The sequence below is a fragment of the Sphaeramia orbicularis genome, chromosome 6 (assembly GCF_902148855.1).
Source record: "Sphaeramia orbicularis chromosome 6, fSphaOr1.1, whole genome shotgun sequence".
Taxonomy (NCBI): Eukaryota; Metazoa; Chordata; class Actinopteri; order Kurtiformes; family Apogonidae; genus Sphaeramia; species Sphaeramia orbicularis.
The window spans coordinates 47,159,446-47,231,534 of NC_043962.1; the positions used below are offsets into that span (position 1 = coordinate 47,159,446).

Genomic DNA, 72,089 nt, shown 5'->3' on the forward strand with positions numbered 1-72,089 from the left:
GTTTGAAATGCTGTGGTTTAGTAATGATGGGGGTAATTTCTGCACATGGCCCACCTACCATATGCCCATTTAAACTATCCCAGTTATCAGAATAATCCTGGCCGGCACAAGTTTATGTTTCACGTTGATAAAACGTTCATTAAATCCCTCTAAACTTAAACTAACCAAAGTTTAAGTGTGGCTTTGGGGTGAAAACAATATATAAAGAATAAAAACAGAGTCATTGCCAACCAAGGCAGCTGGGATTGGTATTGATCAGCAAAACTTGCTAACCCCTGCTGATATATTTGCTGTTACACTCTGCAAACACAGCAGTAAAATATTTCTAATTGCAACTTCTAAACTAGCTCCAGTTAGAGAGCTGCTAGTTTAAAGTTTCCTAGAAAGGTCAGCCTGTGTATCACTGTCCTCAAGAAAAGGTGAATAAAAAAAAAAAAAAAAAAACCCTACTTGCCTCATCTATCTTTAATCCAGTGAGTGATCACAGCTGCAATCCTGTAAACACACGTTCATAAACATGTAAACACTACAGGCTACAAACATTCACAAGGTCAGTTTCACCCACATAATCACTACTAAAGCATCCAAACAAAGCAGGCTTACTGCAGAAAGGGGACACTCTTACGTAAGTTAAATTAAACCAGAGAAGATGATGATGCCAAAGCACAAGAATGGGCTAATTGCTGATTTGTTGTACAAGTTGAAACTGCTGTGCACCTGACTCACGTCTTTGATGTTAATGAAATACTGCTGGCCAACTGCGTACTTTACCCAGTGCAAGGGCACAGCAGCCCTATTTATGAAATGGAAACAGTCATTTTTAAGGATGAAAGTGAGCACGAGGACAAACGAACCACTCACTTTCACCCTTGTTCTTTCTAATTTTTATCTACAGTGTCTCTGTTGAAACACTAACCCAACTCTGTAAGCTTAGTCCTGTAACCCGCTCTGAAGCAAAAATTATATTGTCTTTTTTAAGGAAGCTGTAATTTGATGAATATGCAACAGTTAAAGACATCTTGTACTTAAGAACAGCTAAAAATACCATGCATCACATATAGTTCCAAAGCTCCAGTACGTCAAAAAGTAATGAAGGTAATTTTTAAAATTGTTTACTAGGACTAATAATGCTATTTTCTGACAGCATGGAACAAATATTAAATGGTCAGTCAGGCACATTTTATGAAATCCAGTGATCTGAAATGGAATTAACCTAATGCATACTTTAGCCTCTTAATCTAACAGTGAGCCTATTTACATTCACACCAATACTCCGATCATTATCCGTTTTCTTTAGTTGTCAGATTGTTTAAGTGACCATGTAAACAGGATAATCTAATATGCTTTATCAGATAACAGCAGTAATCTGATTATGAGAAATCAGATTAACTCACCTGGATTTCTCCCCTATACTCTGATACAGATTAATCTGATGTATTTCATTCTTTTATGTGTAAGCACAATTGAAATCGTAGAGAATGGAAGTTACATAGGCAAACATGAGCAGAAGACAACATGAAGTTTAAGTTTACCTTCACTACGTACATACATTCTCCTGATGTATGATCCCATAATGTGCTGGAGCATCTAAACCACGGTTTTTCTGTTATTTCTTAAAGGTGGGGTCTGAGATGTTTTCCTGAAGCATTTTTTACTATATTGCTTAAAATCCCCTTCACACCCCGATTACAACTAATTAATTAAATGCTCTAACACAAAAATTAAAAAATTTAGTTATCTGTGGAACATACAGGACTGAAAAAACACCATCCAATCATTTAAGCGCCCACTCGAAATGATTGAATGGTGATATGTCTAGCAAACTCCCCCCCTCCCCCCTCTGTGCATACCCCTCTTTGACCAGGAATTGTGCATTCTCAGAGGCTTGAAGGGCTTGTACAGGAAGCGAAGCCAGAGCCAGAGCTTGGCTATATTAGTTATATTAGGATGGAAAGTTCACCATTAAACTGTTTAGTCACTAACATAAATCAGTAGTAAATGTAATGTTAGTCACATAGGTATGAACCAGGGCTGTTCTGGAAGAGGTGGGGGGGTTGGAGGAGACTGAATGAGGTATGCATGGATCCGCAAGCCGGAGCCTCAGCCGGGGTCGGAGCTGGGGCTGAGGCTGTAGCTGGTGTCAGAGCCCAAGTTGGGGACAGAGCCTCAGCTGGGGTCAGGGTCGTAGCCGGCGTCGGAGCCCGAGTTGGGGCCGTACGGGGACGGAGCCGGGGATGAAGCCGGAGCCTCAGCTGGTGAATTGTTGCTGTGCAGCGCTCGTGAACCGTCGGGAACAAGCATTGCACATGCCAGTACTCTGGAGGCGTGGCTTCGGGGGAGTGTCTGAAGAAAGGGGTTTGGACTTGTGAATTGAGTATTTTCAAAATGAAGCTTGCTCAAACCATTTTTCTAAGATCTCGGACCTCACCTTTAAGTGCATGTAAATGTGATAGATCTGATTGTTACAATTATCCGACTACTCCCAGTTATCTGACTTTTATGGTCATGTAAACAGGCTCATTGACAATCCTAACCTCAGTTCTATCTCTAACCCTAACACCACTCTTCAGTACTCAGCACTCTATGGACTCCAGCAGTTTAGAGGGTCAAAGACATACAGGGGTTGGACAAAATAATGGAAACACCTTCACCTCAAGATGATAATGCCGCAATCCATACAGCTAGAATTGTTAAAGAATGGCATGAGGAACATTCTAATGAAGTTGAGCATCTCGTATGGCCGGCACAGTCCCCAGACCTCAACATCATTGAGCATTTATGGTCAGTTTTAGAGATTCAAGTAAGACGTCGATTTCCACCGCCATCGTCTCTAAAAGAGTTGGAGGGTATTCTAACTGAAGAATGGCTTAAAATTCCTTTGGAAACAATTCACAAGTTGTATGAATCAATACCACGGAGAATTGAGGCTGTAATTGCCGCAAAAGGCGGACCTACACCATATTAAATTATATTTTGTTGATTTTTTAAGGTGTTTCCATTATTTTGTCCAACCCCTGTAGTTGGCAGGATCCAGCTATGTGACTAAACACGAGAAAACATGCCCTCTTCACTATCACACAAACAATGCATTTTCATAGTTTCGTGTTGTTTAGGGAAAGTGGTAATGAACCGCGGTTAATGCCACAGATTGTCATACCACAGATTTCTCCAGCTCCTCCCTTCACAGGTGTGTTCATCTCTTACATTCATCTTGTCTGTCAGCAAGCTGATGAATCACTGATTGGAGAATGAGTTTCCACTGGACTTGAACAGGATGTTTGGGAATGCTGAAAGGCCTTGTTTTCATCCTAGTTCAATCAAAGTATCTTGGCTTTGCGTGCGTTTCGGTGATGGATATGCCTACAACGGATGCCAACAGCAGCTGAAGCGGGAACAATGCGAAGGAGCTGGAAGAGGCGGATACACAGACTGGAAAAACACCACAGAAGTCAGTGGTGTTATGGATCTGTGGGGATACTGGATATTTGGAGACAGGCTTGGAAAAGTCGTGGATGATGGCTCATTTGAGGACCTCAAACACCTGCACGCTTCAGAGCTCATTACATGTGAGCATAACTTTAAAAGTAAAGGAAGGTTAGCTCACACTCGTGATTCACAGCTCAGTTGCCTCAACGGTCTTCAAGGACTCAGAAACAGAAACATCACACATACTCCCTCACATGTTTGCTGCACTGATAAATACATTTTAAGACCAGGAAGAACGCAATATTGAACACTGAAAAAAAGAAACACACCTTGGCTGGACCCCGTCAACACCACCCTGCTGACACATACATTCATCTGCAAAGTCAGACAGTGTGAAAGATATGATCTACCTCCAAGTGATGATGAATAGAGCGCAAACTACTCTGAACTTTATAATTACAATGATCACACACTGCTGTAATTCTTACTTGACACACTTAACACTTCAGCTCGGTCTTGCTCGGCTGGCATAGACATGCCACACCAATAAATATGCATTCCTGCTCTCCTCTCTGCAAAGATTAAAGGGCTTTTTTAACGTGTTCATTACTCTGAAGCTGTTGTATGCTTGTTCAGTGGGATCTGTATTCATGTAGTCATACCTAAAGTTGGCTCAGAACATCCACTCACGTTATAGAACACTTGTTTTTATGCCCCCAAAACCCAATCCTACATTGTGTTCTTATCATAGACATCCCAGAAGCTTCTCGAAAACAAGCCAACATGCCAGCATGCTTCTCTCTCTCCATTACCCACAATGCTTATCTCCAAAGTAAATAAGGGCTCCCATCCTGTCTGGAGGGGTTCTGTCTCTTTACGCAACTATCAGTGGTTGGGATCACACAAGTCATTTATAAAAATGTTACACATGTTTACCAAATGTTTTCCAAAACTTTTTGGAACTCTTTTGACAAAATGTCCTATAGCACAAACATAAAACATTAGAGTAAGAGGTTGGACTTTTTTCAAATATATAATATAATCTTGGTTTAAATTTGGCCTCAGTTTCACTAACAGTAATTGAACATACTATCAAACTGACTCAAATACCTTCATTCAGACTCACTTTCCCAGGACTTTATGTCAGTGGGAAATGGTTGTAAATTTTCACACATTTTTCCACAGACACATTAATATAATAATTGCAACAGCCAACAGTATAAATGTCTGAGAGAAGTGAAACACCTGCCATTACAGACTTTAATTAGTTAACCATTTTTATAATGTCCTTATAATAAACCGTTCCATTTCTGTTCTTCTTGGAGATCCAAGTGTAAACCCCTCTCAAATTGTGCCAAATTATTGTAGTAGCTGTTATTCCCTGTTGTTAATTATTTTTTGAAAATTTTGTCTGTCTCTGTCAAAGCCCAAATGATGCTACTAATATCAATAAAAATGAAATGCTGCTTATTGAAGTGCATATTGTTATTTTCTTTTGTTGCAAATTCCTGTAACTTTATCTGAACTTCTGAAAATCATAAATATGTGCAATAAGTATAGATATGCACTGCAGTCAAGCTCTCATTCACAGCAGTACAGGGTGGGGAAGCAAAATTTACAATGAACATTTAGTTGTTTTTTCTCAGCAGGCACTACGTCAATTGTTTTGAAACCAAACATATATTGATGTCATAATCATACCTAACACTATTATCCATACCTTTTCAGAAACTTTTGCCCATATGAGTAATCAGGAAAGCAAACGTCAAAGAGTGTGTGATTTGCTGAATGCACTCGTCACACCAAAGGAGATTTCAAAAATAGTTGGAGTGTCCATAAAGACTGTTTATAATGGAAAGAAGAGAATGACTATGAGCAAAACTATTACGACAAAGTCTGGAAGATACTATTAAAGAAGAATGGGAGAAGATGTCACCCGAATATTTGAGGAACACTTGCGCAAGTTTCAGGAAGTGTGTGAAGGCAGTTATTGAGAAAGAAGGACACATAGAATAAAAACATTTTCTATTATGTAAATTTTCTTGTGGCAAATAAATTCTCATGACTTTCACTAAACTAATTGGTCATACACTGTCTTTGAATCCCTGCCTCAAAATATTGTAAATTTTGCTTCCCCACCCTGTACACATATTCTGACTTGACTGGCAACATCTTCCTTCCATATGGGAGAGTGTACGTAAGCATGCAGTAAACTCATCGTCCACTTTACTGTTTTGCACCTGGCTATCAAGGTTGTACAAAATTCAGAACTGAACTGCGAATGACCCCTAAAGTCCAATTCAATTCTTGAATTGAATTTGAATTGAGATTGCAAGCAGTACACAGAATTGCAATTCAAATTCAAATTGCAGGGAGCAGAATTGGAATTTAATCAAAGAATTCATGATACATAATTAGGGTGTATTTAACAATGAAACTTTACAGTATATATTACATATGATAACAACATGAATTTCATACAGATATTATTGTATGGACTTTATGTACACAATACTTTATTATAGTAAACAGACCTTTTTTCCTTTTTTTCCCCCACAAATTAACATTAAAAACATACTTTGTAAATATCTGGCCATACCTGCTTCCTCTGCACATGTTGAGAAGATATTTAGTGTTGTAGGCAAGATATTCAAACCAGAATACTGCCGTCTCAATGACAAAACATTTGAGGAACTATTGACCATTAGATGCAACAAAGTTAACCTGTAAAGTACTTTAATAAATGATAATTGCATTTACCAAAACATTATTTCATTTGATCACTTTGAAATGAAGATATTGCTAATTATTCAACATTAAGAAAATGTATGCTTAATGTTAGTGTCTGTGTTTCCATTTGGCAGAAAAATGTATGTTAAAAGTATCACATTCTCACTGATATGTGATAAGAATGAATTTCTCTGAATTGCAATGAATTCAATTCCATTTCCTGTCATTCAAATTCAATTCAACATCATGTAGGATGTAGTCAATTAAATTCAAATTCATTCATTGAAGTGAATTGAATTCTGAAATTCTGAATTTTGTACAACCCTGCTGGCTATTACATATTGTACCTAATAAAGTGGCCAGAGAGTGTGTATGCGGCTTCTGTATACCATGTGATTCACCCTATTGTGTATTCAGAGATTCTCATCTGTATACCACAGTTGCAACCAGTGATAATTTTAGTTACTGTTGCCTTTCTGTCAGCTTGAACCTGTCCGGCCATTCTCATCTGACCTCTGGCATAAATCAGATATTTTCTTTTAGAGAACTGCCATCTTTTTCAGACCATTTTGTGTGAACCCTTCAGAAAATTCCAGGCGATCAGCTCTTTCTGAAATACTCAAACCAGTCCTTTTGGCAGCAACAACCATAGCAACCGTAGCAGGTTCAAAGTAACTTAAATCACATTTTTTCCCCCCACTTCTAATGCTCAGTTTGTTTTGAGGAGGTCATCTTAACTATGTCTACATGTCTGAACGTGTTGAGTTGCTGTCATGTGATTAGTAAATTAGATGTTTGCGTTAACATGCAGTCGAACAGATGTACCTAAGAAAGTGGCCAGTGACACAGTATTCTCTGACAATGTAGATTCTCTCATATTTCTAATCTTCAGCTTATTATGAAGGATCCAGACGTGTCAGACTATGTGGGATAGACCTGCTTCTATTTGGAAAGTCAACAAGATTTGATTCAGTTATTAATTATTAATTAAAAATATGATCCTGTGCTGGAGTTCTACAATATCAAAGATGTTGTTGTTAATGTTAATGTGTGAGGGGGACATGGTGGTGCAGTGGTTAGCACTCGTGCCGCTCAGCACAAGTGCTTAAGTGCTTTTGGGACCTTTCTGTGTGGAGTTTGCATGTTCTCCCTGTGTCTGCATGGATTCACTCCAGGTACTCCGGCTTCCTCCCACCTTCCAAAGACATGCACTAATAGGTTAATTGGTAAATCTAAATTGCCCATAGGTGTGAATGTGAGAGTGATTGTTTGTCTCTGTATGTCAGCCCTGCGATGAACTGGGAACATGTCCAGGGTGTACCCCGCCTTTGCCCTTAAGTAGCTGGGATAGGCTCCAAGCAACCCTCGTGACCCTAGTGAGGTTAAAGCGGGTTCAGATAATGAATGAATGAATGTTGTTAATGTACTGATTACATAAATGCTTGTAAATCTAAAAGGATGATGATGATGATGATGACGATAACGATGATGAAACTTTATTGATCCCACAATGGAGAAATTCACTGGTCAAGGCAGCAACAGAATAAAGTGCAAGAAAAGAATGTACATGAATAAACATTATGCAAATGACGAACAATATAAAAATAGTAACTACAGTAGTAAGTATTAAAATACTACAGACTATATGCATATTGACAAAAGAGTGGAATTGCTAAATGTCAGACAGTACAGATGAGACATAAATAATAGTTGAAGCGTTTCCTTCTATAGGCCTGGGGGTATTTGGAAATTTTGTTTTGGAAGTCGACAGGAAACAAATAGCCATTACGACTAGGATAAGGGCTAGGGAATGTTGTGATCACCATATTCATCACCCTAAATTCAGCTTTCAAGAAATGCTTGTTTAGGCTAGTCTAACCAAATTTAGTTCTCATGGTTGGGAGCTCGTTCCATTGCTTGCAATTAAAAGGTCTAGGTGGCATGAAACAAGTCATTGTGAGCGAATAACAAAGCGTCACTGTCAAATATTTGAGATTTCCTAGTCGGAGACATTACCTAGTGACTGGTAGTCGTACGTCAGTGGTTTACTGTGACACTGGTGACACTGGTTCATGGTTAAATGTGTACAATGTAGTCATTGTATGTTGGTAATGTACTTGGCTCTGACTCATTGTGGCTCATGGCTATATTCTTTCTAGGGATTGCAGAAGTGAAGCAAAACACAAACTGGAGAAACTGGAGAAATGAACTTTAAAAGCTTGCATGCCTTTCATTTATTCATATCAGCAGCGGAGATGCCAGAAAACAATTCAATTAATCTTTGGCAGAGTGCTGGAAGATTGTGTAGAAGACAGGATAAACACACACACACAAAGCACGGGAGTGAGAGAGAGAGAGAGAGAGAGAAGCAGGAAGGGAGAGAGAGCATAGATTAAGAGATGTAAACACTGATCATGAAGGAAAACGTGCCATGAAAGCCAGTCTACCACAGTCGAGGACCACATAAACAGACCAGCTTCTAAAATGTTGGCAGAGAAGGCATCAATGATCAACTGTGGGAATCCAGTTGTAAACACTGTCTATCAGTGTAAGGAGAGGACGGCTCGGGCACTGGTGCCAGACTGTGTGCATACGTATATAAAAGTGTGGCTACCTGCTTGTGTGTGTTGCATATGTGAGTCTTCATGTACATGCATCAATTTGACTGTATATACTGTATGGGTGTGGAGGGTTGGACCTATTTCAGATTAGAGCACTAAATGTTTATTTCTACTCCTTTAAAAGTCGGTGAGTATAATTGGTTGCAGTGCAGAAGCTTGTTTTACACAACCCCAAAACCCACAGCCATAAAGTTGTGTGCACTTTTTTTTAAACAAAGATAGGTTGTTATCATTATTTAACACAGACAGACGCCTGTATTAACTGCTTAAGATGTTTTTTCTTACTTGGTGGTGTATAATATCTCATGTACTCTGTTTACATCATGACTTTATATAATGACACCACATCTTAGTAAGTTAGAACCATAAACCAAATGAGCACCAATACTCATAATTCATTGAATAGCCAACATCTATATAGGTCTATAACTTGCAACTTGTAACTTGCAAGCAAAATGAAATAACAAAGAAAAAAACAACTCTAAGGACTTTTTCTAGTTGCACTTTTATGTGCCCAAACAAAATTTTATTACTTGACGTCAAGGAAGTAAGAGGAGGTAAAAATAGTCACGGTAAAAATAACACATTCCTACCAAGTGACAGATCAACATTTGCCCATTTAGTGCAAATTCTGCTTCACTCCTGCGGCTGCAAAGAGAAATATTGGTGGGAGGCACGTTCCCAGAAAAAGCTTTTTTTTTTTTTTTTTTTTTTGTCTGTGTTGAAAAGGATAATTGCTCATCTGAGCTCACACAAGATGCCTCTCTCCCTTTCCAAAGGCAACATAAACTTCTTGTGCATTCTTGTGAGAAGAGTTATGTCGACCCCTCTCTCTCCTGGAGTGTTTGTGTGTGAATGAAACGGCTTTGTGTGTGAGGGAATGACTGTGTTTTTGCTCACTTTGTGTTATGATTCTGTGTGTACACAGAATGCAGTGTACAGATGCTGTATTTCAAACTGTGGGGAGGTGACTACAGTGAGCTTTTCTGAAGTGGGTGAATTGTGTGGGAGAAGGGAAGAAGTTTGGTGGTGGCGGAGTTGGAGGGAGGGTTGGGGTTGTATTTGAACATTTGAGTCAGACTTTAGCAATGAGGGAGTAGAGGAGGCTATGAATGAGAGTGCTTGTTTATGTGGGTCACTGGGATCCATTTTAACCCCTTCAGACTCTCTTTTCAGGCTTTGCAAAGGAAGTAGATGCTCCACACATGGTCATGCCTGGATGAAAGACAAATCATGTGTTCAGGACAGGAAGTCAAACACACCGCCGCACAGCAAGACAAAACCCTTTGTAGTCTGTCAATGCATAAGGCTCTGTTCACAAAAAGCCCTCCAATAATTGCAGTGTTTACACAAGGGATATGGGGCTTGCTTTTCGTCACACGTGCTGCACAAAGTCTATCTCCATCCACAGAAGGCGGAGGTTAATTGGAGTGAGATCCTCTTTCTATAGTAAGCCTTATAATGAAAGTCATCTCTCTGCAGGGGCAAAACTGGATCAGGAATGTAACTGTAAACTGTCGCTGACATTTCAGTGAGAGCCAAATGTGTCGAAGGAAGTCTTGGCGTTTAGCATTGCATGCACACAAATTGCTTTTCCTGTTTATGCAGCTGCTTTATTCAGTGAAAACTCTTGATAAAACAGCCATTTCAGGATGTGAATTAGATGAAGGAAAATACCATGTCTAAATACTGTATGTGCACCTGGTGACACTCAATCAGAGGCTTGTGAGTGCTGACCCTCTAGTACACAGGTGTCAAACATGTGGCCCAGGGGCCAAATCTGGCCCGCCAAAGCGTCCAACCCGGCCCACAGGATGAATTTGGGAAATGCAAAAATTACAAGAAGATATTAACAATCAATGGTGTCAAAATCATTTTAATTCAGGTTTCACATACAGACACATACAGTCCAATTAGATTTCAAGTGGGTCAGACCAGTAAAATGTTATCATTATAACCTATAAATAATGAAAACCCCAAATGTTCTCTATTTTTTTGGTGTAAAAAAGTAAAATTACATGAAAATGTTTGCATTACCAAACTATACTTTTACAAAAAATGTGAATAACCTGAACAAATATGAACAAATGGAAATGTCTTAAGACAAGTAGATGCAATTTTACCAATATTCTGCCTGCTACTAAATGTTTAGTGTGATCATAACGCACATGTATAAATGATAAACTGATAAACCGAGGCAGAATATTGCTAAAATTGCACTTGTTTTTCTTAAGACAATTCAAGTTGTTCGTGTTATTCAGATTTTTAAGGTAACTTTGTAGATGTAAACCTGATCATAATATAATTTTCCTTTTTTCACTGTTATTATTTTACTGGTCCAGCCCACTTGAGATCAAATTGGGCTGAATGTGGCCCCTGAACTAAAATGTGTTTGACACCCCTGCTCTAGTACAATCTTAAGACAGAAGAAAAGGGTCGGTAATTGACATGGCAGATTTGCAGTAATGCATGTAGATCACTTACTCTTACAGGTATTTTTTTTTTATTTTTTTTTTTATCACCACTATTGGCATTACTAATAATACCAAATATGCATTTTTCATTGTTTCTTTAAGGATCGGTTCACTGCAATGATACTGTCACTGTGCACATTTGCTTTATCACAGGTTTTGTTACATCCACCTCGCAGTCTGACCCCAATAAACAGGATTATGCACGTAGTAGTGCATCTAAATTTATAATTCTCACCGCATTTCACATAAAGTTCCAAAAACTGTCTCTTTCACAGTTGTGACAGCACAAATAACCACAACAGTGACTGTACTGCTCGTGCTGTGCTATCACCTTGTGGTGAATGTGTCAGCAACTTCATCATTAAATTCAGAGCTCTTCTCTGAAAACAAATGCATCATCTGGCTAACAATGTTGTTATTGTTTTGTGTTGTTAGACTAGAACATGAGTTAAAATTCATTAATAAACTTCACAACCCTGAGGGCAACTGCAGGTTGGTTATAATTTTATGTGTGTTACTCAAGCAATCCTTTTTGTATTACACACTGATGCATTGTTAAGCAAATGTGGATTTGTGCAGGTTCAGACCTGTCACATTCAACCTCTTTAGAACAATAATGTCCATATTTTTGAGGAAAACCTGCAGTAACACTTATTTTTGTATTGTTTTTTTTCCCCATGTATGAGTTCTGATAAAAATTATTGTCAGATCTGTAGATGATCAAGAATAACCAGAACACATATAGGACTTGAAAACCCAATGCACCACAAATAAAATTCCAGTCATCTAAATTTTGATTGGGGTGGAGACAGAAATTGCAATGATTCATGGCTCAAAATTGACAAGTTAAACCAAAACTATCTGCACAGCTTGCTTCTTTTTAATTAGGCTCAGTGAGGACTTTCTCATTGCTACAAAAACACTTTAGTAATGTTGCTTTTCACTCTCTCAGACTTGAAATCTGCTCCATAGTTCAGATGACCTGTCCTTGAAACTACAAACTGAAAGGCCTGCAGAGTCTAAAGTTATTTTTCTGGTCCAGCATCAGAGTCTAAATAAACTTGTGGCTGCTTTTAGATGGATGAGCTTCACAGGAACTTGTATGGAGTGATTCACCAGAGTTCAAACCACAGTGTGTCTGGAAGTGGGAAAGAACAATGGTATCAAACATCTCCTGCTCAGCCTCTGACACCCCTCTGTGCCACACACAGGTTGCGATCTGTCCTCTGTGAACTCACCGGGACATCACTGTCTGAGATTAGAATGTCTAGAATGTTCCCCTGTGGTCAGCGGGCCCGTGAAGAAGTCATTCGACAAGTATTGCTCCCAGACCCTGGTAACAAAGGCATTCCTAGTCCACCTCTCACCTCTCACTTTGGACCAGGTCTCAGGAATTTCTACCTCAGGAGTTATGATTTTGACCTCTGTGTCAGCCAGTTGGGGACCACCCTCATCTAAACATATCAGCTCTCACTTTGTCCAAGGGGTTCATATTTGGGTTTGTAACATCATATTGAGCATATTTTGTGATAGTGCATTGACATCAGCTGCTTGGAATGTCTGTCAGTTCACTAATCTTTCCCACCCTACTCAGTGCATAGCTCACCACTATAGCGTGTCATTAGCGTATGAAAGATTTGTGTTTTCAGAAGAAAATGCGTAGGAGGTGTGTGTGTCACTGTCTTTGATGTTGTCAGGTACTGAATGTCTTGGTTCTAGTAAAAACAAAATGTTAGTACTGTTAAGGGCTGAGTAAGGTGTCTGGCAAATATGTTTTGTATGCACTTCATGGGATTTTTTTTCAAGGAATACATATCATCACCTTTTTTTCCCCCCTTTTTTATTCTCCTCTCCTGACCACACACATTTAACTGTCTCTTGTGTTTGTCCATTTATACACTTCTTTATCCATTATAACCCTCCTAAGTTTCTTCAGCTATCCAAAACTTTTTTCTTTCTCCTCTCAAAAACATTTCCTCTATTTATTATGTCTTGGCTCATCTCTGTTTTCCAGCTACTTAATATTTTTTTGCCATTATCCCCCTCAAATGGACCGCTCTCTAACCATGACTCTCTCATCTTCTCCCGCTTCCATCCTTCTTTTGTACTCTCTAAAAATGTATCTAAACCATTTTACCCCAGCCCTCTGTCCCCCTTTGTTGCGTGCGACGAACAGAGGTATACTCTTTCGTCAAGCCTGCACAAGTGGAGGGGAGGAGGTGGTCAGAAATGAGGGGGAGGAGAAGGAGGTGGTAGAGGGCTGCTGAGGCAGATCCATTTTCAAAGCGCTATCTTTTCATTTGTTTTCCTTCAACATTTCACTGCTATTTAGGAGGAAGAAAAAAGGGGTGGAGGAAGAGAAAAAAAAAAGAAAAAGGAAAACCATACACATGCTTGCAGACACATACTGAGAAATGGCCCAGATGGCCATCACTCATAAAGGGAATCTTTCAGGAACGACTCACTAGTCTGTCTACCATGTTAAGACAAGACACACCAAGAGCCCGCCCCCACCCCATCAAACCACAGCTGCCAAAGGGAGATCTGTATCAGTGCCTGGGAAAAAAAAGCAAAGCGCTGTCATCCAAATGTCACCCTAAGTGAGCATCAAACAAGACTCACCTGTGGTTGCAGAACAGTTGCTTTTATTTGAAACTCAACCTTTCCCAAAAGAACTCCCCCACCCTATGTCTTGGCAAGCAATACAGACCTTGATATCTGTCTAGGATGTTCCTCTTTTCTTAAATCAATCCAAGAAGCATGTATCCATCCCCCCGAGGCTGCTTTTAATCCCCTCATCATGAGAAGAACCGCAAAACCTCCTCATAGTTGTCTCCATTCCCACAAGCATGCTTGGGACAGAAACACATTTTCATTTATCTGCTGGAATCTCTTGTCGGTGACATGCCCTTGTAAAGTCACATGAACTCTGAAAAGAAGAGGGAGGGATGGAAAGAGGCAAGAATGAAAGGATGAGAGCGGAAGAGCCAAGGATCCACCCTCCACCCTCAGCAGTTAACAGCTCATTACCTTGTGTCACATTGTTTTATGTACAAGCTTGTGTCTTAGGTGGGCTGTAATGGTATAGTGAACGTCAGGCCCCACATACTCCTGGGAAGCTTTTTTTCCCTTGTTCCTTTTAAAGAGAGACAACGGTAGACAGACCACCCTGATGGGGATTTATGTAGACAGGGGGTCATTGAGTTGTACTGCCAAGTTATCTGAATGTGACAAAGGTTCAAAGAGGTCAGATAAACAAGTTGTTCCTCATTAGATCTAGTCATGTACATTAGTTGGACACTGAGATGTACACATAGTAAGTGTAGATTTTTGAGCAAGTTCCTGAAATCAGTCTTGGTTTATCTGATTACTCTCAGGACAAATTGACAGGATGTGGAAAAAATGAAAAATTCAATTTACTAATGATGGACTGAAATCTTATTTTAGTCAGGAATTTCGAAAGCACATGTTGCGTTGGGCTGCTCTTGTGAAAGAAAGTGCAGAAAAAAGGCTACTTGTCTGGAGCTAGATTTGTACCTGGATATAATGACACAATCCCAGACCTGGAGTCCAGTCAACATAACTTAACCCCCCTCCGTGAGAAACACCCACTTCTTAAGAGTACCAGAGGAAAAGGAAGCAGGATGAGGAGTCCACACCCGAACACATATCAGTCACTGTTATGTCAGTTTGAGGATGGCCAGTCAGTTGGCATGGATGATAAGGCATTGTTAGAGAGTGATGGAGTGTGAGAAAGCGTGATAATGATGTTGCTAAATGTTGTGTTGATGCCAGCAGTAGTGTAGGAGCACAGGCAACAATCCAGCTCAGCAAGTCCTGGACTAAACTTTCAAATTATTGCATTTATGGAATGACCCATCAGACATTTACAGAAAAAAGGGGCAGGAGTCGGGTTTTGGAGATATTACTGAAATTCATTTGAAAAATGAACACACAAAGAAGCAGACAGGAAAATAGCTATGAATGGAAAGAGAAAGAAAAGGCAGAGGGAAGAGAGAAAGGAAAAGAAACTTTAATCACAGAAACACTGACCCATAAAAAAGGAGAAGCAGACACAAGTGGAAACCAGAGGAATGTAAGCCAGCTGGGGGATACATCCATCTATCCAGCTCTTTCTGCTGCATTTCTACTTAAAGCTATGGGTAAATTGAAAGGGGTGGGGGTTGGTAGAAAGAAAAAGTCCCTGAAACAAAAACCAAATTGAAGGATGAGCTAAAACCAGCAGTGCTAAAACCCTGTGGCCGTGGGACTGGGTCCCGGAGCAACCAGGCCGCACATCTCTGAATTTTAGCCAAGAATGACTTTGATTCCCATACCTCGCTTTGGCCTTTCACACTAGGAAGAGCGACAGCTCTCATATGGACTGCTGAAGGCCGTTAATTACCTGACTGGTCAGTTTGCTGGACGTCCTGGCCACGGCGTCTCACAGGCTTCCTCACAGGCTTCCTCACAGACTCCACTCTTCCCTCTCGCCGGCCCAAACTCAGCCCCACCATCCTCGAGCTAAACCCACATCCCCTTATTGGGAGCCAAGGCCAATTACTGTAGCTGCATCCATGCTCACACTGCTGACTTTTCTCTTTTCATACTCACTTGTGCACACAATGCTAACAAGAACAAGATGTTTTGTGATGGAAATTCTTATCAGTAGCTTGCAGATCAGCAGGATACAAAGTTCACTGATTTACAATGAAAGGGTTACATACCATAGAGGCACTCTTTTTGGCTAATGGAAAGAAAAAGTGTGCATGGTTATGTGATTAAAAAGACTTGCGTGTGTTATTTTCACACCCTCCTGTTGTGTCCTAATCAGTTGTCCTGGGGGAAACCATTTCCCCACCACATGAACTCTGAATTCCATTGAGAAGGAAAAGGTTTATGTCATTAAATATGATGGAAACATATGTAAATACATCCTGTGCATTCAAAATGTGTCCTGGGGAAAAACATTTACAGAGAAATGATTTACTGGAATGACAAGCAGTAGTGTCGTTTTAAATAGCTCTGTCATTTCTAGATGTTTGGATGATAGATAAAGGACGGTGATCAACGCTGCCAATCTTTTATCAGTTCAGGCATGTACCTATTGCGCTGCATCGTCTTTCCTTGGGTAATCTTGTGGAATGAGCAGGGCTGCCTGGTCTATTGATGTTACCGTGCGGCACACTGCTGAATGTCTCTCGACAAGGCCCAGCTCAAGCGGATCTCTGCAATCATGAGCAACAGGTGGGCTTGGACAGTGTTCCCTCCACTGCAAACAATTTTGCTTTGAAACCCCTAAAGCCTGATCCAAGACAGGAAAAACTTCCCATTAGTGCTGCTTATTTTCTTTTCATGGACCACACACACAAGCAGACACACACAAACACACCAAAACATGTAAGCAAGGAGACATTGCCTTGACTTTCATTCACTTCCTGGAGACTTTAACCATAGCCAATTCATAACTAACCCCAAAAGTAACCATTTAACTAAAACAGATCAGAAAGCTTGTGAAAACTAGTTATGCATCAATACATGGTTGATCCTCACCTCTGCAACATGAAGAACAAACACATAGCTCTGTCATATATAAAAGTATGTTGGCAGAATGGACAAAATAAAGATTTTCTGTGTTTCAGATGCTCTGTGTTTCAGTTGGGGGAAGAGTGAGCTCCAGCTACAGCGGGTTTAAAGTTGTAATCAGAGCCCGGAGCCGTCCACCCTGTGCTGGGACTCTGGAGTGGTTTGAGACTAGGCCAGACATTCCAGAAGAGATCGCCGCCCAGACACCCAGCAGCAGCCAGTCAGCAACAAATTCCAGAATAGCAGTGCTGCCGCTAAAAATAGTCATCTGGACAGGAGAGGGCTGGAGAGCTGGGTGTGTGGAGGGGGCCAGTGGATGGAAGAATGATAGAAGATTGGAAGCTCAACAGGAAAGGAGGGTGGTTTATTCCATTCCATATCCAGTCACAATGTTATCACAGCGGCACAGAGGAAAAGGAGTCCTGCAGGGATGTGAGTTAGGAACCTGCGAGCCCTTTCTGAACCAGCAAGAATGAAAGAGAGTTTATAAAAATGTAAGCGTATGTGCTCATGCGTTCGTGTGTCCACATGCAAGCCATCGAAAGTGGCCCCTCTGACTGTTATTTCTAAAACAATGTGTCAGCTAACAGAGGGAACACACGCTCCTCTGTACTCAGGACTTTCTTCAGGCCTGGTTCTCTGTTTATTTTGCCTGCAATGAACAGACAGCTTGGTTTACAACAGCCACCGTAAACCCTCTCCGTGAAACATCCTGCCAGCAACAGCAGCCAGACATGCCAAGGCAGCACTGACCTCGCCAAATCCTCTGCTGCTTTTTGCTCAATTTGCAGAATATCCTCCTACTTTCTTCATATGAAGCCATTTTTCTGAAAACAAAGGAGTTGTAAACTGATTTTAAGCGCATGTAAATTCTTCAGCTTTCATGTCCCAAATCCCTCTGCGTGTGATGGCTTTTATCGGTTGCAGCTCAGAGGGCCTGTTATGGGAGAAGCCTCTTTTCAAGTCTGCGCTTTGAGCTGAAAGTATAGAATAGCTTATATCCTTCCACATTATGCAGGCTTCTATATCTGCAAGGCATAGAGTTGGGGTCATGCTAAAGAACCGGATAGGGTATTTGGGGAGTGGGGTACTGGTGCTTTGAATGTTTAGCTGGGCATGCTGTTTCCACCAATAAACCCCCACCTCCAGGGGCAAACAGGCTCACCTTTTACACATGGATGGAGGAGGGTGAAGAAGGGAATAGTTCAGAAGGTCTAGCAGCTGGACTTTATTTAAAGGTCAAAAAGTGAACCAGAAATTGCTCTGAAGACATAAAAAATTCCTTTGAAACTCAGATCATATCAGTGTCATGGGTGCAGCAGTTGCATTCTTAAAAGAACTTTTCAATTTTTCAGCACAGCATTGTCTGTATTTGCCTTTGCATGTGACTCAATTACTGCAGACAAAACAACTGTTAAATAAATATATTCTTTCTCTGCAGTATTATGCATGTAGTATTACATCTTAGCTTTGTTTTTGTCTGCCTTCAAGTTAGACAGCTGGAATTTGCATTAAAACAGAAAGCGGCTTGTGGCTGTTCCAAGGATAATCGTCTTGCTCTGTTTGAGAAAAGCAAAATAATGACTTGAGAGGAGAATTAGTGTATTTTTTTTAATCTGTGTGACAAAAATGAATATTGATGTAAGAGAGATTTATAAATAGAAGAGTTAAAAGTTGCCATTAGAGCTCAGACTAGCTTAGGGAGGCCAATTTCAGACTTTCTTCAATTTGAGGATAACAGTTTCAATGTGTGATTGAGGAAACCTAAACCCTATACTGTATGAACATTTGATGTTGTCTTCTTCCAAGGCCCACAGCCTGCATCTGGCCAGCACGAGCTGGGGGTGCTGTCCTACTCATCAGTACCAAACCCCCAAAAGACTGCAGAGCTTCTAGCCATAGAGATTGTAGCCATCCGCCCACTCCCCCTCCGCAAAATGTGGATCAAATTAACCCGGCAGCAGCAATGTTCTCCCTCGACAATCAATTGACTCTCCAAGTCCTAAAAACAGACACTCTTGTTTCTTCCCTGAGCCAGACATGAACTGTGTTCTCTTCTCCATGTTGTCTGCTGCTGTTTGTTTGACTCTGTCAGTTTTCTAATGACAAAAAAATTGCTTTTCTCCAGTGAACAGAGGGACTGTTATAAACTATTCTGATGTAATTACCAACAGGTGTGCTAGGTCTAAAAAACAATACTATTCTTTGAGCATGTAATATCAACACTTTAGTCACACATATGCCCTCAGGATTTTTCCCACATTTGTTTTTTTCCTCAGGTATCGTTTAATTTACTTGTGCCACTATTTGCCATCCCATTAGCTCCAAATTGTCTATCATGTAATTGGCAGTGCAGTCATTTTGACTGGCCAAAATCCTGATTTCCTTGATTGGTACTGGCTGGCATCGTGAATCAGCCACTCTTTCCCACAATGAATGGGTGTGAACACTGGGATATCATATTTTTCTGTAGACAAAACCCCTATTCCAGGTATGTCCCAAAGTCCACTTGAATTCAGGGACGTATAATTGTTTTCAGTGGTGACCACATTTTTTATAGTGGAACAAAATGTTTCCTATAACAGAGCTTTTATGACAACAATTCAAGCCTTTGCAGAATAAGCCTGAAATGAGAATGAAAATAAAATGCTTTGGGTGGAGTGCCACTAACATTCAGTTCCAGCAAAAGTGGGTGTGTGGATTAATTGGAAAACTGTTTCTTAATGTCAACTGCAAGTTCTTTTCTGGTGTTCCAAAATAACCCATCTCTGTTGGTAGTTCTTACTGCCTTCTATGGAGTGAGAAGGTTTTAGCAGAAGGTCTACAATTATGTAAATCGACCTGTTCTATTTCAGTGCAGGTGAACCTTTTGTCCCAGTTTAGTGATTGATTTCCATATGCTTAAGTAAATGACAAAAATAGGACACATTTGGTAGATGGATCATGACTGATGTCCTCCTTTATGCTTTCATGTAGGTTTTTGGGTCATGTATTCTTAGATAAGTCATTGAGCCATCTCTTCAGAGCTTCACTGTAGTTTTGTCCCTTCTGTGTTAAAGTTAAGTGGATTAGGTGTTTTCATTTTCTCTTCTATTGCATGCAGCTGAGTATAAAATTCTTAAACTGTTTACCCATTCCCTCCACTGGATCAAAACTAAAGGACTTGTAAGAGACTTATTTTAAACCAACACTTGAAAGTCAAGTTTTACTCTGGAAAAGCATTTAAGGACATTTAAAGGTTCTTCTTTTTGCGAGACAGCAGTTACAATGAAGCTTATTTATTGGGTGATAATTTGCACATCAATGTCTTACTTTAAAAATACTGACTCCCTATAAAATGCACCTATAAAAGCACAAAAACAACAATTATCTTTCAAAATCCATTTATTTGAGCTGATACAGTACAACAGAGGCATTGTGTTGAGTAGAAATATACCCAAATGGATGAATTAAGACATTTTACAGGATTTTTGGAAATCTTGTTGATTTGTTACTCTTAAAAAAACACACTTGACCACTGCCCTTACAATGAGATGATACCACTCTTTTTTTTTGAGCAAACAATATTTTGGTGTGCAGTTTGTCCTGAACACATCATACAGTCAAAAGCAGGCCAAGCGTGAACATTGAGTTCTTTGACAATTTAAATGGCTTGATCACCAATAAATACAAGTATAAAAACACATTGATAATAACTTTCATTATCCAAAAAAAAAAAAAAAATCATAATAGATACCAAAGGCACAAAACTTAATCTACCTTGGCAGTCCAGAATCAGAGACAAAAACTAAAACCAAAACTGTGGCAATAGCCAACAATAATAATGAGCCTTAACGAAAATAATACTTAAATAACATAATAATACTAATTTATTATTGTCATAACAATATCCAGTCAAGTTTTCCTATGATTAGGCTTTCTGCTAACTAACAGATATGCACCAGTTATTTCCAGTTTGGCAGAGTTAAAGTTTCATCACCAGATTCTTTCCATTGCTTTATTTCCTTTTCTCCAGATGTTGTTCCAGTATTTTGGAGCTCCCCTGCTTTGGTAGAGGTGGAAATACAATTTATGCAAGGTCAGTTAATGATATTACTAAATATTTGCTGTTATGTATGTTTTTTTCCTTTTCAGCACTTGGTTATCGATGTTTAGGATGTTGAAATTGTCTCTGACCCACAAATGCATCAAAACAGGGGAAAATGAGAATTCTCCAATTTCACATCATTTTGTCTGAGACTAATCTGAATACTTCAAGGAAGGAAGTATTTTTCTGCCATAACATAAAGCAATAAGTTTCTTATATTTTGGAAAATCAAAAACAGAAGCATAATAAAACAAAATACTAACATAGTATAATTTTCTCACTGTAAATCCAGTTGACAATAAAATGCAATACAAAAGGCAATAAAATGCAATATAATACGCAACGGGTCTTTCATTTGAATCAGTACCCAGGGCCTTTCCTTCACACAAGCAGATTGAAAACATTCAACATGTGATCTATTTCCTTGGGGTCGTCTAACTGCGTAACTTTCCATGCACATCACTTGATATTTTAGATGATGTCAGTCATTGTTCTCCCATTTTTCACTGCTGATGAGAAGTGTTACATACAGAACACCGGTCACACTGACCCCTCAAGACAAGCTGTATCAACAGCCTCTGGCATCTAAAAGAAAAACTCAAAATGAAAAAGAAAAGTAAAACAAATATGAGGTACAGTCAACATAAGGATGATTTCATTCACCGATGGGGATTCCCTAGTCACACAAACTCTATAAGACTAACATTAGTCACTGATCTACCCTTTCCCCAGAATTATGTCAAAGCTTCACCTTCATCACATCTTTGGTATCAAAAAAAACTTCCCATCTACTCTTTCTACTCACTTTCTTCACTTTCACTATACTACGTTACAGTTCCTTCAAACCTATCAAACTTTGCGATCTTTCATGTGTTTCACAGGAAAGTCCTTTCTAATCTTAGCACCATTCCATGCATCACTCTTTTATACAGTTTCCCTTCTAGCTGTAAACTGCTATGCACTGCTTCTCTCTCACTCTCTAATGAAAACAATAGCTGGCTAATTGTGCTTGGTTGAAATAATGGACTAGTATACACAGCTGGAGGGCTGAGCATGGACCACAGATCCCACCTGCACTGAACTGGAGCTGTGCTGATACAGATCTCTAGCACCAACACGTCTCCAGCCTTTGTCTGTGGAATTTGCTGTGTCATCAGCAGGCTTACACAAACCACCTTACTTAGCTCTTTTCAAGAGCTTTGGGTAAAATATTAATGCCACCTGACATGTCTTTGGTGAAAAAGATAAAAAAAAAATTAAAAAATAAAAAAAAATTTAAAAAAAGGAAACCTCTCAGGTTACAGCCCACTTTATCAGGTAGCCTCGAAAATGTTAAACGACTAAGGTTAAGAGAGCCAGACACATTCCAGGACTGTGAGATGGTGTCTGCGCCATCTCCCTGTACTAAATGTCCCACTAGGTGAGCCCCTCCAGACCTCTGCTGTTGACAGAAAATCTGTGTTCAACCAAGCCACCTAAACTGCTGACAAACTAAACTATGGACTTAAGCATTGACAAAGAACACAGCGGAGGTCTGTCCCTGCATATCTCTGTGTGAGGGAACAGGGAAGGAGAAAAGACTGTTTGATCTCAGCTGTCTCAGACTGACCTCTGAACCCCAAAGAGTAAAGCTTGTCAGCTGTGCACTGAAGGCCCTGGGTCTCTCCACATTCACAAAAAAAATAAAAATAATCAAAAAAAAAAAAAATAATAACAGCACAACTGGCGACAGGGTGGCCTGGCTTTTCCCTCCACTTTACGGAAATGACATACATAATTTTTTGTTATGAATCAAAAAAGGCACTTCCTACATATTCCTTAGTATCATATACATATATAGGACATACACTTTTATGAAGATAGAACTGCCTGCATGTTTTACATGTGCAGGCATAACTATATAGGCTGAGTATATACAGTATATGTTTCTCATCACTGAGTAAAATAATTATATATGTCAGTTCCAGCTTTGGACTCTTCCAGTAACAGCCAGTGCCCACCAGTTCTGCACCTAAATCTAAAAGCTACGAAAATATTAATAAATAATCAGCAATGTCAGTTATTTTTGGAACAAGACCCTGGTTTGTTTCTTTTTTTAAAGGAAGTAAAGATCACAAAAGCATGTGCTCTGTGTGAGTTTTAAGGTGCTTTTGTAAACTCAAACTCAGAATAGGTGGTGCACTAGGAGAGCCAACCAGTTTCTGGTTGCTGCGTTTGTGATTCTAACTTGCCTTCTTGCTGAATATGTAAACATGTTGAACACAGCAAAGTCTATGGGTGGGCCAAGAAAGTAGACTGGGTGGCATTTTCTTGTGCCAGCTCCTCTCTCCTCTTAAGTGTGTTCATATGTGTGTGCACGTACACATATATCATTTCCATCAAGATTTCAGCCCCATTTGGAAAATCACAGCTTCCCAAAAGGTGTATCCCAGTAACACACTGGTCGTTAATGCCTCCCATATACATCTGCACACACACACATGTTCACACACACACATACACACACATGTATTCCCTCTGCTTCTCCTATTTCTGCCACCCGTCTTTTATGTGAGGTTGCTGCTGATGTCCAGGGCTTGCTGGTACACCTGAGTCATGTCCTCCAGGTCCCCCAGCAAGGAGAAGCTGCCATTGTCCCCTGGGGAGCCTTTCATTTTGGCACTGCGGCTGAACTTGGGTCCCTGGAGCGGTGGGGCTGCCTGGAAGCCCTTGAAGTTGGCGAGCTGCAGCAGGTTTTCAGCTGAGACACAGGCCCTGATGTTTGGGCGGAGGTGGGATGTGGAGGGATGCCACTCCGCCCCACTGAGTGAGCTGGGTGACAGAGACAGGACAGAGCTGTCCTCCCCAACGATGCTGGAAGGACGACTCTGACTGCGGGACAGACCAGAATCTGCTGAGGGAGGAGGTTCACCGAGGACTCCAACTACTGCTGCTGCTGATGGAGGGCCGCTGTAGGTGGAGTACTTGCCATTTCGCTTCAAGATGCCTTTTCTGCCCATCACTCTCTTAGGTGGGGACGTAGCTAGTAGAGACATACTGGCACCTCCTAAGAGCTCAGAGGACTCACTGCGTTCTGGGGAGGAGTAGTACCCTGATTCCCGCTGCTGGTTGTTCTTCAAGATGCCTTTCTTTGGCATAGAGGGCACCATCTTAGCTGGTGAGCCTCCTCCCAGTGTTGGCTCCTCTTCATCTCGATCTGGGCTCGAGGCTTCCTCCACCCCTTCAGGCGGTTGTGGTAGTGCTGCCTGCCCAAGTTCCACTTCTTCCAGACTGGCAGACTGCTGCTCCTCAGTAACCCTGGTCTTCAGGATGCCCTTTGGTCTTTTCAGACCTGGTTTGTCCTCTGCTCCAGAATGGGACTGTCCTGCCTCAACATTTTCTTTCTTGGATTTTTTAGGTCTCTGGCGCAGGAGCTGGGGCATAGCTGCAGGTTTGGCTCCAGAACCACGTGGCTCAGTGCGGTTCTGCCAGTCGATGAAGCGGGCCAGCATGGGTGAACCTCCATGGTCACGTTGGGTCTCGCAGTCACACACACTGTTCTTCCATCCCCAGTTTACCCACCAGTGATTGGCTATGTCCTCCACTGTGGCACGGCGCTCTGGGTTCACCATCAACATCCAGCGGATCAGTCCACGGGCATCTAGCAGAAAACAGCACAAGTTCAAAAAGCATGTAAAGGATTGCATCTACTTTTAAAGGTCATATACTATTAGTGTGAGTGTGAAGAGTGTGAGTGTGACAGTGAAAAACGACCTTAAGATACATAATGTTATCAGTTTTATGGGCTATTTTTATGCTTGCAGCTGTATCAAAAACTTTCAGAAAGAGAGAACAGTATTTCCTGATATTCACATGATAGATGCCCAAATGTCAAAATATGTACCTCCCTAACTCTTAGTCAAAATGTACAGTCCTGTTTTTAGTCTTGGCTACTGTTACTAAACAGAGATGAGGGAAGAAAATGCAACCACAGCAAGAGATCTTGCAGTACCTGACGACTGAGTGGGCTCTTTGTACTCGCCGTTGCTAATCTGCCGTATGAGGTTCTTGTGGTCTCCCCCATCAAATGGCATGGTTCCATACACTAGAGTATACAGCAGCACCCCAAGAGCCCAGCTGTCAACCTGGAGAAAACAAAGGAACAATTGAGTACATTATATGCGGAACCCAGGTAGTGCAAATAATTAGAATATGGTCTTTCCTGCAGTGCTTTGATTACTCATATCTGAGTCATGCTTTTGAGCTAACTTAACGGTTAATAAGCACTGGAATACCCATTTCATATCTCTGCTTGTGTTTCAGCATTGCTTCTCAGTCGCGTAGAATTCATGACAAATGAAACTACAGTGGGAAATGGCTTGTTTCCATACAGATAAATCCTCTCTTCCCCCTCACTTTTTCCTGCTCCTTCAGGCAGAAACAAGCACTTTCTGACCACCAACTTAATGCTATGTGGCTTTCTTAGTGATTACATAAGACTGTGTTTCTGGGGCACGGAGAGCTGTAGAGCCACGGGTGGGAGTGGAGGGGGTAATGAGTCCAGCAGAAATGGCAGAGTCGTGATACCCTGGCTGCTGATGACTGGAGATCTGCAGCCTTTCAGCGATCACCAGACAACCTGTCTCACTGTGACTGTGTGTGGATGACATGTCTGGAGGAATGTGACTGCTGAAGGTGGTCACTGAAGCTTTGATTCATAGGCTGGACAGAGGAAATATCAGATAGGGCTAGTTAAGGACCTAGTGAACTTCCTCTTCAACTCTGGAATAGCATCAAGAATGTTGCTCTCCCTTGTTGCCATTGGTCCATTCCCAAAGGCGAGACAGGGCACGCACTATTGTTTTGTTCTATTTTCGTTGCCTGTGTTTGCTGTAATTTGTGGCCTCACCCCAACTGGGGTTCTGTAATTTTGATAGCAATCGGACTGCTGTCGTTTTTAGCACTCTTGAGTAAATTATAGTGAATTACACTAAATTGAACGGTTGGACTTGAATATATAAAAATGCAATGTTTTTTTCCATGTAGCTTTGTTTTATGTAACTGATGCCATTTAGAGACAACGCCCTACGGAATGACTCCGGAATTGCCAGATAAGTGGCTTTGGGGAGTTATTTCACTCTTTCTTTCACCAAAACTATTCTGCTGGTCTGTGACTTTGACCATGACTGCCTTTTTGTGGCTGAGGAGCTCATTCCTATCCCATTAAGCTGAAGCGAAAGTGAGCAAAAACTATCCTCCAGCTCCTCACTTCAAAGGAGACAGACATCGCAGGAAGGGGAGGGATACAGACAGTATCTGAGCTGACCTGCTGTTTAGTTGCAAGACAGACCTCCCTTGAACTGGGGACTAATAGTAATCCCCTCAAAGAATCTGAAAATAAAGCCTAGCCACCATGTGTGAATGGACTATGTGATCATGAAAATCATTTTTGAGATAATAATGATAAACGTTTTAGTAAGGTCAGAGATCCAGCGGATTTACACCAAGTTCCACCACTTGGAACAGTAATGATTACATAATAAGAAAATAATGTCTTGGAAATTAAGTTCACACTGACAGTGGGGTTGTTGCCGCTGCTCGGCTCGTTTGGTTTCAGAGTCTTACCTCTGGGCCACGGTAAGGTCTCCCATTGACAATCTCTGGTGAAGCATAGAGCGGGCTGCCACAGAAGGTTTGCAGTAACTTGTCCTTATGGTAGAGGTTGGACAGCCCAAAGTCAGCAATCTGTGAAAACAGTGGCCGTGTGACTGTTAATCCTCCATAGCAAGATAGTATGTGACAAGTTAATACAGTGCATAGGCTGACACTGTCGTTTTCTGAGTCATGAACCAAGGGCCAAAGTTACCTTTATATTACAGTTTTCATCCAGTAGCACATTTTCCAGTTTCAGATCCCTGTGCACCACTCCATTCTGAAAAACAAGCAGAAAAGAACAATGATTGATTTATGTATTAATTGATTATTTATAGGTGATGGCTCCAAGTAATAAACACTCCATTGTGCTAATGGATGATTTACTCTGACAAAGCTAGCTTGTGGCTCTCCAGGGAAATCAAGGCAGCCTGTTGGTCTAGTACTCTTTAATTGGTCCTGTCCCCACTGGAGTCTTTATGCTGACATCTGCTGTGATTTTCTTTTTTAAATCAACTCACATGTGTCACATAAACATGAGCCTGTAATTACTACTCTGTATGAATGATGTTCTCACACCATCATGAGATTAAAACCAACTATGCTGTTAATTCCTGTGTTTAAAAAAAAAAACAAAAACCTAGGAATTAACATATGGTATGCAGACAGACAGAATCCAGCTCAGATGTGGAGGAGTGATTTCACCCCTCCAGGGTTGCGGCACTCTACATGGCATCTCCCATTGGTTATTGCCTAGAAGGGTGCTGAGATTCACATGACCCTGATTGGTAGATAGAAGGAAGAAGTGGCTGCTTGATTGTTGTGTCAGTGATTCACACTACCCCACCCTGCGGGATGTTGTGCTTGGTAGTGATGATTCATCATTCATGGCTGTCTGGGACTATCCTAACTGAGGACGATGACATCATCCCTAACTCCAGCTGGTAAGGATACAGCAGTGGGGAGGCCATCCAAATCAGCTCTGGAACCACTGGGTTTTGATGGGAGTAAGTGAGGTGTGGAACAGGGGTTGACATGGGAGTGGTTAGGACTAAGTCCCCAGAGAAAAGCCTTGGGGGTATCTCAGGACATCCATCAGTGTGCCAACAGATGAGACCAGATTTAATGCAGAGCCTGTTTGTTGCACTGTAATCGGAGTGTAAGCCTGAATTAAACAGGCCTGTGTTTCATCTTCACTCAGAAACAGATGACTCCCTACCACCAGTGTGCCAAGAAAAGCATACTCTGTAGGGCCGGTAGATTAACTGGCTATATGACTGTAGAGGTGCATGGTTAACATTACAACGAGCATGCTAGAGCCTGGAAAACAAAGCCTGAATGTGTGATTGAGGAGAACAGAAAGATTTTAGGTAACAAAGAAAACTGTGTTTTGCTCTAAATATGAATTTTCTTACCTTATGGCAGTGGTGCACAGCAGAGACTATCTGTCTGAAGAAGTGTCGCGTCTCTCGCTCACTTAGGCGCCGGCGCTCACTGATGTAGTCATACAACTCGCCTTTGCTGGCGTATTCCATCACAATCACGATCTTGTCCTTGTTCTCAAACACTGCAGATGATAAGAAAACAAGCATAACGATATGTATGTTCAAGAAAATACATCAGCCTTAGCATAAAAGATGGGAGGACAGCTTATAAAGTCATCCCAGATTTATTCTACGATGTCAAAATTACAAATGTACATTATTATGTAAAAAGCTGTAAGGCAGATCATCCTCTACTCTTGTTTTTGGAGCAAGAATCTACATTCCATGCTTCCATACTTCTCCCAGGGTTACATCACCCAAACCCCACCTCATGTATCTGGCTCCTTCAAAATACTGTTGGGAGGGGCTGTTAGCTCAATCAAGCCCACTCCTCAGAGACCAGTGTGAAAACAGACCAGTGAAAACAGACAGAAAGGAGCTGCCAAATAATGGTAAGTGAGAGTTAGCTCCTCATTTGCAGAATCTGTGGTGGTGTCATGCAATGCCCTTGACACATCATACTGGAACCCGCACCATCATCCCTTTTTTAATACACTCCCACATTCTTGACCATTATAAAGAGAGTCCATCTGATAGGAAAATATGAGGTGGATGAAAATGCAACATTTTCATATGACAGAGAAACCTCTCTTTTACACCAGTGGAACTGAGTAAAAATAATTAAACCATGACTCAACAGAGGGAGGAAACCTGGACTTATTATTAAAAAGAAACATAAATCAACTTAAATTGGATCTGCTGTTCCACTCTGTGTAAACAATTATAATAGCCAAGCAAAGTTTACACCCAGTCTCATCTTTTTGTTCTATAGGTTGTAATATACTGTATATTCCAAAAGAATTTTATTGAAAAGCTACACAACTAAGAAATTTTTATTCTCAATAAAATATAAGGTAAGAGTAATGTGGCAGCAGTGACTTATAAAATTGACTGATTGACTGTGATTGTAAAACTACAGGTTAGAGTTCCATCTTGAGCACTAGAAGTGAAATGGGGGCTTGTTGAACATCTGGTGGCTAGAGAAAGTCATGTTATTGCTGTATTATTACTATAATATGTCGCTATCCAAATGCAGTTCACCAAACATATCATTCTGTGTCAGTATTTAGCCTTCTGGTATATCATTTAATCTTGGCAACATACTTCTCTCCAAGTGCCTTGGCATGAAGGGAATGAAAATGGTTAGGCAGAGAGACAGGGAGAGAGAAAAAACAAGGGAATGCTGAGGAGATGACAACAGCATAGTCAGCCATGTTGTTTTTTTATTGTGCACCAATTTTCCCACACAGCAGGGTCACCGGGTGTGAGGGCCTCTGCTTTCTGCACCCTTGAGTGAGCACCTTCATAGTTTGTCACACTACTTTCCTCACCCACCACCAAGGGTTCTTTTAAAGATATAATCCTTTACAAAAACACACAGTTGCTGAGTGATGGTAATGCTCCCTTATTGTGACTGTGCTGCTGCTTGGGAAGTAACAGGCGGGATTTCAGCCAAGTGCCAGAGAGGGCAGAGCCAATGCAGACTTCTGATTGGTGGACAGAGCGGTGACCCGGGGTGACATTTGCAGTTGTCTATACTGGGGTTCTGTTTTCAGAGTCAATTCTCAGCTTGCACTCCCATTTACCTTTGACCCCTGGTAGTGAAGTAATTACCTGGCTTACATAACTCTGGTTTGTTACGGCCCACTAGGTCCACCAGTCATCACTACAGCATCTGTCACTCATTTGGCTTTGTTCACAGGTCAGGCCCTCGCATCTGACTAATTAGCACCTATTGTCGTATTGCCATATACTGATGACAGGCCGCTGTAGCTATCTTAGGTATGAGCGAGCTGCAGAGATCTTACAAAATGTGTTGAATACTATGGGTATGGGCAATAAAAGTGGACTAAACTGCTTGAAGATTTTAGTGCTGACGTAATGACTGTTTCTTGAATTAGGTTTCACTGAACTTTGCTTTAGTATTACAAGAGAGCATGAGGGCTTAAATTGCTATCTGATTACTCTCTGATGTCATCTTTAGAGACTGCAATATAACAATTACACTAAAAGCTATCTTTCTCTGCATGAAGTTGTTTGATTCTTCATTTCTATCTTTAACTCACTGTCCTTTCCCTCTTAAAGTGTGCCATTTGTGTTGAGTTTTAGCCTTGTAACATTTATCTCTGCATACATGTATCATTAGCAACACCATGATTACTATTTTGTATCAATTTGTCCATTCACAGCATTCTTTGAAGTTGTGCATTTGTTGTAAAAGTGAGGCACAAGGGCGATAGTTAGATAGACATAAAGAGCAAAATTCACTATTTAATGCCCTGCACAGTATGCTGATGGATGCAGAATATGAGGGAAGAGAGGGAGTGGTAAAAATCCATCTTCACACACACATCTGGTTCAGCTTTGCTTCACACAAGGCAGTTAGCAGGGGCTGTTGAAGAGGGTGTTGCCGGATACACAAATCTAGGGGCCTCCTATATATCTCTAAAGCGAGGCTGGGTGGAGGCCAGGCCACAACAGTAAACGCCGGGTTTAGGGAGAAACACCAAAGAGGAGTGCAATGAGCCTGGTTGAATTTGTTGGTGGAGTAGACAAGGCAGCACACAACAACTGTATATAGCCTGAAGTTTATAAAACTGGGTGTTCTTTTAATCATTCTCCCACAAAACACACAAACTTGACTGCACTTCAGCCCTCCAGCTGACTGCTGGCACGTTCCCATGACAAATAGTGCTGTTTGTCGCATACGTTGCTGATAACGACCTGGGGACTTTGAAACTGAACAAAGGACAGTGGGTAGGCTAGTTTGGGCAGTGGCACATAACTGGCTGCCATTGTGCCAGGGTAGCTATCCTGAAAAGGGCATTGAAACCACTGCTTTGTTGACATGGGCATAAAAACAGTCATGAGACTCAAATCATATAAAACCTCCCTCTGTAGCACTTAATGGCTTTAACTGACTGCCTGTACATAGGAACAGGTTACATTACAAGATATTGTTAATGGCAGGGAATATGCTGAAAGAATTCAATGGGAATTGTTTATGCTTAGAATTTCTCATAACTTGTGTTTTCTTCCACTCATTCTCAGGTCATTCTATGGAAATCATATCAAAAAGGTCTCAAAGGGTAAATAAGTGTGTAATATAAGTTTGACTTAAAGGGTTTGATATTTAGTTGCTTCCTGGTGGAGATAAATGTTGATGTTGCTCCTGGGAAGGCTTAAGGCCTTTCCTTCCTCTGCATAGGTCTGGACAAGAGGTGAGACTGGGTTCATGCTTGGGTCACTGAGGTCCATCCAGAGCTAGGAATACACATGTCCATGCACTTATACATAGACAAAAATATATAGACACACATGTGTGTGCAGGCTTGCACACATACACAAGTACAGTCTGGTTCCCAGCTGCAGTTGTCTCTAAGTATCAGCAGATGTCTGGCCCTGAGATCAAGACCAGAGAAGACAAGGGATGAGACCTCTTAGATGTGGAAGAGGCAATCCCTTACAATACCGACCCGCCACCCCCATACACACAAACTTTAAGAACACGTATGCGCGTCCACACACACACACACACACACACAAACACACACACACACGCACTCAGAGAGTTCCAGACGTTCGCCATCAAAGACATCCAGACTTTTACTGGCCCAGGCAGCCAGACAGAGGAGAAAAGATAAATAACATCCCAGAGCTGTAGTGCAAGTCATATTATGACATCTGTGTGTCATAACATGACAGTCTTACAGTTTAGATTGGACAATCTGAGGGAGGAGTGAATTTTGGAAGTGTGTTTGTGTTTATGTGTGTGCAAGTCAAACAATGTGTAAGATTTGTCATGTATGTTCAAGATTGGATGTTCCTTGATTCCTTGTGCACGTGTATTCACAGGCATGCAGCCGACCCTCACCTTCATAAATAGAGATAATGTGTGGGTGGCGGAGTGATGACATGATTTCAATCTCTCTGCGGATGTGAACCATGTCTTGTTCATCCTTGATCTTCTCCTTCCGAATTGACTTGATGGCGACCTGGAAACACAGAGGATACTTCAGTTAGATTTCAGACAGACGTGAATTTGGATAATAAATCTTTTGGATGCAGAGTTAATAATTTCAAACACACTTCCCTCTTCTAACTTATAATTATATAGGATTTTACTTGGACGGGAGCCTTAGTGTAAATTTCCAACTAAAAAAATGGGCACTGAATTAAGGACAACAAATTTCTGTCCCACTCATTATCTTATCAGTGTACTCTTACAGAGTATAATCACACAGCATGTGATGCATGCCTTTCGCAAGCAAATAATCACTGTGTACATACTTAACCTTATTTACTTTTTCTCTTGGGGTCCTATATGGCCTACATAGAAACCTCTGGCCTTATGTCTGGACCTTGCTAACATGAAAGGTATGCCAGACAAACAAGAGAAGGTGTCATCCAATTTTAACACTGTAATTTATTGCATATAAAGCAAAACAAGGCACAAGTTGTCATAATAAAGGCCTACTTTGTACTCATCATAGCCTCAGCCTCATTTAACCAGGTATAAGTCAGTGTTTGGGCTGGACCTAAGACCTGGGCCCCAACCCTTCTCAAATGAAATGATTATAATGCCAGTTCAGGTACTGCATGATGGTTTCTGTAACTATAGTTACAGACAGCAGAGAGCAGCAGTTATAATATAAAAAAGCCTTCTCTCCAGGGACTATGTACTTTGAAAAAGAGGAGAGGTGTAAATTGTTCATGATCTCCGGAGGATGGCAGGAAGACTTAGAGGTCATGGTGCTCAACTATAAATCATATGTCACTGATTCAACCTCTGCAACAGCCATGTTTCCTCTCCTGTCAAGGAGTTCTTGAGAATGCACTAAATCACAACCATTTTACTGTTCTACTTATTTTTAGTAATTCCGATTAAGTACAGCTTATGGCCTACATTGACCTACATTTAAAATAGAAAAGCAGACAGGTTGTTTTATGGGGGGGGGGGGGGGGGCGGGCATCAAGAAAATTAAATAGAGTAAGTAAGTCTGCTATATGTATAACAAGCCTGCTAGTGGATATTCAACTGTAAACTACATTTGATATGATGATTTTTCACTGCCATGGCAGTGCCACCATGGTAGCTGCAACTGGATGCATTCAAACTTCTATCCTGTGCACTCCTTTAATGAGAGGTTGGCGGCCTACTCCAAATAAACCAATCAAAAGTACACAGTCTAGCACATGTCACTATAATTGTAGCCTAAACATTCTGGATTGAACCCTGTGCTTTCTTTGATCAGGCCTATATAGAGTCTGTTCAGTTTAAAGTCTGTTAGTTTAAACTTTTGTCCTCCCTTTGCTAAGCGGTAGTATTCTGAGGAGCCCAGCTTTATTCCATGCAGCAGAAACCACAGGCAGTAGTGAGTGCCAAGCTAATTACCGTGTACATCAATAAAAATAACCCCAAACCGGAATAGTTCCCATCCAGAGCATGCCTTGATTGCATAGAATTTAAAGAAATCATACTGTAATAAACAAGATTGGGTCCAGGGGGTCTGCCTGCTGTGTTCATGATTGGTAAAAGTTAAAAGTGTGTCTTAACACTGATGTTTTCCTTTACCTCATAAGAATCACCAACATTTTATCCCTCATTCCAAAAACATGACTAACATTTTTGTGCACAGTATAAGAGAGCTCAGTGGAATGTGTCAACTTCCTCCATTTAGGGTAAGAATTAATTCAGGTATTTGATTTGATTTGGGACATGATTGAGAAATGATCTACAAATGTTGCACACAAAGGCAAGAAAAACTTAACTATGGCTGATGCCTTAAACCAAAATGCTATTTTCTTCTGAAAGGGTAGTAATCAATCTTAAACTTCCATGATCCTAATTCCACACTGTATGTCAACTCAGTGAACTTGGCGAGCCTGCCCTCCCACATCAGGCTTGAGACACAGCCAGATATCTCCAGTGTATCTCCTCATGTTCCCCTGCCCTGACCTCGATGTGGATCATTAAACAGGACTGCAGATCAGCCAGCCCAGCCAGCTGGCTGACACAGCTACGCTTGTCCTTAAGTGGATCCCTATTACTGTCAGTCAGAGTAAACAGGCACCGCACTACTGCCCATGTTGGCCTCTGCCAGGTATGGGGCTAGCTTCATTTTGGGTCCCCCCAAAGTTCACAACAGAGCTTGTTTGAAGTGAAAGTCCATGTTTTGCTTCACTGGAGCCTGACATCTTCCAGCGCTTTCTCAGGCCATTAAAATAGATGAAGTATTCATCACAGACTCACTCTCTCTGGGTTTTCAAAAGATCATGATCATCTGTTGAGTTGAGTGTTTCTGAGTCAGAGTTAGGGGGAGAAACAGACAGAATGAGAGTGAGTGAGTAGGAGGAAGAGGCCCGTCACTTCTCCAGAGAACTATATTCTCAAATACAGCCAGGAATCATAATACTTCATCAACAGCACTACATATAGCTGAGGAATGTCAGTGTTTTCCCCCTCTAGTACCTCTCCAGTGTATCCATATTTAGGGAGTGATGTAATCTGGTGCTCATATTAATATGACTCTGTAACCTCTTTAACAGAGGTTGTCCTTCTCTTGTTATGATGGTTGGGGTTCCCTATATTTCTGCACTAACTGCTCACCCCCCTCCTGTCAGTGATGGCTACAGGATATTAACCTTCCCCTCCAATCTCATTTCCTGCTGTGGATGGCCTTTCATGTGTCACTGCCCATTTCAGGCATAGCTATTACCAAAACCTTCCAACTTAAGTCATCTATATAGCGTATAATGCATTAAGTCACACATGCTGTCTGTCTGTTCCATGAGTACACAAACACAAAACACATCTTCTAGAAGCAGCAGCAACCACGTGAGCATGTCACATACCCAAACTTTGATATCCAGTAGCACCTCATATAATGTTTCCACTGACCAGTCAAACTGTACAACATATTACTTTGTAAATGAGAGCAGGCAGTCACTCAGTTCCACTTATACTCACGAACTGAATGTGGCCACATCGAATCAATCTGTCTCAAGAATTGTCTCTCCACTCCGCATGGAGTATGTACATTCATACAAACGTAAACACAAAACTTCCTTGAACTATCTCTTCTTTCTGCTCCAGTCATTTGGTTTATGAAAGGAACCAGGAAAAGGTACAGGACCTGAAGATGATTGCATAACAGTCTCACCACACTGTTGTATCTGCCATTTGGACACAAGAGACTATCTCGGTCAGAGGTCAAGTAAACTCTAGCTACGCCATGCCAAATGCACGTGGCCCGTGAGGTGGGTGTCTGAGATATATTTTGGCTGTTTTCAGCTGGTAGTCAATGTGCAGAGGCACTGCTTCTCCTAGGACTGCACTGGCATATACAACATCCTATATAAAAAAGAGGAATGCAAGAATATTCATTCAATAAAATGACATCCTATTTATGCCTAAATGTAACAACAAAAGTATACTTTGTTTTGCTGAAACAGGATTGTCAAATACTGACCCAACAATTAATTAAAGCCAGCAGCTAAAGCCATGTTGGAGAAAAGTATCTAAACATCACTTGTAAAAGAAATACTTTAACCAAATCCAGAAAATATACACTGAAAAATGACTTAGCATTTTTTCCAAAGTCAAAAGTATTTTCCTCAAAAAGAGTATATTTTACCTCTATATTGAGTTTGGAATTGCTCTACCCAAAGAGTAACTTTTTCTCTTTTTAGAGAAGGACCAAATGTTATCTGAGTAGAGTAAAATTTTCTACAATTTGAGTAAATTTTACTTAGGCAAATTTCCTGTGTACATCTTAAAATTTTAAGAAGCTAATGAATGCAAAATATTTTGTATTAGATGTGCTGCCATGACAACTGAACAGGAAAACATACTGAAGTACCCGAGTGGGACTGGCAAAGGGAGAGTAAACATTATAGGAGGGTTTATGCCCCCTCTCCCAATCACACATGCATTCATGGAGCTATTAAATCACTGGGGGACATTGTTGACCTATACTAAGTTTCCCCCTGGCATTCTGAGCACATGGAAAGTTCCTCATGTCCTGCCAGAATTGGGACAGGGGTCAAATTTTGCCACACGTGGAAATATTTGGAGTGATGTTTAGGTCTGCAAGGACAGGCCTGTGTTGTGGACAAAACAATATATGATAGGTCTCCAAAAGCAAAGTCGGAGATTGAGGTTTTTTTTTTTTTTTTTCATGAAGAAACAAAAAACATGGATCAGATTCAAGCAAGTAAAAACAAAACTGAAAGGGCAAAGATGATGTCAAATTCATTCAAAACCTTGAACAAACATGTGACAAGCAAAGTATTTTGTCTCTGAGGGACTGTTTGCTGTTTTCCAAGATGACTACGGGGTTAGTGGAGTCACATCAGTCAGTCAGGAGCTTTCTTTGCTCTCCAGTATCCGGTCCTGAGGTTGGGCGGAGGAGTGGCGTGTGCAGCCGCAGCTCCCTGGCCCCGTGGGCCCTTTTGAACCGGGGGGGAATTCCCAGCGGGGGAAGCACATGCACAAGCCTCTGAGTACAACACAGAATTCATTTTACCATCAATGTTTTCTGCAGAGGCTACTAAAAAGGCGTTTCACTAGTATGGATACATTACAAGCGCATGGGCGCACTAAAAGCACACTAACGCGCCTCCAGCTGTGTCTTTTACGCATCTCACCTCTCTGCCGGAGTGCCGCTCGATGGCCTTCTTTACTTTGCCGTAGGTGCCTCTTCCCAGCGTCTCCAGCAGCTCGTAGCGGTGTTTGAGGTTGTGCTTGTGGTGGTGTTTCTTCACGCCAGAGTTTCTCCTTCCATCACTGCTTGCCGGTGTCTCCTCAGGTGAGTTGCCGGCAGGTAGAGGTGGAGCTGGAGGCGGAGGGGAGCGGTCTCCCCCGGCGGGTTTGACCGCTGAGGTCTGTCCTTTCTGGGCTTCTGGACGTGGTGCCCTCCGGTGGGGCGATAAATAAGCGGGTTCCATCTCACTAGGGAAGTGCTTAAACAAACTTCCCACTGTTAAATATTTCAAACTACTACTACTAATGATAATATAATACTTATAGGCCTAATAATAGTAATAATAAATAAATAAATTACAAGGAATATCACGTAGCCTACTAATCATATTATATATGGAAATTAACATTTCCAGATTGTCTTAAATGATCACTTGGCTTTGAGCAGAGTGAATGAATCCTTCTCCTACCTATTCATGTTATTATCGCTATATAATCAGTCTATTAATGGATTAAGCAGGAAAAAGGTAAACTGACGTTATATCGACTTATTATGACATGATATAACTTAATATTACTGGCTATAATTAAATCTAGTGCCAATAATGTAGCCTAATAAAATATGTATTCAGATTTCGACAGCAGCCGGAAACTGAATCCACTTTCAATTCAAAGGTGATACACTGACTATAATGTATGTGCAAGCTCTGTCACAATAAAATAGAAAAGAGCCGAAAATTATGATTTTTTTTTAAAGCCGTACTGATCTCACTCCTCAGTTGGATGATATGATCTAGCTGTGGTTAATTCCTGCTCGTTCACATTATCTATCGTCCGAACTGCTGCCAACATCACCGACTCACGTCTAAAAGGCGAGAAAGCTGCGACAAAACCGGCGTTTTGGATGAAGATGACCCTCATTTTGTCCACGGCCCAGGTAGCTCCTCATTCATCTGGACTCTGTCTATTGTGCGACTGCATGTCCGGTGCCACGGTCGACGCTCGGAGACGCGCGCTGTGATCGGACACTATCTCAGGCTGAGACGTTGTGGATATTGCCATGGTCGTTTTGCAGCTCCACTACCTCTTCTTCTCCTTCTTCTTCTTCGTGTGGCCGTCTTGTTTCTCCCCTTTCTCTCTCTATCCTCAACGTGAGAGGCCGTGAATAAGGAATGCGAGAGGATCCGAGAGCGGAGGTGGAGTTTACGCAGACCTCCTCCTTCCCTGTCTTTCCTCTCGCCTTTTCTTTGTGCTCTCCTGCCTCTATCTCCAGTATGACTGGGGATGATCATGGGCGTAGCTAGGATTCATGTGCATAGGAGTCCCCCCCCCCCCTCACCTTTTGTGTCTTAGTACCAAAATCACCTATTTTTACCAAAAACCTCCACCTACTTTGACTATGTTCATTATTCCAATGTGTCTGTCTGATTAAAGACAGACACTGTTTGGATTCTGACGATTGCACTGAAATACATGTAAAATGGATAATATCATGACTACAGATGGTCTTTTAAAAGTAAAGGTGGATGACTGAACCTTTCTTATGAAGACTTTGTCTCTTTTCTTATTTTATTTTGAAAAAAGTCCCTAATTGGATAACGATTGAACCACCTTCCATCTCATGTGTCATGTTTATTTTATGCTCAGTATTCCTGAAGACCGTTTCCATTACAGGATACCCCAGATAGCAAATATTTTGGCAATATTATGGCATACACTGGACACTTTTGGCTTTCTTTTGGCATTATGAAAACCTTTAGGCTTAACTGTGGTATGATTAAGATTATCCATAATAGATATGGACGCACCAGCAATTTCTGGCTGAGTTATGGCATATGTCTGGTTAATCAAAAGACTGGGCAAAGAGCGGGATCAAGTATAGGGACGGAATGGCATGTTTACAGCTAGCCAAAAGACTGACTAAAGAGCGGAAACATGTTATTCCATATATGGATGTTTTTTGGTTGTGTTTTGGCACATTTCTGTAAAGCCAAAACACTGCACAAAGAGCGGGAGTTTCTACCCAGAAGAGAACCCCACTTCATTTTAAAAGCATGATCAACACAAATTTTGGGTGAATTTTGGCCTCTCTTTGGGTCAGTTTTGGCTACTTTTTGGCTGGATTATGGGGATTTGGGGCTTTTCTGGGACAATTATGACTATATTTTGGAAGTCCGCAATTAGTTTTGGGTGAATTTTGGCTTCTGTGTAATTTGATTTTGGCTTGCCTATTTTGGGTCATTTAGGTCATACATCCACCCAGAACTTGGCATGCCAGTTTTGGGCCCGATTTAAGCCATAATGATTTTGCTATCTGGGTACTACTGACTTTACAGTACCTGATCGTCATAGCGATGCAGTGCGTTATTTTCGTGTCGTCTGCTCAGAGAGTTGCTGAAAACTCCCTCGTTGCGCGTTGTCTCATTTGAATTTTTACGTCGGCCACCGAAGACTGAATCTTCTCGATCGACCATGGTGTAGTTTTGGGCTGTTATCATGTGGATTAATGTACCGCTATATTTACTGTCAACTTCCGCATCTGCTTTTTGTAAAACTGTGGGTCACCGAGACAACTGTCTGACCAATTAGTGGTCTGCAGTGTTTATATGTCACAGTTTAGTATCGCTTGGAATCTCGGTGAAGGTGATACCAAAAAACTAGTACCAGGTACCAGATTCCACGTCCTTTTTCGTAATGGAAACACAAAAAGGCCGAGCCGAGTCGAGTTGAGTCGAGCCGGTACCACGCAGTGGAAATGCAGCATTAGATTCTTGTGTTTAGTTGCTTGACAGCTTAATAACCTATAATGTAAACATCACCAATTGTTTGTTATTGGTGCTGGTTCATATGCAATTTTAAAATCTGCTGTGCATATATACACTGCCAGGGTGTACCCCGCTTTCAGCCATAAGTAGCCGGAATATGCTCCAGTGACCCTAATGAGGATAAAGCGGGTTCAGAAAATGAATGTTTGTTTGTTTATTTATTTTGAATATAACATTAAAACCAAACCACAAAAAGATTTATTTAAAAAGAAAGGAAAACATTCAAAAAGGAGCGGGATGAATGGATGAATATATACACTGAATGCCTTGCACTGCAAAATAATTATTTCTAAGAAACTGAAAAAAGCCTTATTTCTAGAACATTTGTCTTATTTTTCATCTAAATACAAAAAAAGCTTCTCAAGAAATTTTTATATCAGAAAAATATTCTTATTTTAAAACAATCTCTCTAACTTTTTCTTAATAAGATTTTCCAGCTAATATCAAGCCGGATTTTTACTAGTAACAAGGTATGGCAATATTTTGTAAATGATCCCAGCAAAGGACCAAGATGGTTTTCCTTATTTTAAGACTGAAACCACTTGCACAACTTCTGAATTTAAGAATCTTAAATGACAGCAACTAACTTTTTTTTAAACCATTTATTGGTATTTGAAGGCTTAAAACATGACAAAATGATAACACAATTTAACATGACCTTTAACTAATTTGAAAAATGACTGAAAAATTCCTACGGCCAGTAGGAATGTCGTATAGACATAAAACATGAGACTTAAATTCTTATAACCAGCTCAGTCAGAGACAGCAATTCCTCATTTAAAGTAATTCTGTCTTAAATGAGTGTGATTTTATTTCTTGTACTAAGCACTGTTTTCTAAACTTCTAGCATTTTTATCTAGTTTTAAGCCACACTATGGCTTTTTTCTAGCAGGACATTTTTTTTGCAGTGTACTTATTATAATAACATGAGAATATATGCATGTAATTGCTTTCTGGTATGTATTTAACAAGGATCTGGGTCCAGATGCAAGTAAAGCCTCTGTGAAATTAATAAGAAATTGAATGTATGAAACATGTTAACAAGTATAATTAACAGTCACAATAGGCCTTGTAGACATATGTTACATGTGATCTGTCTGACACTGAAAATATTTACTCTCTTTGCAATGTTTGTGCATTTCACCTGTATTTTGTGGATTTTTACAATGCCAAATGTATTCATATTTGCATCTGGTTTCCATAATCATGGAGGCTGGTGATAAGCTGCACCTCAGATGTGAATATGTAATTAATCCATTGTTTGCTGTCAGCTGCACGGCCTTTATAAGCAAATATTTTGTTATGTGCTCCTTTAAACATTTTACTATTTGGCTGGAATGACACTGTGCTCATAAAGCTCCAGCTGAGTTCATCTGTATCTGCAAAAAAAGTTAAAGTCCATATAAGTTTATATGCAAATAATGAATGCCTTTAAAACGTTTTTTTCCCTATACTCCAAAAACCATGTTTTGTTATGTTTTGTATCAATGAGGTTAATAGGTGCTTGCAATGTAGGAAAATGCAGGAATATACATTATGGGATGGGACAATTCGTTAAAATCGTCAGTATTTAACAAATGGGGTGATTTTTAAAAAAAATTGTTTCCTAACTTTGACATGTTTTATATATTAAAGAAATCACAATAAGCTTAAAGCTGCGTATGACTTTCATCACAATTTTTTTTTTTTTTTTCAAATTTGTACAACCCGAGTGATAGCCTAATTATCATTAATCCATTAGTCTTTCCATGCTTAAGCACCTGAATCACTTCCCTCATGGTGAACAACTTTGATGATGATTCCATCTTAAACGCAGTCTGCTTGTTTACATAACAAACCAAAACGTCACAGGCCTATCCAGAAATTTTGTTGTGAAGTGCATTGTGGGAAGCGAAAGTGGTTTCTCACAGATTCGGCAAGAAAATGAGCCAGATCGTTACAGCGTAAAAATTATACAATCCACCAGGGTTGTTTTAAAGAATGAGTAGAGTCAATGGATGGTGGTAAAGGCGACATTTGGGTTCAGCACTCACAAAAAGACAGCGAAATTGCTGCTGCGTGGAATTCCCATTCCCACAATGCACTTTGCGACAAAATTTCCGAAAAAAGGCTTGAGTGAGTGACAATCAGGCAGTCTTGACTGTGGTGATGCTTGATATGCAAGTGTATTTTATTATCTAATTCCAGGGGAAGTTTAGGCCTAAACTATCTGATTAAAGAGGGAATTTGATTTTTCATGTTATCCTTTCAGAGTATTTGTGGAATTTGTTCAAACTATGTAACTATGTAAGGAGAGAATCCACTTATAGTAACACACACTGAGATTAGTAACCCATCTGATCCTTTGGCCTAATTTGCACTCTGGAGGATTGCTCACACTGTTGTCTCTTGTCCTTAACAACTCCTCTTCCGCCCTCTTGTGGTGAGAGCAGGTCATATGTGTTGTGCCAAATTCTACTCCCTACTGAAAACTGCTCCCCCTTCCTAAGTCAGCCATGAACAGGACAATAGGCCTCATTTACAAACATTGCATATGCACAAATCTGTGCTTGAACTCTGCGTATGATTGTTTCACATACAAATCCGGGATTCATCAATATTTTCTTTCCTGAATTTATTCTTACTCTGCGATCAAATTTAGAATTGCCTCAGACCATGCATAAGCTCAAATGAGAAAGGCCGAACTGACTTAGAAAATGTAAACACATAACTTTCAAGTACATGTAGAGCAGGGGTGTCACACTCATTTGAGTTCAGGGGCCAAATCCTCCCAATATGATCTGCAGTGGGCTGGACCAGTAAATTAATAACATAAAATTATATAAATAATGCCAACTTCAAACATTTCAATGTGTTTTATAGTGAAAAAAGTAAAATAACGTTATGGAAACGTTTACATCTATAAACTGTCCTTTTAAAAATGTGAATAACATGAACAACCATGAAAAAACTGAAAATATTCTAAAGAAAAATAAGTGCAATTTTTTATATATATATTATATTTATATTATGCCTCTGCTTATTATGTGCAAACATGCATTAAAACTTACAGATCACAATGGATCTGCAAATACACAAAATATGTTAGTAACTGGCAGAATATTTGTAAAATTGCACTTACTTCTCTTAGGACATTTCAAATTTTTTTCAAAGGCTAGTTTGTAAATTTACACAATTTCATGTAATTTCACTTTTTTACACCAAAACACAGAGGAAAAATTTGGAATTTTCATTATTTGCAGGTTTTTATGATCATATTTTACTGATCTGACCCACTTGAGACTAAAGTAGGGCTTAATGTGGTCCCTAAAGCAAAAGGATTGACTGTTAATATCTTAGTGTAATTTTTGCATTTCACAAATTCATCCCAGGGGCCGGACTGGACCCTTTGGTGGGCTGGATTTGGCCCCCAGGCCGCATGTTTGACACCTGTGATGCAGAGCATATAAAATCACAGTCATTAAAAAGAGATTTCATTAACATTTTTTAAAAAATCATTAATTTACTAATATATCGGCCAAATGTGTGGTGGTGTTCCTTTATTTTGAAGCTTGGGTAATGTTCCGGTTTAGCTGATAGACTTCTAGGTAATATAGCATGTTGTGCATATACAAGTTGAGGCTAATAAAGTAAAAAGCACCCTGAGAACTCTTGCTGTTGACTCCTCATTATAAACCCGCACAAACGCGACAAAATGTGTTAAACAACCATGACAGTGACACACTTTCACCCTCATCATTGTGACAATTAAAATATTCAATGATAACAACAGTCCTAGTTTACTAAGGAATATATGAGAATGTACATTTCATGGACATATTCCATGAATGGATGTTTGTCCAATTATTGCTGCTCTCATCCTGTGGCGTCAGATCAGGTGGACCTTGTCCTCCACCAGTCTCCTTCATCTTCTGGTCTGTAATGTGTTTTTTGGAATCAACTAATATGTCGAACCACTTTTTTTTTTTTTTTTTTGGACCTGGGCCACAAACTGCAGTCAAGCCAGCCCTGATTCTGTTCTGCATGGTCAAGCCAGCCCCTAGTGTTTTAAATGTGCGCTATTTATCTGATAATTACGGTAAAGTAAGTTGGCTAAAATGGTTTTAAGGCAATTTTTAACATGAAATAAAATGTTTTTCCTCCATAAGTATTTCACAGATCTGGTATTTTTGGTAATATTACTTAATATCCTATTAGCATAAACATTATGAACTATTTTTACTGTGTACTTTTGCAGTAATCATACTCCAAAATTCCTTCCAGGTTACAAGTGTTTTCATCTGAAATAGTGTAAAAGATTAAATTCAGCGATGAATTCAATAATGTGATTTCACATTTATCCATTGTGGGACCAGGTTTCAAACACTTGTGGTTACAGTGACTTAAACCAGCTTATCTGATACAACACTATTGTGGATAACACTGAAGCTGTCTTTGTATGGACAGAGTATTTGTGTGTACTGTTTGACCTACAATATGGCAGCGGTGACATCAGGTGAATACTATCTATTGTTTGAATGGCTGAAGTTAATCAGTGTCTCTCCAAATTCATTTGTCAATTTTACCTAAAGCAATATTTACTGCCCTTTTTACATGGAAAATATACATCAATAATGTTTGCTGCTGCCTGTCAGGTTTCAGTCAAACCTAGCAAAGATGATTAGCTTAACTTCAATTGTTCCATACATCTGAACAGTAGATCTCGTGTAGGTAACTGCGATCAAGAGGCACAAATGCGTCAGTGGAGCCACCATCTTGTTGCGGGGTAGCACTCCTTTCAAATTAATGAACTTCAGTCAGGGCCTAGGTGTATGCAGAATAAAATCACCTTAGATTTGAACATTTGATAAGCGATCTTTTATGCCTTTATTCGTTATATGTCAGACCTGTATTTACGACCGAGCTGCGAGTAAAGTGATACAGAAAAGTGTTTTTTGTCAATATAGCCTACAATAAAAATAAACTACACACCTGCTACATGCAGGAAATAGGCCAGTGATGTACCTGCATGAAGTTAGCCCCCACCCAATGAAAATCTCTGGATAAATAGTCTCATTCGTTTGTGCTTCATTTGTGCTGGTTTGTGTTATAGTTATCAAGTTATTAACAATTCTTTTATAGGTCATTCTGAAGTCAGCCATTCCCCACTTGCTCCAAATTTAAACGAAATGGTGGTGTTTGTTTGTGCTTTGTTTGTGCTGGTTTGTGCAATTAAAATTTTTGTTTGTGCTGTTATGGTTTTATAGCTATTACAAGATTTATTTTCAGCCGATGATGTCACACAGCCCCCCACTTCCTCAAGATTGAGCAAAAATGGTGGCGTTTGTTTGTGCTTCATTTGTGCCATTGAAATTTTCGTTTGTGCTGTTATAGTTATTGAGTTAATAACAATTATTTTATAGCACTCCATAGTGGGCCACAGCACGAATGAAACTGTCCAACACTGTGCTGCGGTTGTTGGAGGACGCACAGAGGAAAACCACAAGCCGACTGTAGCCATCGATAGCTCCATGAATGACTATCCTCCACCTGCAACCACATATGACATTAAAACAGATGTGAGAAGAGAAGAATTTGCTTCGATATGTGAGTGCTCTTTACCAGAACTGATGAAGATCTGGAGTGGGTCCCTGAGCACCTTCAATGACAGCTCACTGCTCCCAATATGCTAATGCTAATTTCAACTGCTAATGACATGTTCTGTGTGTGTATTACAATGGGGACAATAAAGTATGGGGCCATTATTGTAGCAATATTATTTGCAAATGCGTGTGGAGAGTTGAGTGTCCGCATCTCAATCTGTCTGTGTGCAGTCGGATTTGCAAATGTGTTAATTAATCTGTAAATGCGTGATGAGATTTGCGTGTCCGCATTTCAATCTGTGTGCGTGGAGAGTTGTGTGTCCGTATCTCAATCTGTCTGTGTGCAGTCGGATTTGCAAATGTGTAAATGAATCTGTAAATGCGTGATGAGATTTGTGTGTCTGTACAACAATCTGCAAATGTGTAAAACAACTTGTGTGTGTGTGTAATCAGATTTGAAAAGTCAAAGTATTTTCGCTACAAGACCCAGAAATACAGACAAATCATTGGTTACAAGTCAAGCGGCTTCTCGATTGGCTCTCTTTACACACGTGAATTTTGCTACACTTCTGCTGTGACAGATCTACAAATGCGCAGCGGGATTTGTCTGTAAAACCAGGGTTTGCGTGCCTGGGCTCAGGCTGCCCTGGGCTCAGGCAGCCCATTTTTCTCAGCTGAGAAAAATTATAACTTACACTCGGGCAAGTTAGAATTCCTAGCTCTTAAGTGGGCAATCACAGAGAAGTTTCGCGATTATTTGTACTATGCACCATTCTTCACTGTGTTTAGCGACAATAATCCACTTACTTATATACTGTCTACTGCTAAGTTAAATGCAACAGGGTGCAGATGGGTTGCAGAACTTGTAGATTTTCATTTTACTGTAAAGTATCGCCCTGGTAAAGAAAATGTGGATGCAGACAGTTTGTCTAGAATGCCCCTAGATATGGAAACCTATATGGAAGAATGTTCAAAGGAGATGTCATATGATGCGGTGAGTGCAGCTGCACAAGCAGTTGACCAACAGAATGAGTCCAGTGTAGCTTGGTCTATGGGTATCTCAGCTAAGTGTGCCACAGTGTCATTGAGTACCCCAATAGCTCCTTTAACTGTAGGACAGATCAAGTTAGACCAAGAGACTGATCCCATTATTGGACAGATTATCAGATACAAACTGGCAGAGACAAAACCATCGGGTGTTGAACTGAAAAAACTTTGTCCACAAGTTGTTTGTCTTGTGAGGGAATGGGACAAGTTACACTTTAATGACAGAGGTGTTTTATATAGGAAAACAACAAACAGGATTCAACTACTGCTTCAGGCCAAACCATGAGACCAGAGCGCCCCTCACTAATATTGTGACCACTCAGCCTTTTGAACTTGTCTCTGTTGACTTTTTACATCTAGACAAATGCAAGGGTGGTTACGAATATGTGCTTGTGTTAGTTGACCATTTTACACATTTCGCCCAGGCTTACACCACAACATCCAAATCTGGCAAAACAGCGGCAGACAAAATCTTTAATGACTATGCTTTAAAGTTTGGGTTCCCACAAAGGCTTCACCACGACCAAGGTGGTGAATTCGAAAATCAGTTGTTTGCTCAACTAAAGGAATACTGTGGGGTCGCAGGCTCAAGAACAACTCCTTACCACCCACAGGGAAATGGGCAAGTTGAACGATTCAATCGAACACTGATCCAGATGTTAAAGACATTGACAGAGAAACAAAAGAGTAACTGGAAGGACTCACTAAACAAACTGATTTATGCATACAACTGTACTAAAAGTGAGGTAACAGGGTTTTCTCCTTTTTACTTACTTTATGGACGCTCACCACGTTTACCAGTTGACATGTTATTTAGTTTGGCTCCAGACTCTCACCAGAGTGACACTAACCAGAAAGACTATGTGAAGAAGTGGAAACAAGGTATGGAGGAAGCGTATGTGATTACGCGGGAAAATGCAAGTAAAGCTGCTGTCAGGAGTAAGAGACTGTATGACAGTAGACTGAAGTACTCAGCTCTGTTGCCTGGTGATCGTGTTTTAGTTAGGACCTTGAGTCCACGTGGAGGTCCAGGCAAACTGAGAAACTACTGAGAGGATGTTGTTCATACAGTGGTTCGTCAAGTGAGCAAAGACATTCCTGTTTATGAACTGAAGCCTGAGAGGGGTAAGGGCAGATCTAGAATATTACATCGTAATCTCTTACTGCCATGTGACCACTTGCCATTAGAGACTTCTCTACTCAAGGAAAAAGAGCACAACACAACATTCGGACAAGACACCAGAAATGGATTCAGAAGAGGACGATGATGAGGATGAGGATGGGTATTATCCAGTGCTGCATCACCAGAGCGCCCAACCAGATTCACCGGAACCGCAGGATGTGAGCTTCACAGAAACACCCCATCACGACAACAACCAACCTAAGGATGAACTGCCAGAGACAGAGCCTGACACCGCAGAGGTTGACCATCCTCCAGAGGGCGACATTAGTCAGGAACAGGACTTACCTGTGGAGGTACGTCTCCATTCACCTCCTCCACCTCTTTCTCCTGCCTATAGTCATCTTGGTGATGGAGAGAATCAGCGACCACAACGGGAACACAGGAGACCTGAGGTATTCACTTATGATAGACTTGGTTCACCATCTTGTTACAGTGTAAAGATGTTGCCATATTATGTTGGACAGAGCATGCGTTGGATGTAAAATGCACATCTTTATTATGTTCCAGAGTCTTACAGACAGGGTTAATAGACACTTTACATATCTGAGCTTGAGTTAAGAGACTCGTGCTTTGAAAGACTGTGATATTGAGTTTTATGTCACTGTTATTGACAATGCAACAGCAGTTATATAAATAAGACGATAGAATGTGTAGTGTGTTTTGTACGAGATACACAGGTTTGATAATATGGTATAGTGAAATGTGCACAGAATGACTCCTGATGAGTGTTACTCAAACAGAATGTATGAAAAGAGTTCCAGTCTGTAAACTGTTGATTATTATAATTAATACTTTATTCCAGTTTATAGTACTCTATAATTGTTTTGGTCATGTTGCCCAGCATTTTTTTATGTGTAAACAGTACAGATGTTGGGGACAACATCTATTTTGAGGGGGAGTATGTGACAGGTTAAATTGCCTTGGCGCATTATTTTTTTAAAAATGTTTTTCATAGGTCATTAATGTTTTATTTGTTTTCAGGTATTATTATAGATTTATATATGTCGTTACTGAAGTACACAGGTACTGTATATTTACATTTATATTTAATTAATGATGAAAAATATAGGTTTATATAATTTAATTTTACATTTAAAACTAGTAATTAAAATCGTTACATATTTTGTTTAAAAATTAAATGCATTTAGAAAAGGTTTTATTTAAAACGAGTAAAATACAGTCTGTTCGATGTTTCATGCCTGATCGATTCATGTTGTCTGGAAGGAAGTAGTTATGCGCATGTGCACCGTGAAGGTGAGTGTTGTAATGGCGGCTGTTGAATAAACACCATACGAGTGAGGAAAACGCAGCGAGTTCGTTGTTATTTCAACACCACATACAGCGCAGCCATCTCCCTCGAACATCCGGGCGGAAAATGCAACACACGCATACACATACATTTATCGAATTTATTGCAGTTGTATATAATTATAATAATTTATTACGTTATTGGTCAAAAGTTATTATGCTAGCGGTTCAGGACTTTTATTATGTTATTGGTCAGTTTTTACGTTATTGGACTATTACATTTTAAAAATGTCATATTTATTACGTTATGGGTTGTTATTACGTTATTGGCTTCTACAGTGTTTTTCATCATTTTAAACTTATTACAGTATTAAAACAAGCAGTGAATTATAAATGACTGCTACACTGAACGTTCGAAGTGTTCTGCAAAAATGGGCAAAAGGACTCAAAGCATATTTTCTGACCTTTTTATGGTCAAAATAAGAAAACAAGTCCAGGTGGACCATTTTAGGCTCAGGAGTATAAAGGATTTTAATACAATGTGCACATCCTCCTTTCTCATAGACCAGGGTTGGGCAACCTGTGGCTCCGGGACCACATTTGGCTCTTGGGCCCTTTTCAAGTGGCTCCATGTGGCTTTGTCAAAAACATTTGGAAATGAGTAACGGTTGCATTTTATACAGTTTGCTATTCCTGTCACAACCATAAAGTCATTCTGATGTTATGCAAATGTAAAAATATAGACAACACTCCAAATAGATAAAAAAAAAAAAAAATAGTGGTAGTAGTAAATGTAGACTACTTTTATTTTATGGCACTGACGGTAGTCATCTGTATTCTTCATTGCAAACAACGCCTTCACATACCAGTCCACAATAATAACAAATGTCACTATTTTGTCTATTTTAGTTCTGTGATTTTTTTGTATTTCTGTAAATGCACCAAAACTTTGATTTATTCTCAACGTATTCCATACAAACTAATCCTAAAGAGCTTCTTAAACAGTCACCACTTTGAGGTAAAACATATACAGATATCTTAAGGCTCCAGACAGTTTTGTTTTTCTATTTTTCTCCTAAACTGGCTCTTTGGAATGCAAAGTTTGCTGAGCCCTGTCATAGACCATTCACTCTTGGCCTACATCCACCTGTATCCATGAAGCTGCCCACAACCGTGAAGCTGGGCAAATATGAATGTCATTCAGAAACCGTAGGAATTTTTCCGATCGGACAAATAATGAAAGAGTTACGTCATACTACACAGGACAGGGGGGCATGTCAGACCCTACACAGTCGGCCCCGAACTGGAGCCCAAAGTATTCTGTACGGACCTCAAACAACAGAGAGCAGATATGATTGTGTTCTAACGCAAAAACTAATGCGTTTTAATTCAAAAGTATTGCGTTATACTTTTTTACTTTTTTATTTTTTGCATGTCCCTTCCTGGGCTCCGTATTATTTAGATGAAATGAGCAGGTTAAAATATTTGGTCCTACCTTTTCTCTACTGGAGGAGGGCCAGGCCGTCCTTCTCCTCAGCTGGGTCCGCTGCCTGTCGGTCCGGCGGTGGTCGGCGGTCCGGTAGTGGTGGGTTTTTTTCTTTCTGCCATCCTGAAGGTGAAGGTCCAGCTGTATTATCTGCAAGCAGATGGAAAAGTGACCGTTAAAAACCCTCCAGTGTAACATACAGACAGAGCAGTAACCTGGAAATACTAGAATTCCAGTGGAGTTTTTAAAAAAGTGTTCCCAGATACAATGACGTGCAGCCGTGTGTGTGAGGTCCCCCCATAATGTCTGGTTAGCTTCCAGAAGATTCTTTGTGAATGTACTATTCACTGACGTGCGGTCATGATAAAAAAGGAAAAAGTACATAAAATAAATATTAATATTTTCCACTGATCTGTGTTTAAGATGCATTTTCAGTATGACTCTACACGTTTTCGACATTTTATTAAGTAAATATCGCCGAATTTAAGTATTTCGCGATCAAATACAGAACAGAAATCCCAGTGAGACACTGCAGAGCTCTGCCTCAGACCTGACATGCGCATTCAGTACAAACTGGGTCGCATGACGCGTGCCCGTTTCTGTTCCTCAGCATATCGTCAATATGGACTTTACAGAAATATTTGTTATACAGCATGACTCTCTACAGTCTGTGTAATGTCTTTAATGTTCGTGTGAGAGAACTGTTCCTGCTGATCGTACAATAAAGTGCAGAGAAAAGTCAGCAGGTGAGGCAGGCAGTACTCTGCCTCACCTCAAGGGGGCGGACGTGAACTGACAGGTGCTTTGTAGCTGCATTGGCTTCAACAGAAGCAATTAAAAGTCGGCGCCATGCTAAAGCTAGTAGGTCAAGAACAGCGTTTTTTATGCTCTGCCTTCTCAAGGACGTCTTTTGTTGTATCTTCTGTGTATTTCCTCAATTTATACTTAATACAACATGAATGAACGGGACATAGATCAGCTCGGGAACAGGGAGCAACATGTGCCTGCTTTATTCGTTTACTCAACAACGTACTCAGGACAGTGAATAGCGTAATGCCTACGCACAACAACGGGTGGCAGTAGTGGCCAATAACCCCAATATGCTCAATACATAACATCTTTCTTCTTTGACCATAAGCTCTACTGAGGTGAAGAGACTCTTAGAACTAAGAGAAAATAAGGAAAACTTTTACAACCAAGTCCTAGAGCTTTTCGTGGAGAAGGATCGGCACATGGACTTCATCTATAAGTAAAGGTAAGGCCACAAATTGTTTTAAGTTTTGGTTTTTTAAAAATAAGATGGGAGTAAGTAGAAAACAAGTCAAGTATTTGATAACTACATTTTTGGCCTAAAAGAATATTTTTCTTATCATTCTGATAGACAACCTGAAGGTGAGTCCTGCTCTGTCTGCAGGCAGATGGAGAAGTGGCGTTTAAAAACTGTCCAGTGTAATATATAAACAGAGCAGTAACCTGGAAACACCAGAATTCCAATGTAGAAAAAAGTGTCCATAGAAACAATGACGTGCAGCCGTGTGTGTGTGTGTGTGTGTGTGTGTGTGTGTGTGTGTGTGTGTGTGTGTGTGTGTGTGTGTGTGTGTGGGTGGGTGGTGTAAGCGAGAGACCCTCTCCTCCCATAATGTTAAAACGCGGAGTTTCAACTTGTTTTGCTAACGCTAACAAGTCGTCATGACGTCCTTTGAGTCGCTATTGCCTTCTGACAAGGATCAATATATTCCAAAATTCAATCCACTTTGTTGTCCGTAGGTTTGAACAGACTGGGCCAATGATCAGACTCAGTGGTCTGAAGTGTCAATTACACACATCTTCTTCTACTTAATGGAGTCACCTGGTAAGGGACTAGATCACTTTTGCTATAGATAGGATGAATTGAATTTAACATCATTTCAGTACCTGACATTAAATAGATGGATGAATGTTTATTAATGTTGTTGTTGGTGTCACATCAGCCTCCAGACGTTAGTCTGGTTTTGTCTGTTTTGTTTGTCATTTCCTGTCTTATTTTGTTAAGTCCTCCTCATGTGTCATGTCTGGTGTCTTTGCTTCCTGTTCCCCATCACTCCCACCTGTGTGATTACATTTCCCTGCCCTGATTTGCTACACCTGTGTCTCGTTTTCTCCTCCCCCTCTTGGTTATTAAGCCCTGTGTTTCCCTTTGTCCTGTGCCAGTTTGTATTCTACCTTTGTGTGATACTTACCAGCGTTTCTGGATCCTGTTTGTCTGTTTTTTGACCAGGATTGCCTTTTTGGCTCCTGCCTTTTGCCTAGTGATGGGTCGATGAGGCCTCATGAAGCGTGTCGACACAATGACACACTGTGTCATACTGTATTGATACTGTGTCACTGAATACTGACACCTGCTGGACTTTAAAAATCCCTGCAGGCAACCTAGTGTACAGACTCAACTGACACTGATTTAATGACCTAGTATATACAATAATATAATTTAAGTCATTGTATTTTATATTGTATTATTTCATATCTTCATTTAAATTTAAAATATCTTTGATATTTTTAGATACAGTCAATAAATAATGTGAACATGTATCATTATATGAAAATCTAAGTGAACGTGTTGTGAATGAGGATGCTTGTGGACTGGGATTTTTTTTTTTTTTTTTTTTTTTTTTACAAATTTTTATTCAAAAAAAAATAAGCCTTTCCAAAGTTTTGGCCTTCAGCCGATTTCGCTTTTTTGATGCAATTTCTCCGGCTTTAGAAAATAATCGTTCACATGGCACCGAGGAGGCTGGTGTGCAAAGAAACTGTAAAGAGAGCTGAAACAGGTGAGGGTAATTTCTTCTTTGACTGTCCCAGTATTTCAGTGGATCACTGGAACGGGGGATGTTGCCTTCTGACATGTATCTCTGGACCTCAATTATTGCATCTGCTCTGGTGTTGGTGGTTTGCCTGCCAACTTCATTGTCCAGATATTGCCACAGGTTGTCTAAGAAACAACAGATGGGTATTTTAGTACATGATTTGCAAACAATGAAATGCACAAATAAACAAATAAGGCTGAATAACATGCCTGAAGCTGTTGCAGAGGAAGGTCCAGGCTGTGGCTGGGCTGATGTGTGGCCCATTAAAACAGCACATTCAGCTCTCAGTCTACTTATTGCTTCGCTACATTTGTTGGAACTTCGGAAACCGAGTGATTTAAATCTTGGGTCAAGAAGTGTTGATAGTGTCAACACAGTCAGTGACTCCAGATTGGAAGTTCTGCGCCCTCATTTTCATGAAGTGCTCTGTAGTGCCTGAGCATTGAAGATGTGCTTCTGTTTGTGTATGATAGTCCTGTTTGACAGATGCCACATTAAACCTGCAGTAAAATGAAATGAATGAATAAAACTTACTTTAATTCACTGAATTAATGGTAACTTTGAAATGGATTTTAATTCTGACAGATCCAGTGGAAACTGAGGATCAGGAAGGAACAAGGAAATGGAAACAAATACCTTCGTTGGCGAAACAAGATCAAAGTGATCCCACACGGCCGAAACCTTTCTGTTCCTGCTGGGCTCCATAGTGACAAGATAGAGGAAAAAAAAAAAAAAGCGCTACAAAATGTTGGCAGTCGTTTGTGATACATCCCGGTGACAGATGTGCTTCCCTTTAAACACAGTTTGGCGCCACAGTGACACAGCAACTGTATCGGTCACGTGACTTTCTTAAAGCGATACGCGCACCGACACGGGGTTTGCTCCATGAGCTCGACGCATGTGCCGACGCATCGGTGTTGCCGGACCCATCACTACTTTTGCCCAAACCCTTGTCTGTTCCTCTACCTCCAACTGATTCCTCGTGTGTTCGACCTTGTGCCTGATTTACTGGTACGTAAGCCTGCCTGTTCCTTATGTCCTGTTGCCTGTCCGTTTGCTTTCCTGTGTATGTCCTGGTTTGGACTCTGACTATTCTCTGCTTTTCCGTAGTCAGGTTACCGACGCATGTTACCGGTCTGGGCCGTGAAGCCCAATCTCCGGTCCTGTCTCTGGAGCCTGTGAAGAGTCCGGGACCCATTGCCTTCAAGGATCTGCTTATCAATATTTCCTGTGAATTGTCTTTTATTATTGTGTTAAATAAACACAGTGAACTTTTACGTCTGTCTCCGGGTCTTGCAGTTGGGTTCAGTTTCCGTACTCTGACCTTTACAGTTGGTCCAATATGATGTGAGGTTCTTTGAGCTTTGCACAGGAACAGGCAATAGAAATGTCCTTCAGAGGGCTAGATTTGATTTTATGCTTGGAGTACATTAGAGCTAGCACTTTTTTTTTTTTTTTTTAACATACTGCACTCAATAAATAACTTTAATCAGTAGCTGATCTGCAGCTAAGTCTGTGACCAGTGCATTTTGCTTGGAACAGATTACAACCATTAATGGTCAGAAAAATCGTGTATTAACGGGAGAGTATTGGTTTTGTGAGGTATTGCGTTAGCAAGACAGTAGCCGCTGCAATAATGGAATTGACTCTGAACAGAATGCCTGAGCTAGCCTCATGCAGTGTACTGGTTATCTTCCAGAAGATTCTTTGTGAATGTACTATTCAAAGTAATGTGTTGTAAGTGAAAGTTTGATCTGTTGATCATTTCAATCATTTGACATTGACCACAGTGAGTTTTTCAAAGTGTGGCAATTAAACATGGTTTTACTGATAATTAGAATTTGAAAGGGTAACACTAAAGTTGGGAATTTTACCACGGTTTATCATACCAGTAATGTCAGGTGTGTCATAGCACAGTATTAAAGAAAATGTGAATATTATCACTATATTTGGAGACCATTTTACAGTATTTGCAGATAATATTTGTTAATTTTTCCCTTTTTTTTTTTGTAAACAAGTAAAAAAAATCCTCAAACAATCCAACCTGAGCATCATCACACTATTTGTTCCTTGATTAAATAAAAAAGTTAAAAATCTGACTTCCATTTAGAAAATTGAAAACATTCTGAGTAACAGACCTGGAGGAGAGAGGATCCTGAATGAATATGCCTGGACAAAAAGCCTAACCGATTCCAGCACATGTGATATGGTCAAGATATTGGTTGCACATATGACAAGTGAACATGGGTGTGTTTAACCGACACATGTTATAATTTTTGGTTTGACTCAGTAGTACAACATCCCACCTTTTGCAGATGTCAGTTGCATGTAATATTTAAATTAGATCTCATGAAGTGACATCTATGTGTGTGTGTCTAGGACAAGTCCTTCAAGGCATGTTAAAGAGGAGTACGCAAGGGGCATCACTGCCTTGTTTCCATACTTGGCTGATCCTAGGAGCAGGTTTGGCTATGTAAGTGAATCAAAACTAAGTCTAACCCATTTCTCTTTCACCTCTCTGTTCTCTGGGACTCTTAAACCATAAAAAGAAAAAAAAATGCTCTGAATATTCATATTGGGTGGTTTAGTCCAACTTAAGATTTTTTTTTCTAGATGCCCACCTTCACTTTCACAAAAAAAAGCCAAATATTGGTTGACCTCGACTCGTTTATTGACCAATTTTTTTTTTTTTTTATCTGTGGGTATGATATGTATATTATAAAGGAAAAGTATGAAAATATATATAACCTGCTCACCCAAACTGAATGTCTTTTCACTTCAGGAGCATTTTTACAATGCAGAAGATGGGAGTGGGTATCTGGCATGGAGACTGAAATTTGTCCAAAAGGACGCATCAGGACAAAAGAGGACCGGCCGACAGTCACTGACACAAAGAGGTATGTTTATTTTAATTGTACGTTGACTGAAAGTTTAATTCATGACATATGATTGGAGAATGATTATATGAGGTTTTATAGGGGTGTAAGAAATCATTTAAAGCCCTTAAATTTAGGTCAGATCAGTGCTTGATTTTGTCAGTAATCTGTAAAATGTCTATACTGTTACAGGTGGTCCAGAACGTGATCGAGAACCTTTTGTGGAGGAGAACTGGCTAAACAGACACCCTGTGTTCAGAGGCCACAGCACTAACGAAGCATACAGCGGAAGAAGGCCATATACATCTAATCAATTAATTATTAATTATTTAATTAATAAAATGTGTCTCCCATAAAAATGGTGGTGCAGTGGTTAGCACTTGTGCCTCACAGCAAGAAGGTCCTGGGTTCGATTCCAACACCAGTCGACAGGGGGTGGGACCTTTCTGTGTGGAGTTTGCATGTTCTCCCTGTGTCTGCGTGGGTTCTCTCCGGGTACTCCGGCTTCCTCCCACCATCCAAAGACATGCACTGATACGTTAATTGGTTAATCTAAATTGTCTATAGGTGTGAATGTGAGAGTGATTGTTTGTCTCTATATGTTCAGCCCTGCGATGAACTGGCGACTTGTCCAGGGTGTACCCCGCCTTCGCCGCTATGTAGCTGGGATAGGCTCCAAGCGACCCCCGTGACCCTAGGGAGGATAAAGCGGGTTCAGATAATGAATGAATGAATAATTAATAACATCAATTTTTGTTCATTACCACACAAAATTAAAGTACCAATATTTTCTGTACTTACAGATAAGACAAGTGGGATGCAACGTGAAATACTGTGCATCATTTTGTTATTGTAGACTGATACAGATGATGATAATAAACATCCTGATTTACTTACCAGATATTATGATGTTATTATGTTTTATTCCCAGAGCTGCCTGGAGTGCCTAGGTTCCCATAAGGCTATGGTCCCCTAGTTAAGGTCTCACACATAGTTTGTGCAGGGAATTAAAATCCATCACCAATTACTGCTATTTAAATTGTGTTAATTGAATTTTTTAAATTTTTTTTTCCAAAACCAATCATGGAAAAAATGCACAACTTCTATGCTAAACATGCAGTTATGTTACAAGCCAGACAGCATACTGCCGAGGTTTACTAAGAGACCAGACACACATACTACTGGTCAAAGTGCAGTTTGCATGAAAATTGTGTTCTTAAACAGCTCCACAACATTGTGTATTTTTCAATGTCCCATTTTGATGGAAACTGTACCACTACACCACTAGATGGCAGTGGTGTGACATTGACTCTTCAGTTGTCCAAATTTCCTTGCTTCCTTTCTTGTACACGTGTTATGTAAAGGTAATCAGTGATCAGTTTCTTTGGTGAACAGTTCATTTTAATGAAATTCTTGCATATACCACGTACAGTCTTATATATTTAGTGCAGGAGGACATAACATTATTCAGAGTGTATTCAAAGTTAGCTGACTATACCTAGCTAACTGTTGGTTAGTTATTATCATTATTAACTATGACAGTTTGATAATATCAGGGGGTATAAACCTTTTTATGAGTTTGTCCTATATTTGATCTGTTCAATTTATCCATTCCGTTCCACAAAATTTACCAGATGCGCGCACACACACACGCGCACGGACGCACGCATACACATACACACATGCTTTTCTTGAAAAATGTTTATACCACCTGATATTATCAAACTCATTCAATACAAACTGGGTCACATGACGCGTGTCCGTTTCTGTTCCTCAGAATATTGTCAATATGGACTTTACAGAAATATTTGTTATACAGCATGACTCTCTACAGTCTGTGTAATGTCTTTAATGTTCGTGTGAGAGAATTGTTCCTGCTGATCGTACAATAAAGTGCAGAGAAAAGTCAGCAGGTGAGGCAGGCAGTACTCTGCCTCACCTCAAGGGGGCGGACGTGAGCTGACAGGTGCTTTGTAGCTGCATTGGCTTCAACAGAAGCAATTGAAAGTCGGCGCCATGCTAAAGCTAGTAGGTCAAGAACAGCGTTTTTTATGCTCTACCTTCTCAAGGACGTCTTTCTTCTTTGACCATAAGCTCTATTGAGGCGAAGAGACTCTTAGAACTGAGAGAAAATAAGGAAGACTTTTACAACCAAGTCCTAGAGCTTTTCGTGGAGAAGGATCGGCGCATGGACTTCATTTATAAGTAAAGGTAAGGCCACAAATGGTTTTAAGTTTTGTTTTTTTTTTTTAAATAAGATGGGATTAAGTAGAAAACAATTCAAGTATTTGATAACTACATTTTTGGCCTAAAAGATTTTTTTTGTTATCATTCTGATAGACAACCTGAAGGTGAGTCCTGCTCTGTCTGCAGGCAGATGGAGAAGTGGCGTTTAAAAACTGTCCAGTGTAATATATAGACAGAGCAGTAACCTGGAAACACCAGAATTCCAATGTAGAAAAAAGTGTCCATAGATACAATGACGTGCAGCCGTGTGTGTGTGTGTGTGTGTGGGTGGGTGGGTGGGTGGCGGGGGTGTGTAAGCGAGAGACCCTCTCCCCCCATAATGTCAAAACGCGGAGTTTCAACTTGTTTTGCTAACGCTAACAAGTCGTCATGACGTCCTTTGAGTCGCTATTGCCTTCTGACAAGGATCAATATATTCCAAAATTCAATCCACTTTGTTGTCCATAGGTTTGAACAGACTGGGCCAATGATCTTTGTGGTCTGAAGTGTCATTTACACACATCTTCTACTACTTAATGGAGTCACCTGGTAAGGGACTAGATCACTTTTGCTATAGATAGGATGAATTGAATTTAGCATCATTTCAGTACCTGACATTAAATAGATGAATGAATGTTTATTAATGTTGTTGTTGGTGTCACATCAGCCTCCAGATGTTAGTCTGGTTTTGTCTGTTTTGTTTGTCATTTCCTGTCTTATTTTGTTAAGTCCTCCTCATGTGTCATGTCTGGTGTCTTTGCTTCCTGTTCCCCATTACTCCCACCTGTGTGATTACCTTTCCCCGCCCTGATTTGCTACACCTGTGTCTCGTTTTCTCCTCCCCCTCTTGTGTATTTAAGCCCTGTGTTTCCCTTTGTCCTGTGCCAGTTTGTGTTCTACCTTTGTGTGATACTTACCGGCGTTTTTGGATCCTGTTTGTCTGTTTTTTGACCAGTATTGCCTTTTTGCCTCCTGCCTTTTGCCCAAACCCTTGTCTGTTCCTCTGCCTCCAACTGATTCCTCGTGTGTTCGACCTTGTGCCTGATTTACTGGTGCGTGAGCCTGCCTGTTCCTTATGTCCTGTTGCCTGTCCGTTTGCTTTCCTGTGTATGTCCTGGTTTGGACTCTGACTATTCTCTGCTTTTCCCTAGTCGGGTTATCGACGCGTGTTACCGGTCCGGGCCGTGAAGCCCAATCTCCGGTCCTGTCTCTGGATCCTGTGAAGAGTCCGGGACCCATTGCCTTCAAGGATCTGCTTATCAATATTTCCTGTGAATTGTCTTTTATTATTGTGTTAAATAAACACAGTGAACTTTTACGTCTGTCTCCGGGTCTTGCAGTTGGGTTCAGTTTCCGTACTCTGACCTTTACAGTTGGTCCAATATGATGTGAGGTTCTTTGAGCTTTGCACAGGAACAGGCAATAGAAATGTCCTTCAGAGGGCTAGATTTGATTTTATGCTTGGAGTACATTAGAGCTAGCACTTTTTTTTTTTTTTTTTTTAAACATACTGCACTCAAATAACTTTAATCAGTAGCTGATCTGCCGCTAAGTCTGTGACCAGTGCATTTTGCTTGGAACAGATTACAACCATTAATGGTCAGAAAAATCGTGTATTAACGGGAGAGCATCGGTTTTGTGAGGTATTGCGTTAGCAAGACAGTAGCTGGTGCAATAATGGAATTGACTCTGAACAGAATGCCTGAGCTAGCTCATGCAGTGTACTGGTTATCTTCCAGAAGATTCTTTGTGAATGTACTATTCAAAGTAATGTGTTGTAAGTGAAAGTTTGATCTGTTGATCATTTCAATCATTTGACATTGACCACAGTGAGTTTTTCAAAGTGCAGCAATTAAACATGGTTTTACTGATAATTAGAATGTGAAAGGGTAACACTAAAGTCGGGAATTTTACCACGGTTTATCATTATACTGGTAATGTCAGGTGTGTCATAGCACAGTATAAAAAAATGTGAATATCACTGCTATAATTGGAGACCATTTTATAGTATTTGCAGATATTTAATTTTATCCTTTTTTTTTTTTTTTTTAAACAAGTAAAAAAAATCCTCAAACAATCCAACCTGAGCATCATCACACTATTTGTTCCTTGATTAAATAAAGTTAAAAATCTGACTTCCATTTAGAAAATTGAAAACATTCTGAGTAACAAACCTGGAGGAGAGAGGATCCTGAATGAATATGCCTGGACAAAAAGCCTAACCGATTCCAGAAGACGTGATATGGTCAAGATATCGGTTGCACATATGACAAGTGAACATGGGTGTGTTTAACCGACACATGTTATAATTTTTGGTTTGACTCAGTAGTACAACATCCCACCTTTTGCAGATGTCAGTTGCATGTAATATTTAAATTAGATCTCATGAAGTGACATCTATGTGTGTGTGTCTAGGACAAGTCCTTCAAGGCATGTTAAAGAGGAGTACGCAAGGGGCATCACTGCCTTGTTTCCATACTTGGCTGATCCTAGGAGCAGGTTTGGCTATGTAAGTGAATCAAAACTAAGTCTAACCCATTTCTCTTTCACCTCTCTGTTCTCTGGGACTCTTAAACCATAAAAAGAAAAAATATGCTCTGAATATTCATATTGGGTGGTTTAGTACAATTTAAGACTTTTTTTTTTCTAGATGCCCACCTTCACTTTCACAAAAAAAAGCCAAATATTGGTTGACCTCGACTCGTTTATTGAGCAGTTTTTTTTTTTTTTATCTGTGGGTATGATGTATATTATAAAGGAAAAGTATGAAAATATATATAACCTGCTCACCCAAACTGAATGTCTTTTCGCTTCAGGAGCATTTTTACAATGCAGGAGATGGGAGTGGGTATCTGGCATGGAGACTGAAATTTGTCCAAAAGGACGCATCAGGACAAAAGAGGACCGGCCGCCAGTCACTGACAGAAAGAGGTATGTTTATTTTAATTGTACGTTGACTGAAAGTTTAATTCATGACATATGATTGGAGAATGATTATATGAGGGTTTATAGGGGTGTAAGAAATCATTTAAAGCCCTTAAATTTAGGTCAGATCAGTGCTTGATTTTGTCAGTAATCTGTAAAATGTCTATACTGTTACAGGTGGTCCAGAACGTGATCGAGAACCTTTTGTGGAGGAGAACTGGCGAAACACAGACACCCTGTGTTCAGAGGCCACAGCACTAACGAAGCATACAGCGGAAGAAGGCCATATACATCTAATCAATTAATTATTAATTATTATATTATTAATTAATAAAATTAATTTTATTCATTACCACACAAAATTAAAGTACCAATATTTTCTGTACTTGCAGATAAGACAAGCGGGATGCAAGGTGCAATAGCAGTGTGCAGCATTTTGTTATTGTAGACTGATACAGATGATGATAATAAACACATCCTGATTTACTTAGCAGATATTATGATGTTATTATGTTTTATTCCCAGAGCTGCCTGGAGTGCCTAGGTTCCCATAAGGCTATGGTCCCCTAGTTAAGGTCTCACACATAGTTTGTGCAGGGAATTAAAATCCATCACCACTTACGGCTATTTAAATTGTGTTAATTGAATTTTTTAAAAATGTTTTTCCAAAACCAATCACTGAAAAAATGCACAACTTCTGTGCTAAACATGCAGTTATGTTCCAAGCCAGACAGCATACTGCAGAGGTTTACTAAGAGACCAGACACACATACTACTGGTCAAAGTGCAGTTTGCATGAAAATTGTGTTCTTAAACAGCTCCACAACATTGTGTATTTTTCAATGTCCCATTTTGATGGAAACTGTACCACTACACCACTAGATGGCAGTGGTGTGACATTGACTCTCTTCAGTTGTCCAAACTTCCTTGCTTCCTTTCTAGTACATATGTTGTGTAAAGGTAATCAGTGATTAGTTTCTTTGGTGAACAGTTCATTTTAATGAAATTCTTGCATATACCACTTACAGTCTTATATATTTAGTGCAGGAGGACATAACATTATTCAGAGTGTATTCAAAGTTAGCTGACTATACCTAGCTAACTGTTGGCTAGTTATCATTATTAACCATTACAGTTTGATAATATCAGGGGGTATAAACCTTTTTATGGCTTTGTCCTATATTTGATCTATTCAATTTATCCATTCCGTTCCACAAAATTTACCAGATGCGCGCGCACACACACGCGCACGGACGCACGCATACACATACATACATGCTTTTTTTTTTTTTTTTTTTTTTTTTTTATAGGTCAAATTGCATTTACTTTTCTTCAATTTTATTTTTATTGAGTCCTTCAAGGGTTAACAAATCACATTTAAAAAAAAATATATAAATCAAGGACATCACAATTAGTCCACAGCCCTAGCACAGAGCCGAACACATTGCATCTTGCACTAAATTGATAAGAACACACATTAGTATGATGTCCATGTTGAAGGCACAACTCTTCCTTTTCCTTTTTCTCCCACAATCCCCCCTCTCCCCCAGCCAGTCAGTCACAAACAAAACAAAACAAAACAAAACAAAAAAAACAAAAAAAAATAGGGAAGGCACATTGGATCTTCCAGCATGAGCTGAGTTCAATCAGCATCCTTCAATATGAGCCGATCTGTGTTAAGAAGGGTTCCCACACACTTCTATATATATCCATCTGTCCATTTATCTTGTGGATCAGTCTTTCAAATGAGGCGGTCTCTGATAAGGCTGAATACCATTCAAAATAAGTAGGGTTGTTCTGCCCCTTCCAGTGCCTTAGTATGATCCTCTTAGCTGTAGTGAGTGCAATTTTAAGCCAATGTGCTCTTTTGACTTCTAATGTAACATCATGTTCCAGGAAATTCAGAAGACACAACGCAGGTGTCAGGACCAAATTCAAATTTAAAGTACTATTTATCTTTCCCATGACATTATGCCAGTAAGAGGTCAGACTCGGGCAGGTAAGAAACATGTGAACCATGTCTCCAGGACTATGTTTGCACCGCCAACAGATATTAGAATTGCATATTCCTTCTCTATATAGTTTGACAGGTGTCCAGTGTAGTCTATTGAGAATTTTAAATTGAATGAGTTTGGACCGTGCATCTCTTATTGGCTTTAACATTTGTTTAATTAATACATCCCACTCATCCTCCCCAAATGTTTTCCCTAAATCCATTTCCCACACCTTTTGGAGCCCTAAATTAACATCCCTGACATCTTCAATAAGATAATTATAAATGCGGCTTATTAAACGTGGTAAATACCTTAATTTTTTAAATATAGAGTACACTGGAGATTCACCCGATAGCTTTACTTCAGATTTATTTAATTTCGAGAGGCAATCTCTCAGTTGTAGAAATCTCCAAAAATCAGTACTATTAAGGCCATATTTTGTCTGTAGATCTTGAAAAGACACTAGGGTGTTGTCTCGAAAAAAGCAGTTTATGTTCTTGACACCTTTATTATGCCAACTCGCCCAGAAGAACATTTTTCCCCCAATCTTTAATTTTGGGTTGTTCCACACCGAAGATGTACCAAGAAGAAAGGGGCAAATATTGTCTTTTTTATGTAAACGGTGCCATACGTTTCTAGTATGGTTCATAACTGGGTTAGATTTTACTTTATCATTAGGGTGTTGAGACAGATAGTCAGCAGCTTTAAATGGGGAGTTTATTTCACTCTCCAAGTCCACCCAGATCGGTCTGTTATGTTTTGTTGATATAAGTGTTGTTATTTGTGCGCTTGTAAAGGCTTCTTGGTAAAGCTGCATATTCGGTAACCGTAGGCCTCCATATTCTGTTTTATTCTGGAGTTTTTTTCAGGGTCATTCTGGGTCTTTTCCCAGCCCAGATGAAATTATTTATCATTTTATCAATGGCCTTAAACACCGATTTGGGAACCTTAAGGGGTAATAGGTTGAACAAATAATTTAATTTTGGTGTGATGACCATCTTTATTGTCTGAACTCTACCCCATAGTGAAATATGCATTTTATCCCAACCCTTAAGAAGTAGACTTATCTCATTTATTATCGGCTCAAAATTGTCAGCTATAATATCTTCCAATCCCGGATTCAAAAGTATACCCAGGTATTTAAGGTTTTTTGGAGTCCATTGGAATGTCCAATTTTGAACATGGCTCTTGTAGCAAAACTTTGACAAAGGCATTATTTCGCATTTGGTCCAGTTAATTTTGTACCCAGATAGTCTTGAAAAAGCATTAATCAAGTCCAGTAAGGGAGGTAATGACTTTTGAGGGTCAGACAGTAAAAGCAGTACGTCATCTGCAAAAATCAACATTTTGTTGTCTCGGCCACCCATTATTACACCTTTTATTGTATCATTCTGTCTGACAGCTTGTGCCAGTGGTTCAAGTGCAATAATAAAAAGTAGTGGTGATAATGGATCCCCTTGCTTGGTCCCGCGTTTTAGTGTGAATTGAGATGATCTCATTCCATTGGTTGTTATGACCGCTTTTGGATTTGCATAAATCATTTTAATAATTTCTTGAAATGAAGTTCCAAACCCAAATCTTTCAAGCGTATGATATAGATAACTCCAGCTGACCCTATCAAATGCTTTTTCCGCATCTAATGATAGGGCTGCTACAGGACTAGTTAAATGTTGGGACTTCCAGATTAAATGTAAGAGACGCCTTAAACTGTCAGAGGATGTTCTGCCCTTGACAAAACCTACCTGGTCCGGATGAATAATTGATACTATAACTTTGTTAATTCGCAATGCGAAAATCTTTGTAAATAATTTTGCATCACAACACAATAGACTTATTGGCCTATAACTCCCACACTCCAGAGGGTCTTTCCCTTTTTTCAATATAAGAGTGATCAAGGATTCGTTCATTGAAGAGGGGAGGTGACCAGTAGCAATAGCCGAATTAAACGTTCTCAAGATTTCCGGGCCAAGTTCAGACATAAATTTTTTATAAAACTCGTTGGGTATACCGTCCAACCCGGGGTTTTCCCATTAGGTGAGATTTTAATGGCTTTATTCAGCTCTTCTAAAGAAATTGGTCTTTCTAATTCATTGGCGCTCGCTTCAGATAACTTTTGAAAAGTTAAATTTCCAAAAACTCTTCAGCTGTATTTAAATCAAATTGGACTTCCTGAGAGTATAGCTTTTTGTAAAATTCTTTAAATGTTGTATTGATTTCTTTCTGGCTAGTGACTATCTTCCCAACACCATTTTTAACAGCGCTAATGTGACGAGCTGCTTGTTGTGCCTTTAGCTGACTAGCTAACAATTTGCCGGCTTTATCGCCAGATTCATACCACCTCTGTTTAAGTCTGAAAAGTGAATATTCTGCTTTTTTAGAAAATATTGTATTTAGCTCGTATTTTGCTCTGACTAAACGATTAAGAACTGAAGGATTGGAATTTTCACAATATTCCTTCTCCAATTTTTTTATATCGTCTTCATATGTTTTAATTTTTTGTCGATCTTGCTTTTTGGTTAAGGAAGAGTACTGTAGCAAAATACCTCTAATGTAGGCTTTAAACCCATCCCAAATTGAGCCTTGCTCTGCAGTGTTATTATTTATTTTGAAATATTCATTAATAAGGTCTTGTAATTGGACACAGAAGTTATTATCATTGAGGATACTTGTGTTCATCCTCCATCCTTTGAACCTTTCCTGATGTGACCCCAGCTGTAAGACCAAATCTATGGGAGCATGATCGGTTATTGCTATTGTACCAATATTACAACTATCAACACTTTCAATGATCGAGTGTGAAATCAGAAAATAGTCTATACGACTGTAAACAGAGTGTCTACTTGAGAAGAAGGTATAATCCCGAGCAGATGGATTCAACAGCCTCCACACGTCTAGAAGACCATTGTCATTACATAGTACTTTGATAGCATCCTGGGCTTTGCTGGCCTTAGGGACCGATTTCCCTGACTTATCCAAAAATACATCCAGTACCTGATTAAAGTCTCCAGCCAAAATGATAGGGTAGTCACCAAAATCTAAAAAGATTCTCTTTAACTGTAGAAAAAAGTCAGGGTCTTCTGCATTAGGTGCGTATATATTTCCAATAATCATGGTTTGTCCATTTAAATTTACTAAAAGAATAATTATACGCCCCTCTTCATCTTTAAATTCCTTCTCCACTTGAATTCTAAGATGTTTAGAAAATATAATAGACACTCCCCTCTTCTTTTGTATAAAAGTATTGTGATGGGCTTGGCCGATCCACCTATCTTTGATTCTTACAGTATCCTTCTCTAATAGATGTGTTTCCTGAAGCATGATCACATCTGATTTCTTTTGTTTTAAATACTGAAGTACTTTTCGTCTTTTAGTGTAGGAGCCAAGGCCATTAACGTTCCAGGAAGATATTTTAACTATGGTGTCCATAACACAGTAGTAGTTAAGACTAACAGGATTAAGTCCCGTTTAACTCTTGCTGTAATAAAGCAGTAGTGCCCACCAAAAAGTAAAAGACATGACTGGCTAGAAAACCCCACAAGAACAACAACTACAAAACTATGAACCCTTTTCATAAAGAACAAAACCTTAGTCCTAATGACAAGCATAGAGGTCTTCCAAGTGAGACGTCGCGACCAATAATCAATTTATCAAATAGAATATAAAAGCTTTCCACCAAAGGATATTGAACAGAATAGTATGGTAAATAAGTGACAGAGCTGGGCTTCTAAACATTACAAAATAGAAGAAGTGATAATCAAAACTGATGGGATATTAAGAAGAAAATAACATATATAAGTCGGCCCATAATATCAAACAGTCTGAAAACAGATCAGATTAAATGTCCTTAATAGTGAACTTAATAGTTCACATATTGATCTTATTACCGTAGTTCGGTGTAGATTGTCCGTTCATTCGCCTTCCTTCTGGCCTTGGTAGTTGTCCACCCTCCTCTTTGCCGCAGCGGCATCCTCAAACCGGAGCCGTTCACGGCCGACCGTGACCCAGAACACTGCTGGATACTGCAGAGTGTACTTCAGTCCTTTTGCCCTGCACATACGGTGACGACCTCGGTGAATTTATTCCTCTTGTCCTGTACCTCCTTGGTGAAGTCCGGAAAAAAGTCCACTTTGTTCCCGTTCCAGTTAAACGTTCCCAGGTCTCTAGCTCTGAGTCGGATTTTCTCCCGGTCCGAGAAGCGCAGGAATCTTACCAGGATGTGTCGGGGTCCAAACGGAATAAGTTGTCGGTCTTCCTTTAGTGCAGTCGGGATTCTGTGGGCTCTCTCAATGACAATTTGGTTTATATCCTCATCGTTTGGAAGTAAACTCCGTAGTATGTCCTTCACACACTCCGTCACGCTTTTCTCTTTGTCTATGAGTTCCGGTACGCCTTTGATCCTCAGGTTGTTCCTTCTGCTGTAGTTTTCTTGATATTGTATCCGAGCTTCAAGTTGAGCGACTTTATTCTTCAGCTCTGATGTGACTTGGGAGAGCTGCACATTCCCATCTTCCAGTTGTGACACTCGGTTTTCAGTTTCACCAATCCTGTTGCCAAGATTGGCAACATCAGTTTTTAATGAGTCCAGATTCATTTTAATTGTAGTCACATCTGTTCCGACCACTTGTATTTTATCCTGTAGTTCACGCTTCATGTTGCGAATTTCGTTTATGACAGACGAGTCTGTTTCACCAGGTTTCGCCATGCTGGTGCTAGCTTGAACAGCGTTAGCCTCGTTATCACGAGGCTGCGACGACAACATCTGGTCGATTTTAGGGCTCGAGGTGCTCTTTAACCGTGAGTTTTTGCCTCTGTTCATTTTTACTAATTAAGCAGCGCAGATATAACAAAAGTTAAGACCCTTGGCGGAAATTAAACAGTTTCATTGGCCAACAACGTCTCTGCCTCTTCAGCACGCATCCATTCCTCGCCGCATCGCCACCGGAAGTCATACATGCTTTTCTTGAAAAATGTTTATACCACCTGATATTATCAAACTCATTCAATACAAACTGGGTCACATGACGCGTGCCCGTTTCTGTTCCTCAGCATATTGTCAATATGGACTTTACAGAAATATTTGTTATACAGCATGACTCTCTACAGTCTGTGTAATGTCTTTAATGTTCGTGTGAGAGAACTGTTCCTGCTGATCGTACAATAAAGTGCAGAGAAAAGTCAGCAGGTGAGGCAGGCAGTACTCTGCCTCACCTCAAGGGGGCGGACGTGAACTGACAGGTGCTTTGTAGCTGCATTGGCTTCAACAGAAGCAATTAAAAGTCGGCGCCATGCTAAAGCTAGTAGGTCAAGAACAGCGTTTTTTATGCTCTGCCTTCTCAAGGACGTCTTTCTTCTTTGACCATAAGCTCTGTTGAGGCGAAGAGACTCTTAGAACTAAGAGAAAATAAGGAAAACTTTTACAACCAAGTCCTAGAGCTTTTCGTGGAGAAGGATCGGCGCATGGACTTCATCTATAAGTAAAGGTAAGGCCACAAATGGTTTAAGTTTTGTTTTTTTTTAAAAATAAGATGGGATTAAGTAGAAAACAATTCAAGTATTTAATAACTACATTTTTGGCCTAAAATAATTTTTTTGTTATCATTCTGATAGACAACCTGAAGGTGAGTCCTGCTCGGTCTGCAGGCAGATGGAGAAGTGGCGTTTAAAAACTGTCCAGTGTAATATATAGACAGAGCAGTAACCTGGAAACACCAGAATTCCAATGTAGAAAAAAGTGTCCATAGATACAATGACCTGCAGGTGTGTGTGTGGGTGGGTGGCGGGGGTGTGTAAGCGAGAGACCCTCTCCCCCCATAATGTCAAAACGCGGAGTTTCAACTTGTTTTGCTAACGCTAACAAGTCGTCATGACGTCCTTTGAGTCGCTATTGCCTTCTGACAAGGATCAATATATTCCAAAATTCAATCCACTTTGTTGTCCATAGGTTTGAACAGACTGGGCCAATGATCAGACTCAGTGATCTGAAGTGTCATTTACACACATCTTCTTCTACTTAATGGAGTCACCTGGTAAGGGACTAGATCACTTTTGCTATAGATAGGATGAATTGAATTTAACATCATTTCAGTACCTGACATTAAATAGATGAATGAATGTTTATTAATGTTGTTGTTGGTGTCACATCAGCCTCCAGACGTTAGTCTGGTTTTGTCTGTTTTGTTTGTCATTTCCTGTCTTATTTTGTTAAGTCCTCCTCATGTGTCATGTCTGGTGTCTTTGCTTCCTGTTCCCCATTACTCCCACCTGTGTGATTACCTTTCCCTGCCCTGATTGGCTACACCTGTGTCTCGTTTTCTCCTCCCCCTCTTGTGTATTTAAGCCCTGTGTTTCCCTTTGTCCTGTGCCAGTTTGTATTCCTGTTTGTCTGTTTTTTGACCAGTATTGCCTTTTTGCCTCCTGCCTTTTGCCCAAACCCTTGTCTGTTCCTCTGCCTCCAACTGATTCCTCGTGTGTTTTACCTTCTGTCTGATTTACTGGTACGTGAGCCTGCCTGTTCCTTATGTCCTGTTGCCTGTCCGTTTGCTTTCCTTCCTTTCCCCGCCCTGATTTACTACACCTGTGTCTCGTTTTCTCCTCCCCTCTTGTGTATTTAAGCCCTGTGTTTCCCTTTGTCCTGTGCCAGTAGTTAATAATGCTATAATAATGCTTTATTTGTAGTATTTAATTACAACACAGGACAGGGGGGCATGTCAGACCCCACATGGTCGGACCCGACCCGGATGCCCAAAGTATTCTGTACGGACCTGAAGCAAGAGAGAGCAGATATGATTGTGTTGTAACACAAAAACTATTGCGTTAACGCAAAAGTTTTGTATTCCTTCCATGTCCCTTCCCGGGCTCCATATTATTTAGATGAAATGAGCAGGTTAAAATATTTGGTCCTACCTTTTCCTTACTGAAGGTGAGTCCAACTCTGTCTGCAGGCAGATGGAAAAGTGCCCGTTAAAAACTGTCCAGTGTAATATATACACAGAGCGGGAACCTGGAAACACAAGAATTCCAATGGAGAAAAAAGTGTCCATAAATGCAATGACGTGCAGCCCTGTGTATGTTTTGGGAGGGGGGGCTAAGAACCCCCCCCCCCATAATGTCTGGTTATCTTCCAGAAGATTCTTTGTGAATGTACTATTCAAAGTAATGTGTTGCAAGCGAAAGTTTAATCTGATCTGTTGATCATTTCAGTCATTTGACATTGACCACAGTGAGTTTTTCAAAGTGCGGCAATTAAACACGGTTTTACTGATAATTAGAATTTGAAAGGGTCATACTAAAGTTGGGAATTTTACCACGGTTTATCATTTTACCGATAATGTCAGGTGTGTCATAACATTTTCCATTCATCACTCTGATCAGAGCAATTCACTTTTCACTGTTAAAAATCACCACACGTAATAAGTTATGTGCAGTCTTGTTGATTGAGGCAGGAAACATCTTCTGAACTCTAGGATCCTTAGCATGCATTGTGATAACTGATATGAGTGTGGAACTGAAAACATTTTGCTACTTGCAAACCTCAGTCACCATAGTCCGATGGACATGTGATCTGTGACGGATTGTCAGTGTCGTGTTGGTGAAGCAGGCTAGTATTATGATAATCTAGACATTCATATGTATCTATAAGTATTAACCATTTAATAGCTTTATAGAAATTGTCTTAAATGTCCATTATTGTTAGTGACGGTTTCTTGTGCCTACTGCAGTAAGAGTGATCATGTTATCAAATTTTAACAGTATTCTGAATAAAGTATCTTCATTAGAGGCATAACACTACATTCTTCATATCTGTTTTACTATTTGCATATTCTGGGATAGTTGTTAGTAGTTATTGTGGGATTGTACATCTAATGAGTTGTCAATACATGCTCTTAATTTGTCACTGTTAGAACTATGAAATGGCTGTGTATATGTGTGATTATATAATTGACAGTAACTTTCTTCCCTTGTTATCAAGGATGGCGGCCGTACGAGTCAAATACAGAGATGGTCATAAGTACATTTGTTATGAGGGGCAACTGACTTTCAAATGCTTTTTGGAGTGTGGTGAGTGAAAAATGTCATTACACACTGATATGAGGTGCTTTTTCCTGCATACATGTTTATCATGGGTTTCATATGTTTGTAGTTTTTTTTTTTTTTAATAGGGTCGTTTCAAATGTACATGGTTGCAATACAACTTGTGCTGATGTTCTACATGGAGATTATAGATAAAGTTTGCTTCTAACTCCTGTCCAGTTGGGCTTTCAAATGGAAAGAATGATGGATATCTGTCATCTACCACCCACCAATTACATGCAATTTATAATTCAAGTTTAAATTTATTTAATTTAAACTGTGTTTAAATTGTGCTTTCGAAGTTAGCCCCCATGGTATCCTCTGAATGTGCCGCTGGTTAATGCTGAAATTTTGGCCGATTTCCAAACAATTTGATTTGTTGAAAACATCACACATGTAGGTATGATACTGGATGCTTTGGCATTTTAAAAAAATTTTGGTTTTGCTACCCAAATCCAAATTCTGCGTAATGTTTCCAACAGACAGTCTCCTGACAGAACCGTAAATGATGCCGGACTTCTGTGGTGCTTATGGCTGTTCTAACGAGTGGAACATAAACACAAGATCTGGTGGAATCACCTTTCACAGGTAAGGTGTACGTAAGGAATAAATTTGAGTGAGAAGGTTGGTAGTGACATAAATCAAGACAGGACCGATAGAAAACCTCTGCTCCGCGTCTGGGCTCTACCAGCTCAATTTACGTCATCTCTTAATTTGTCACTGTTAGAACTATGAAATTTACCTTATCTCTGTAGCGCCGCATCATGTAATAACAGTGCAGTATGTAATAATCTTTCTCCCCATTTTGTAGTAAAATCCTTGGAACTGGTTGGAACTCAAACACAACAGTATTAGTGTAGACAGCTGATACAGGGACTTTCTGGACCTCCTTCTATGGAACAAGTTTCACTTTTTTCGAACTCTCCCAGAAAATATAAACACCAGGGCCATGGGCCGCTGTCAAATCTTGTTTGCTTAAAA

The 72,089-nt window shown here is 40.1% G+C and overlaps 1 protein-coding gene across 1 annotated transcript; it reads right to left on the minus strand.

Annotated features, from left to right (window-relative positions):
• Positions 1 to 20,203: 20,203 nt before the first annotated feature.
• Positions 20,204 to 38,048, minus strand: nuak1b (NUAK family, SNF1-like kinase, 1b). The gene is made up of 7 exons (XM_030136738.1): positions 36,749 to 38,048; positions 31,974 to 32,094; positions 27,971 to 28,122; positions 26,770 to 26,835; positions 26,529 to 26,648; positions 24,916 to 25,048; positions 20,204 to 24,564 (listed from the first exon to the last, which is right to left on the minus strand). Exons 1-7 carry the CDS (start codon positions 37,046 to 37,048, stop codon positions 23,471 to 23,473), a joined length of 1,986 nt encoding a protein of 661 aa, XP_029992598.1. The 5' UTR covers positions 37,049 to 38,048; the 3' UTR covers positions 20,204 to 23,470.
• Between the last annotated feature and the right edge of the window lie 34,041 nt (positions 38,049 to 72,089).

Coding starts and splice junctions, on each gene's coding strand:
- nuak1b (XM_030136738.1), bottom strand. CDS start 37,048: ATGGAACCCGCTTATTTATCGCCCCACCGGAGGGCACCACGTCCAGAA. Junction 32,095..36,748: donor AGCGGCACTCCGGCAGAGAG/GTGAGATGCGTA, acceptor CTGTGTTTCCAG/GTCGCCATCAAGTCAATTCG. Junction 28,123..31,973: donor CATTATCTCTATTTATGAAG/GTGAGGGTCGGC, acceptor TATCATCTGCAG/TGTTTGAGAACAAGGACAAG.